Source organism: Bos indicus, chromosome 5 (assembly GCF_029378745.1).
Source record: "Bos indicus isolate NIAB-ARS_2022 breed Sahiwal x Tharparkar chromosome 5, NIAB-ARS_B.indTharparkar_mat_pri_1.0, whole genome shotgun sequence".
NCBI classification, from domain to species: Eukaryota; Metazoa; Chordata; class Mammalia; order Artiodactyla; family Bovidae; genus Bos; species Bos indicus.
Window position 1 is genome coordinate 75,941,438 of NC_091764.1, and position 70,069 is coordinate 76,011,506.

A 70,069-nucleotide genomic window follows, 5' to 3' on the forward strand; every position below is an offset into this window, starting at 1 on the left:
TTCCTGAGACCTACTCTAGGGCCTTAGCAATCCCTCAGCTCATTCCACAAGCAATGAGGCTGCGGATGACGACTCCAGTCAAAAGGCAGTCAAGCACAGTGATTAAAGACTGTGGATTTGGGGGCCACCCACCAGGGTTCAAGTCCCTCTCTGTCCTGAACTAGCCACAGTTAGTTCCACTCTCTGGGCCGCAGTTTCTCCATCTGTAGAATGGGAATACTGTTAAGCTCCATCCCCTATGAATGTTATGAGGAACCAGAGAGTTAAAAAAGATAAGGCCCCCAGTGTGGTGTCTGGCACAGCAGGGGCTCAAACCCCAAACTTTAGGGAACACCCTGGTTTTGCCTGTTCAAAATCTGCCCCTCTTTCCTGGCTGTGGTCCTAATGGGACCAACCTGCACCCCAGTTGTAGGTCTGGTCAATCAACACTAGCTCTAGGCTCTGGTAGGAAACAGGTCATGTGACCCAAGTGAGCCATGTGACCAATAAGCACCAGCCCTGCGGTCTGACAGGAGGAGCTCTCTTCTCACTGGTGGGGTGGGGCTGCCATCTTGCCAGCGCAAGTAGCGAGCCTGCCTGAGAATGAGGCCAGCATAGGGGAGGACACACGGGAGAGGGGATGGGATCTGAGCACCCAGATCTCACCAGATCTAGCAAGTCATCCACACCCTCACCTTCTCAGGTACACAGACCCATAAATGTCCTTTTCTGTTTAATTAGTCTATTGCCTTTCTGTCCTTTGCAGCTAAAAGGGCTCTGACTCATACCATGAGACAGAATCTCCCTGGGGGCCTTCCCAGCCAGGACCCCCTATGGGACTGGACACCCATGAGTTGGAGGGCAGTATCTGCAAGGCAGAGCCAGCTGGACCTCAGCAGAGTCACTATCTGCCAGGTGATGGGAGGGGCACCCACCCTTCCCCCAGCCTGACATTACACATGGGTCATCCCTACTGAAGACCTGGTCTTTCCCAGTAACACCTGTGTGGGAAGGAAAAGCAGTAAGTAGTGGCCAGGTAGGCTCTGATGAAGGAGGAGGCCGTTGAAAGTGCAGGACTGGCCCCTTCACAGGGTGTGGTAAGGATGGATGCAGTGTTCAGGGGCCTGGTTTGAATCTCAAGATGAGCTTTCTCTCATCTGTGCAGGTCCCTCCAGCTGGCATTTGGGAACCAGATCAAAGAACATTAGCACCACAAATGCCAACCCTTATGGGTCAGAGGTGGAGAGCACTGAGTCACTGCGTGCCCGTAAGGGGGTCCTTTGCCACGCTGGGACTCAGTTTCCCCATTAAAGGAGAGAGCCCCCACACACACGCACCTCCCCCATTGCCACCTGCCCCATGGCTGGCTCACCTGCTCCGGGAGCTGGGCAGCCTCCAGCAGCTGCAGGGTCTCCAGGTGGGAGTGGAAGAGGGGACAGGACTGCAGGTGACCACCCAGCTTGCACTCAACGATGTAGCCCACGGTGCAGTCATCAGGCAGCCGGATGAGGGCAGATGTGTCCATGAAGTGGGAGCCACTGAAGGACAGAGCCATGCTGCGGCCACTGGCCTAAGGCCCTTGACACGTAGAGCCCTTCCTGTCTCCCAGAAAACCCTCCCTCCACCACAGCCAGCTGGAAGAGAAGAGTGCAGCTCTAGCATCTGCCCCCTGCATACTGTGTAGCCTCATGCAAGTTATAAACCTCGGAGAGCTTCAGTTTTCTCTTCTGTAAAATGGGCATGATAATAGCCAGAGCTGTTGTGAGGATTAAGTGGCGAAATGGTGAGATGAAGCCTTTTATAAATGTATCCTTTCCTTTTCTCTCTTTCTTTTCATTCATTCATCCACTCATTCATTCATTTTTGAGTTTGAACATCTACCTGGTGCCAGCCACTGATGACACAGAAGCTGAGGACACAGAGATGGGAAAGAAATGCTTCCTGCCCTCAACAGCAGCCTCCGTGCTGGAGGGAGACATGAGCAGGTCATTGCAAATGAGGACTAGTGCTTAGAGGAAAGCACGAGGCCTGGGGACACAGGGAGGGCAAAGCAGATTCCCAGAGGAGGTGGCAGCCTTTTGTTTTGCTCTTTATTTAATCATGGCAGTAGCAGATTCTAAACAGAGTCTTACAGGATGATCTGCAGTCAGCCAGGTGCCAAGCGGGGGAGGAGCAGTGTTCCTGGCAAGGGCATCACCTGACTGTGCACCCCATGAACGCCCTAGAGACCAGGCTGGGCAGCTTGCTCCACTGCACAAGATGCCTGAGAAAGGGGTCGAGCAGGTACAGAATCCCATCCTTTGTCACCTTCCCCAGGCTGTGCCCGGGGGCCGCACTGCCCAGAGCGGGTACTTTTTTCTAATTCACACAAATGTACTATAGAGGGGGACAGAAGCCTAGATGGGGTATCCGGGTCACAGGGAGACCCCTGGTCATGTGTATACACCTGCTATCAACAGACCTTAGGACAGCATTCCTGCTTCCAGTCAGGACACAAACTACCTCCTGAGGGCACCCCTATCCAGGGCAGGGCAGGGCAGGGCAGGGCAGGTTGCTGCAGAGGCATATCACGCAGGCCCTAGAGCCAAACCCAGCAGCTGAGAGACCTTGGGCCTGGGTGACCTTGAACCAATCACTTACTTAACCTCTCAGCAACTTAGTTTTCTCAGCCAAGTAGAAATAAGGCCAACGCCCCTTCCTCCCTGGGGGCTGTGATAATCTTAGCAAAGTACAGGCCTGGCTCAGAGTCAACCCTCAATTCAAGGTGGTGACACTGATGTGGCTGTTAATAACAGTAACAGACTACCCAGCAGACCTCAAGAGACCTTTGTCATGCCCTCTCTAGAATACCAGTACTCCTACCCAGTACCGAGGGCTTCCACTACTCTCACAATCCCCCTCAGTCTGGCACCACTCTTCTAGGACCATTCCAGCTCGAATGCCACCTCTTCCAGGAAGCCTTCCCTCCTCTCCCTATGTAGAAGGCCCTACTCCCTCCTCTGAGTGTTCCTCCACTTGGCCTTCACCTCCCTTGTGACAGTGATTGGTCAGAAGAGGGCTGAAAACGGAACCTAATATTGACTGGGCTCCTACCAGGTGCCAGCCCAGGCACTTTCTCATTTAACCCTTACAAAAACCACTGGTCACTGTATTATCAGGTCCATTTTACAGATGGGGCACTGAGGCTCTTAGAGACTACACATCTTGCCTGTGTGTAGCAGAGTGTACTAAGCAGTGTACCCCCAAGGGCAAGGTAACAGGTGACTTGCTCACCACTAACTGTGTAACTCTGATGCAGTGGGAATGAGAGGTAGTGTCTCCTGAGCTCACTCTCAAGCCCCTTCTGCTACAAACACCCCACCCACACACCAGCCGATCCCTCCTCTCTGCACACCTCTACCTCCCCCATCTTCCTGAAGGTCTCTGCTTACCTGGCCCAGGGGGCCATCTTCAAAGCCAGTTTGCGGTTGATGCAGAAGCCAGCTCCCCCGGTGGCAAACCAGAACTGTACCAGCTTCTGTGGGGGAAGATGGGGAAAGCCAAAGTGTAGGGTGAGCCTAGGGGTGGGGGCAACAGCCAGGCCTCCCCTTACTCACAACCAACATGGCTCAGAAGCCATGTTGGCTCAGAAGCTTTATATTTCACATCTTTCTAGAGTCTTGCTATGAGGCTTCTCAGATTGCGCTAGTGGTAAAGAATCCGCCTGCCCATGCAGGACACATAAGACACACAGATTCGATTCCTGGGATGGGAAAATCCCCTAGGAGAACATGGCAAACCACTCCAGTATTCTTGCCTGGAAAATCCCATGAACCGAGGAGACTGGTGGGCTAAAGTCCATAGGGTCACAGAGAGTTGGACATGACTGAAGCAATTTAGCATGCATGCAGAGTCTTGTTATAACCTTAAATTATGCCCATGAAGGAAAAAGAGAAGGGCAGGCAAACACTCAAGGGCTTGGAATGGGATCCGGCACATGGTAAACACTAGTGGGTTTATCGATCAGCTTGTAAAGCCCTTGACATCCGAACCAATACCCCCCTTTTAGAGTGTAAACCGTTTTCAGCCCTTGCCTAGCATCACCATGGCCCAAGATCTCTTCTACCTCCTCTGTGAGGACCTGTGAATTCACCCAGGAATTTCTTCAAGGCTTTTGAGAAACACTGTACCTTTTCAACTGTACCATCTCTTAGTCAAAGCGCCCTAAGGTTACCTTCTCCCAGGTCCACAGTTGATGCTTCACTGATGTGTGTTGCATTGGCTTGGGTTATCTCCCATGATTCAGCAGTGAGAAGAGCGCTGGATGGGAAGTTGGAAAGTCTGACACTGAGCTCCCCCCTCCACTGTACAGCTGTATAACCTTCAAAGAGTCCCTGCCCCTCTCTGGACCTCAGATATGTCACCTGTGAGCACAACATTGGCTCCAGTTCTGAAATCCGATGGTTCTCCGGGCCCAGAAGTGTCTTCCTCCTCCGAGATCTCTACGAGTTTACTCCTAGAGACTCTTCCCTCTTAGAGAGAAGTCAGGCTTCAACTAGGCAGAATGAATGGGTTCTTTGGGACCTAACACACAGGAGGTGCCCAATAAACGCTTGTTTAATGAATTAATGAGAGCAGGGCTTCCACTCCCAGAGAACCACAGTAACATCAGCAGTGATCATGTGAGCGCCTAGCCCCAAGCACTGACCATGTCAAGCCCTTTGCTACAGATCAGGTGACTGAGGTACACAGAACTGAGGTCACCTGCCAAGGTCCCAGAGCTGGGACTGACCCCAAGCCAAACCTCCTTCCCCCTTTGCCATCCTACCCTGGGGGGACACCCACATTCTGAACTGGCCAGGACACTCTGGAGCAGTCCTAGGATCCTGCTGGTGGGGTGTCTGACAAGGAGGGCATTGGTGCACATTGTGGGCTTGAGGAGTGGGTGTGTCCAGCAGGGTCTTGTGCCCAGCACAGGAAAAACACTGCTCAGAGGTGAGGCTGGGCTGAGTCAGGTGCTCGTGCTCAGCCGCCAAGTCATGTCTGACTCTTCAGAATCCCATGGAGCTGAATCGGGTACTGGTGGAAAACACTCACTAGTATCTACCATGTGCCAGATCGCATTCCAAGCCCTTGAATATTTGTGTGCTTAGTCGCTCAGTCATGTCTGACTCTTTGCAACCGCATGGACTGTAGCCCACCAAGCTCCTCTGACCATGGGACTCTCCAGGCAAGAATATGGGAGTGGGTTGCCATTTCCTTCTCCAGGAGATCCTGGCCCTTGAATAGGTGACCTCATTTAATTCTTTTGCTCACAACTGCTCTATGAGGTAGTGACTGTTTTCACTGATTCTACAGATGAGGAAACTGAGGCACAGAGAGGCAAGATGACTTCAGTCAATGTCACAAAGCCAGGAGGGAGCGGGGCTAGGGAATGAGCTCTGGGAGTTAGGTTTCAGAGCCAAGCTCTCAAATCTTTAGGTCAGGGAGAGGTGGTATGGGAACCTGGGGGACCCCTCGGCTCATCTGGCATCCGCTTGCTCATGCACACCACCCCTCAGGGCCCAGAAGGATTTAATTAGGGCTCAGAGGCTGATGAGCTGCAGATAATTAAGGTTTTGTGTTTCCTGCTCTTGGTTTCCCTCGAGAAGCAGATGGTGACCCTGAGAGGGAGAAAGCCCCATAGTGGGCACAGCTCCCGCTCCAGACATTGCCTCTAGAGAGGGGGACCCATGGCTTTCCTGCTCATGGGGGCCAAGGGTGCCCTAGGGGCCTGGGTCACCCCAACACCGGAATCCAGGTGGGTTCTGGGGACAGGGGGAAAAACATGCGATATACGTATACTAAAAAATTCTTATTTCTCCAAAAGTCAAATTTAATGAATACCCTGGGGTTTTGTTTATTTGCTTCCTAAATCTGGCAACCTAAATCTGTCCATTCAGGTCTGGAGCTGAAGCGGGTGCTGGGGACCCTCTTGTGCCAGGTGCCAATACCTCTGTGGGTGATTAGTGAAATCTGAAGAGAGGAAAGCTGTCTAGGGGAAGGGAGAGTTCAGGGGCTCCCGGCAGCCGCAATTTGCCACCTGGCCCAACATATTCAGCATTTTAACAATCCGTCCAACTACATGGTGATACCAGGTGGCTAGAAGCCTGATTGCGGAGCCTGGAGACCTCAGCTCACCCCACCATGCTCACAGTATGACCAGGACAAGCCACTGCTCCTCAGTAATTGAGGCCCTACTCGGTGCCAGTCTTTGCTTTCCTTGCATTATGTCAATCTCCTCTCTCTCTCCTCTCTCGGTCTCATAAAGAAGGAGACCGTATCAGAGGAGAAGCCACCAGCCCAGAGATACACAGTGATGCAGGCAATTCTGAAACCCAGAAAATCCACCCGCCCCCTGCAGGACCCCGCCCCTTCAGGACCCCGCCCCGACTCCGCCCCCGAAGGGCCCTGCCCCGCCACCCAGCGGCCAGTTCACAAAGGAGGCAGCGAGGGACCCACTGTGCGGTTGTGAGGTTGCGGCTCCGAAGCGTGAATTGGCCGATTCAGGCTAGGCCGGCCTACATAGACGTCGCGGGTCTGGGGGAAGGTTTTCAGCAACTTCAGCAGCGCCCTCGGGTTCAGATAGTTGTCATCGTCCACATGGCAGAACCATCTATGGGGATGGAATGGGGGACCTTGAACTTGAAAGGGGTTCCCAAGAGCTGCCTGTCAACCAGACTCCCCCTCCCTGCACCCTCACAATCAGTCAACAAACAGATATGGGCTGGAGTGGGCTTAACACTTAAGGCCTAGCCTTGTGCCAGCAGCATCTCCTGTAAGCTCATGAGGAAGTTGTGCCCATTCCTCAGGTGGGAACCAAGACTCAGGCAGGTTAAGGCACTTGCCCTAGGTCACACAGCCAGAATGGCAGGATTTGAACGCAGATGGTCTGACCAGAGACAGATCCCAGAAGGCCCTACATGTGATTCAATTCACAGGATCCAGAACTTTACTTTTTTGACAAGACATCCCATTTAGACATGGGATGTCTTGAGTAGCCTGAGGCAAAGGTCACGCCTGCCCCCTAAGACCAAGGTGAAGACCAAGGTAGACTCACCTCAGCCCACTGGCCAAGAAGGCATCAAATTCAGCAGCCATCTTGCAGGACAGGGCAGGGTGGCTGTGCTCCGCAGAGCAGTTGGTGACCACAAGGTGGGACCCTGGAGAAGTAAGGACAAGTCAGCCCAGCTCTTCCCCACAGCCCTGCACAGTGTGAGAAGCAGAGCAAGGCAGGGCCTCAGAGAGCCTGGAGCAGTCCACCCACTCCCATTTTACACCGGGGAAACAAGTCAGGGAGGGCTGGCCTGCCCAGAATCCTGAAACTAATGGACAGCACGCTGAGCTGGGACCCAGGTGTTCACGGCCTTACCGTCTCCAGGGGAGACTCCTGCTCCCCTCCTGGGCAAAGGGGGAATCCCTGTGCATCAAGGGTAGACAGTCGTGTTTCCTGGAGACCCCCAGGCAGCCACCCCAGCTTTCCCTGACAACAACTGAGGGGTCCCCATCCCACCCCGAGTTACCCAGTCTCTCCTGGAGGCCTTCATCCGGGCTGTCAGTGAAGATGAACGTCTAGGAATGAGAAAAGAGGCAGGGTAGGGGTCAGCCAAGGACAGTCCCGGGTCAGCCCACAGCCAAGTTCAGGTGGATACACACACAGCAGACCTCTGTCCTCTTTCAGTGATGGAAATACACTCCTGTCACAGTCACACACTCCTTTAGGACAAGAGGACTTTTTCAGCTACCCAACCCCCTCCCCCATACAACACACACAACCCAGCTTTTGTAGACACACAGCTTCGAGTTGTACATCAGCCCATCAGTCTCACATTCAGCCCCCTTACAGACCAACACCCACCAGACCAGAGTCGCACACCCTTGGTAGAATCACACTTTCTTCAACCATACACACATCACAGTTCCACTTGGCCACTCCACAGTCACGAATACACGTGTGTGTCAGTAGATAGATGCACATGCTGGGACACCGAACCACTTGGGGAGATAGTCACAACTTTCATAGTCACCCAAACTCCCTGTGCAAGTGTTAGGGCCCTCACACACCTCCCAGACTGAAGAGGCACCCCACCCACAGCTTTCACATGTCTGATCCCTCATGACTTCACTGACCCTCCAGACAGGCGTTGTGATTTGCAGATGGCAAAATGAAGGCTAGGTGATGAAGCAAAGCTGTGTGGTTGGCAAGAGGTAAGGACCTCTCCCCACTCTCAGCTCCCAGCGCAGCCAGACTTCCCCCCAGGAGCCCCACCCAGCAGGTACTCAGACCCAGCCTGAGGACACTGAGCACCTGAGCACCCCCAGACCTGGGCTTCTCTCCCTCTACCCTATCTTACTGGGACCCAACATTTGGGGGTGACCATGCCTCCTCTCTTTCTCTCACACCCACATCCAGTCTGTCAGCAAATTTTATCCACCCAACTTTCAAACTAAAGAACTAAAGAGCCTCTTGATGAAAGTGAAAGAGGAGATTGAAAAAGTTGGCTTAAAACTCAACATTCAGAAAACAAAGATCATGGCGTCTGGTCCCATCACTTCATGGCAAATAGATGGGGAAACAGTGGAAACAGTGTCAGACTTTATTTTTGGGGGCTCCAAAATCACTGCAGATGGTGACTGCAGCCATGAAATTAAAAGACGCTTGCTCCTTGGAAGAAAAGTTATGACCAACCTAGACAGCATATTAAAAAGCAGAGACATTACTTTGCCAACAAAGGTCTATCTAGTCAAAGCTATGCTTTTTCCAGTAGTCATGTATGGATGTGAGAGTTGGGCCATAAGGAAAGCCAAGTACCGAAGAATTGATGCTTTTGAACCATGGTGTTGGAGAAGACTCTTGAGATTCCCTTGAACATCAAGGAGATCCAACCAGTCTATCCTAAAGGAAATCAGTCCTGAATATTCATTGGAAAGACTGAAGCTGAAACTCCAGTACTTTGGTCACCTGATGCAAAGAACTGACTCATTGGAAAAGACCCTGATGGTGGGAAAGATTGAAGGCAGGAAGAGAAGGGGAAGACAGAGGATGAGATGGTTGTATGGCATCACCGACTCAATGGATATGAGCTTGAGTAAACTCTGGGAGTTGGTGATGGACAGGGAGGCCTAGCATGCTGCAGTCCATGGGGTCGCAAATAGTCGGACACAACTGAGTGACTGAACTGAACTGACTGAACTTTCAAATTGCTTGGGGTACACCCTCTCCCTGGGGTACAGCCTCCACGGTCAGCCCACGGTCCATCCCCTCCTTGTCACCTCCTGCCTGCTTTGCTGCAGTCACCTTTTCCCTGTTCTCTCTGCTCCGTCCTGCTCCTCTCCAGGCTGTTTTCAACACAGCCCCCGGGGGAGCCTGTAAAGTAAGTCAGACTTTTCTTGCCCTGCTCTCCGGCAAACTTGTGCCACCAAACAGTCACCAGAGAGTGGAACTCTCTCCAGTCTGGAGTGTGGGCCAAATGGGCCAGGGAATGCCTGGGAATGAATTAGTGAGGAGAGGGGGAAGGAGGGGTCCCCGCAGCACGGTCTGGGGGCTAAGCAGGACTCATGAGGCTGGTGTTTCAGTCCCCGGGAATTCTGAGGTTGGCACAGAACAGTGGGCAGAGTTTTCTCTGAGCAGAGGGTTGCATTTGATTGTTTCAAGGAGGGATCCTGACAATGGTTAAAACCTTGCAGGAAAACAAAAGGACAGACAGCCCGCTGGGGTCAGGGGAGGGGGTGCCGGGGGCCATCTGCTGCAGAGAAGGGGAGATGTGGGGCTCTCGTTCCTCCCCCCACCCCTGCCCTCGAGGAATGTGAGGAAGAGAAAGGCTCCTCTGCATCTCAAAACATGCTTCCCCCAAGCCCGCCCCCTGTGCCTGGGACAAAGGCCACACATGAGCCCCAGCCCGCTGCCACAAAGGCCCACCTGCCACCCGGCTGCCCTTAACCAGCTGGAGCTGGTGCCCAGCCCTGGAGTTAACCAGCTCAGGCCTGCTCCTGATGGCAGAGCTGAGAGAGGCTCTAATACCTTCCTGCCCTGTGCGGCTGGGGAAACCGAGGGTTGAAAAGGGGACGGCCTTGGCCGAGGTCACAGGGAGAGATGAGCCAAAGGGTGGAAATGAAGGGGGCCCAGATGTAGTGATGAGAGTGGGTTTCCCTGTCTCTTCTCTTCTTCCTCAGTTTGAGTGTCTTGCCTTTTTTTTTCAGATCTGCCTTAAAGGACAAGATTTCTAGAGTCTGCCCCTTGTGCTAGGGACAGGGGAGGAGGAAGTGGGAATGTCCAGCTGAGTGAATACATCTCCTACCTCTGCTTACAAATGGGAATTTTTAAGTTTCCCCCTCTGAAAAATGGGAATATCAATACCTACCACTCGTGTTATTGTGAGGGTTCAGTAGAGTAATGCACCGATATGCTGTCCCTTAGATGCCGAGCAGTTGGCAGGTACTCCCTCTGGCTGCCTGGTTAGCATCTGGGATTGACCTCAGAGCACAGAGAGGGTGTCTGCATGCCTCTCCTCTGCCTGCCTAGTCCTGCCAGGCCCAAACACTCAGGCTAAAAGCCCAAGTGACCAGGCAGCCCTGTGGTCCCCAGTCTCAGCAGAGAAGGAGGGACCCCAGCCTAGAGGTGGGCCCACTGAGCTCTGCCCTTTGGGCCTTTGGGGTGATGCTGGCAAGCTCTTCCTCCTCTCTGGCCTCAGTATCTTCATCCAGAGCACGGGCACCATCGTAGCGATCAAGAAGAAACAGGAAAGGGCCTCCGACCACGTGAGGCCACGCTCCCGGGTACACACAGACAGCACCATAAACAGGAAGGTCTGCAGGGAGGGCCAGGCTTGGTGGCTTCCGCAAGCGGAACTAGACTCTCCCCCAAGATGAGAAGATGCGCAGCGTCCCAGGGAAGAGTCCGGCGGGGGGGGGGGGGGGTGTTGGGGGTTCCAGCAAGGAAAGGGTTAATCCAGGGTGGCAGGATATCAGGACCAGGAAATCAGGGTAAAGGTGCCCCCTCCCCAGTGGGCCCTGGCCTCTTCCAGGCACCACCTCCCCCCTCCTTGGTCTCCAGGAGCCTCCAATCACCAACCCCCCCACCAAAGGCTCGTCACTTCCTCCCACTGAGCCAGCCGCCAAAGTAGGGACAGTGTGTGTGTGTGTGTGTGTGTGTGTGTGTGTGTGTGTGTGTGCGCGCGCGCGCATGCGCGCGTACACAAGCGAATCTGCCCCTCTACCCGCCTAGAGATGACTCCCAACACCCCCAAATCACTGACTTTGCCTGAGGAGGGCACTGGGTATGGGGCTGGAAGAGCCAGAGGGGACTCAGAGCTGCCTCCCCAGAAAGCCATACCCCGTCACACACACACCTCTTGTCATGGCACTGGCTCCATGCGTGTGAGCATACACGCATGTGAACATACATACACATCCCCACCATACATGCCAGGCAGGCCTCTCGCTCATCACTGCTTTCACCACAGCACACACCCACTTCATCTATCCCTCAGAAACTGCCCCACAGGAAATGGAGCACAGGAGGTGAGATGCCACTGCCTCGGGGCACACCCTTGGCAGCAGAGGATGACGGCAGGGGCTGTCAGGAATTCTGAAAGGATGCCCCTCACCCCTCTCCCCAAACAGGCCCCACCCAGACCGTCCCATCCTCAGGGGCTCAGCCCTTGTGCTGAACCCTCAGCCAGGGCAAAGGACAGCACTCAGAGCCTGGCCTGGGGGCAGCCTGGCCAGGGCTCTTGTCAAAAGTCAGGACCTCCCAGAGGCCTCTGTCCAGCTGCCAAACACCCACCATTGCCCCCAAGGCCAGGGTGGGCAGGCACGAAGCCTGCTCCAGAACAACCAGGGAATGAAGGGACCCCTAGAAGGGACGTAGGAGCCCAGGGTAGCCTGGCCCCCAAAAGACCAAGCAGTGGGCGTCAGGAGTGCCCGGCTCCTGGGCTAGTGAGGGACTCACAGCCACAGGGGACCCCATCCTGGGAGAGAGGAGGAGCGGGAACACAGTCCAGGCAGGGCAGGTGGGAGAGCAGCTTCTCCTGTGGGGCCGCCAGAGAACCCCCAGGTCAGCGGTAGAAAGGCCTCTGTGACCCTCAGACCAGGGGCCACTCCTGGGACCCGCAATCGCCCGCTTGTCACCTGTTCCCTGGTCCTGGAGACCCACGTGTTGAGCAGCAGCTCCAGGCGGGAGTGGTGGAAGGCCTGGGTCGTCTTGACTGCGATGAAGACATCGTGGAGCTGCAGCTCGGAGGGCCGAGGGCTTGGCGGGCTCAGCTCGGGGGTGTCGGGCACACGCTGCGGGGACGGGCTTGAGCGGTACCGTAGGGAGAGGAGCCCCATGCACAGAAGGGTGAGAAGGACTCCGGCCAGGCCCCGGAGGAGCCGGCACTGCATTGGCCCTAGGGCCCCAGACGGCTCAGCTCCCAAATCCCAACCAGACGGGGAGGGGAGGCTGGTCAGGCGGGAGCCCCGGCAAAGGCAAAGGGCTGGCAGGCATGGCGGGCGGGCCGGGAGGGGAGAGGTGGGAGTCGGAGCTCCGGACCCGCAGGCCGAGCCACCGTAGCCCCGCCGCCGCCAGCCCTCCACCTGCTTGCTCCCCAGCCCTCCCGCCAGCGGCTCTGGGGCGCCTGGCCCCGCCCCTGCTTCCAGCGCAGCCCAGGGGCGGGGCCGGCCCTGGGGAGCCCAGAGGTGGCTGGAAAAGGCACCCGCAGAAGGCACAGCCCCGGCTCTGCCAGCTGCTGCGGTGAGGGTGGGGGCAACAACTACCCCTCCGTGCCAGATGGAAGGGAGGGGCCCTCCAGCCTTCGCACTCCCCGGAGACCGTGGGCCTAGCTCATTCAACACCCAGTATCTTCGGTGGCCAGCCTCCCAGGTTTGGCTTCACACAGTTCCTCCTCCTGGGTGCACCCCTTCCTCCTCTAGCCCTGGCCATCCTCACCCACGTTTCCTCTACCAGGCTGAATTTTATTTGCCTTTTAAGGGCTTCCCCAATGGCTCAGTGGGTAAAGAATCCGCCTGCAATGCAGGAGACACAGGAGATGCAGGTTTGATTCCTGGGTCAGGAAAATCTCCTGGAGGAGGAAATGACAACCCACTCCAGTATCCTTGCCTGGAAAATCCCATGGACAGAGAAGCCTGGCAGGATACAGTCCATGGGATCACAAAGAGTCGGACACGGCTGAGCAACTAAGCACATAGCCCATTAACAAGATCTTATAGATTCAGGTGGACAGCAAAGGGACTCAGCCATACATATACATGTGTACCCATTCTCCCCCAAACTCCCCTCCCACCTGGGCTGCCACATAACAGAGTTCCCTGTGCTGTACAGTAGGTCTTTATCCATTTAAGGCTTAGGCTCAAGTGGCCCTCCTCCAGGAAGTCTCCCAGCCTCTGGGGCCCCTACAATGGTTAGCCCAGTTTCTTCGGTCTTCACAACAGAGCTAGAATTATTTCCAGTTCATAGCTGAACATATAAAGCTCAGAATGATCCAAGCTGATCCAGCAGCTCAGCCACAGAGCTGGTGAACCCAGGTCTCTGGCCCTTGTCTGGCCCACAGAAGGCCCCTGAGGGTCCCTGTCCTGCTGTGACCCACCGTAGTCCATCTTGCTCGGCAGTCATTACTGCTTCCTCTCTCCCAGCCAGCCCAGTGGACAGAGGGCTTTCTGCAGCTACCACCTTTGTCTTTTTTTAAAGTTAATTAATTTATTAATTATTTTTGACTGTGCTGGGTGTTCATTGTGGCGCTCAGGCTTTCTCTAGTTACAGTGAGCAGGGATTTCTCTTCTTCTGGCTAGTGGGCTCTAGAGCGCAGGCTCCATAGTTGCGGCTCACGGGCTTAGTTGCTCCTTGGCATGTGGGATCTTCCTAGGTCAGGGATCGAGTCCATGTCCTCTGCATTGCAAGGTGAATTTTTAACCACTGGACCACCAAAGAAATCCCTCCATCATGTTTGGTACAAGGTCACTCATGTCTTGTCCTCCCTCTGCTAGAACCCTGATGGCTTCACAAACGCCAAGGATCAACACCAGCCTGCAGACCCTGTAAGGGTGGCCCCTGTTACCTCCAGTCCCAGCTAATACTCTTCTCCTCTTGCTTCCTCACTCCAGACCCAGTGGGCTTCTGACCAGTTCAGGGACACGTCCACCTCAAGACCTTTGCCCATGGTTCCTGCCTGGGCCTCTGTTTAGTCGCTAAGTTGTGTCCAACCCTGCGACCCCATGGAATGTAGCCCGCCAAGGTCCTCCGTCCATGGATGATTGTCCAGGTAAGAATACTGGGGTGGGTTGCCATTTTCTTCTCCAGGGGGTCTTCCCAACCCAGGGATCAAACCCAAGTCTCCTGCGTCTCCTGCACTGCAGGCAGATTCTTTACCACCGAGCTACCTGTGATATTGGTCCTGAGAAACAAATCAACTGGCCTATCAAATCAACTGGTTCTACCAACATAATGCTACCAAAAAACCTGAAAGCCTTAGCATTCACATCTCAGACTAGATGGAAGAGACAATTCTCTTTAAGCTACAGTTTCATGATTTTATAGAAAATCACTGACCTTCAGACAATAAATTCATACTATACTACTACTAAGTATTTTAAAGTGATTTTTACCTCTTTGTAAAGAAGGGATCAAAATAATTAGGATTTTTAAAAATGAAAAATGAGATTCACTGGAAGTTAATAAAATGAATCAGTGACCCAACTCTATGGACTCTCAAAATAATTAGTTCTACCCAGGCTGCCAGGTCTAGAGATCCAGAGATCTAACTCCCCCATTACCCTAACTCCTTCAAGTCTACACAAATATCTTCTACATGAAGCCTTCCCAGACCACTTTATTTAAATTGCAGCTCCTTCCCCCTCCTTCCCAGCTTTCCAGGCTCTTTCCCAGGGCCCCTTTTCTGCAGTGTTCTCTCCAAAAGTACTTTTCATCCTCCAACATCCTATATATTTATTGTCTGTCTTCCTCATGAGAATATCAGGGCAGGGATTTCTTTTTATTCACTGAATTCCTAGTACCTAGAACAGAACCTGGCACATGGTAGGCACTCAAACTTTTCTTGTTAAACACAGGAAATACCAGATGCGTGGAGAATTGCATTAGCGCTATAGAGGAAGAGAAAAGGAAAACCAACCCTTCTGAATCACCCTTCTATGGCCCAGCCTTGTGCCAGGCCCCCTCACAGCCCATCTTCACAGAATGGCATCTCCAAGGGATAAACCCATGCTTCATGCCATACCGACCAGGGTTCAAATCCCTAGCTGTGTGACTCTGAACAAGTTACTTCACCTCTCTGAACTTCACTTTCATTTATAAGATGGGGACAAAATAAGACTTGGGGTTGGTGGGCTTCTCCACCCCCCATGGAAAGGGCACCTAACATGGGACCAGCCACTGGGCACCTGCAACTTCACCCAGGCTCGTATGTCCATAGACCAAGCACTGGGCCAAGAAGGGGGTGGTTTGCTTACCCCAGTGATCATAACCCAGTCTCCATGGCCAGGGAGCCAATAGCCACCCATAGAGACCCACCATCTGGCCACAAAGCAGAGCATGGCATGGCCCAGAATTTCCAAGGCCTGGGAAAATCAGGAGGCTTTGTGGAAATGATATCTGAGCCAGACTTCAAATGTAAGCAGCCCCCAACCCCTGGACTTGGACCTCTCAGCTTCATTTCCTACCACTCCCCAGTGGCCAATCTCAATCCGTTTCCTGCCACTGAGCCGTTGCTCTTGAGGTTCCCTCCACCTAGTCTATCCACTCCCCACAACTCCCTGGAGCCTGCCCAAGTTCATCACTGTGACTGAGGAGAGTCCTAGGAGGACCAGGAACAACATAGGCATGCGAGTCCCTTAAGTGCTTCCTGAAGAAAGGAATCCCACACCCCAAGCTCAAGCAGCACCTCCTCCAGTAAGCCTGCCTAGATATCTCCCACTGGAAGTGCTCATCCTCTCCAGTGAAGCAGTCTCACGGGCTTGGCAGTACACTGAGGGTTTGCTCTTAGTCTTCTGGATTCAGTGGCCGAGGCCCTTAGCCTCAGACCACTCCAGGTATCCCCGCTCCAGGAGACATCTCTTTGACGATCAGACACAGGCAGGGCTGGGTACAGGGGTGGCCCATCTGTGGGGCCCTCCTCCAGTCATTTGGGGGCAGGTAAGGTGATGCCAGCACAGATGGCAGGCAGCTCCAGGATGAGTCAGGAGAGAAATCTGACCCTCCCCGTGAGCGAGCAGGAACCTGAAAGGTGGCATCAACCTGAGCTGGGGGTGGCAACAAGTGGGACGAGGGGAAGGGGGCCCAGGCCAGGGAGGCAAGCAAGCAAAAGGCCACCAGCTTCTATGACAAACTGTTTAATGTTCCATAATGTGCAGCTTCTGAGGGGAAAAAAAAAAGCCCATTAAAAATCCACAAGCTGTACATTCCGGTAACAGAGTGGCTGGCCCCCTCCCCACCCATCCCTCTGAGAGGCAGGGCAGGGAGGGGCGCAGGTGCTGTGAGAACATGGTCCTCGGGTGTGCTCACCAGGAACACACGCGGGTTAGTGTCCTAAGGGTCACGGGGGTGGGGGGCATGGCATTTACACAGGGGAGAACCACAGACACACATGTGACTGGAAGACACGAGGGGCACAAGTGACAGTGGACTGGGGAAGCCACAACGCCCCGTGGAGGTGAACACAAGAAATGCCAGCTGCGTGGCTGGGTGTCCCACACCACAGGCCCGGGGGCTCCTGTGAACAGAAGAGGCTGTGGAGGACTTCCCCAGCGGTCCAGCGATGAAGACTCTGTGCTTCCACTGCACAGGGCACAGGTTCAGTCCCTGGTCAGGGAACAAAGATCCTGCATGCCACACGCAGTGAGGCCAAAAAAAAATAATAAGAGGCTGTGGAGCCAGGAGACCTCGTGAGACAAGGGGAGGGGCAGACTCGAGTCCACTCTGTGGGATCTTGAGTGTGCAAACCAACGCACAGGACTGAGAACGCAGATGCTCTGAGGAGCGCCATGAGGGACAGGACACAGATGTGTGTGTGAGACCCACAAGAAGGGTCCGTGGAGACACAGGGCCAGGGGAAGGCCCAGAGCAGCAAGTCCAGGGGTGGGAGGGAGCTCTGGCCAGGGGCTCCTATGGGTGAGAGAGCCCAGAGCCCAGAGCCGAGGGCCCTACGTCGAGTTCCAGGGTTGAGGAAGGCTCAGGATGGGGAGGACCCGGCTCCACTGCAGACCAGGGTTCCCGGTGGTGGCTTCTGGAGTGTGTGAGGAAGGCGCAGGCATTCCAGGGGGGCCCTCAGGCCTCGCTGCTGCTGCTGCTGCCGCCGCCTCTGGTGCTGCTACGTTCCACCCACACAAGGCGGGCCTGCTCCTGCAGGATACGACCCCGCACCACCTTGGCCAGCTCCTCCGAGTGGCTCCACTCGTGGGCGGGCACCTGCACCCAGGAGCAGGGCAGCCCCCAGAGCACATGCTCTGAGCCCCGGCACTGCCGCAGCAGCTCAGAGTCCCGCCAGCCCGGCCGGCCCAGCAGACCCCTGCCGAGAGAGGACAGCAGGCTGTGGTCAGAGTAGGGGATGAAGACAGACAGTGAGACAGAGAGAAAGGAATGGACTAAGACATGGAGAGTCAGAGAGGGAGGACGGACAGAGGGAATCAGAGAGACAGACAGAAGGCAAACGAAAAGATGGAGAGAGAGAGAGAGCAAGGCATCCAAACAGGAGGAAGCACAGGGTCCCTACCCCTCCTTCCGGCCCAACTCACCTGACTTCCCGGACATTCTTCTCGGTCACCTCCACATGGATGACGATGGGGTAGATCTCGTTCTGGACCAGCTCCCGCACTCCCCGAGCACCCAGCTCCAACAGGCAGTGCTTCTTCTCGGGGGAGGGGTGGTCAAGGCTACATTTTACTCCCAGGCCAGAGACCCTAGCCTCCCTGCCCCCTGACTGGGCCCCCTTAAAACATCCCCCTACAGGGTCCAGCTTCCCCATCCACCTTGGCAATAAGGAAAGAACTGGAAGGGAAAGCCCAAGACCCAGGGAAATAAGTCACTTTCCCTAGACCCCGATCTGCAGAGGGCGCTGACCCCACCCTTGGCAGCCCCAGGTGGCTCCCAGGGGAGCAGCAAGTCTGAGACAAGGATGAACAGATCAGATGTATCAGCCAAATTCTGCAGGGTGAGCCACTTGAGGCAGAGTGCCCCAGGCCACCCATTTCACAGGTGCAAAGACACCCATGGAAGGGAAGGGGCTTGCCCAGGGTCATCCTCTGCTCCTGGGCCCAGAGGGCACCACCCCCATGCCCCACCCCAAGCACCCACCTTCCCGACAGATTCCTGGATGGCACGGATCCTGCTGCCTAGACTGGGGGCGGCAGGCCGGGCCTTGGGGGCTCCGGGCGCTGACAGTGTGCACTGTTCCTCTCCAGAGAGGCTTTCTGCAAAGCAGAGAAAGGCACAAACGAAGGGCCAGTGGGCCTGACTGCCCCACGGTGCCACCCCGCCCTCCCATCTTCAAGTGCACAGGCTTACCCGCTGGGCACACTTGGAAGTCCAGCCGGGAGCTGGGCAGGTCTAGGAGGTTGCGGATGAGCCGGGGCGCCAGGCACTCAGGCAAGAGCACCACGGGCCGCAGAGCAGACACCAGCAGGGGCCGCACCAGGCTGTAGGGTTTGAGGCTCCGCTCTGGCTCTGGGCACGGGAGGGGACAGGATGTAGACGAGATGAGGGTGCAGCCAGGGCACGAGGTCCTCGCTGCTGGAATGGCCAGCCCCCTCAATACTCAGGACCCCAGTGCCTCCTGTCAAGGCCCCTATCTTCTTTCCCTTCCTAACACCCGCTGCTGGACTTCACTGGGACTGTCCTCCTCCCCATCCCAGGCCTCACCCGTGCCCCCTACAGGCCATTCTCCTCTCGGCAGCTGAGGCAGGCTTCAACGCTGAAGTCAGATCCTGTAACTCCCCTGTGTTCAATGCACCAGTGACTTCCCACAACTCTCAGGAAGAAGGCCACATCCTCCACGTGGGTGACCCAGCCCTGCCGGAGCTGGGGAAGCAGCAAGCCACAGATCCCCTCACTACAAGCTCTATTCCGACCTCACAGATCAGCAGCTGTAATCATGGGAACTCTGCATGCCCTGGTGGCCCAGTTAACTCTTCTGTCAGAGCCCAGGTCAAGCCTTCCCAAGCTCCCAGGTGGGCAGGGACCCCTCCTACCTTGCCCCTCCCCTGCTTCCCTTCCCCCTCCCCTCTGGCACAATGCATGACAAGAGTTTTGCGCCTGCTGTACTCTGTGTCCTCCAAGCATACGACACATAGCTATGCCTCCGAGTCTTTGCCTTTTGCCTGGCATGAAGTCGTCTTCATCCTTGAAAGGCCCAGTTCAGACAATCTCCCTTCCAGGAAACCTTTCCTAACCAGCCTTACCCTCAGAATTGCTATTCATTCCTCTGGGCCCCCCTAACCCTTCATCCTCCTTCCTCCAGGAACTCTCTCTGGGGTCATCATGGCACCTGCCACCATACACAGGCAAAAGGCACAGCTGTGCATGCTGTGCCAGACAGAAACAGGCCCATGCTTCTCCGTGCCTCACCCCTGGTCACACCTGGACACAGACCAGCTCCCTCCATCCTGGTGGCCCATCTCCCACCAGGTCCCTGGCCGGCACCCTGCCCCCGACTGGAACCCTCCCACAAGCCCTTCAAGGCCAAAGGGAACACCAAGGCCAAAGGACACCCAGATGGGCACATTCCTGGAGCCCGTAGGCAGTGGCTGCACCCTCGCACCTGGGCACGCACCTGAGCAGGGCTCCAGCAGCAGCTGCTCTGGGGAGTCCCCAGGAGGACTCCCCACATGCTTGGGCTTCACCAGTCGCAGCTGGTCCAGGGCACGCTTCTTTAGCTGGTCAGGGAGTAGAAAAAGAGGGGCACCTGAGAGCTCAGCTCCGTCCCATCCTCAGGGAGAAAGGGCCCTACTGTCTAGTCTCACGGGTCAGCACAAGAACCCCCTCTCTATCTGGCTGTCCCCTGCCCCCACCTGGCTCAGTACAGCCCCTGAGACAGAGGAGGGTGACCATCACTAGGAATCCAGGGAAGTAAGGCTGCTAGAGCTAGTTAGAGCTAGAGGAGCCTTAGGTCTGCCCCCACATTACAAATCAGAGATCGAGGCCCAGAAGGACCTAATAAGATGTAAGAGACAAACTCTGGGGTCTCTTCCAATTAATCAGCAGTGTAGGAAGAGTACAGAAAAACCAAAATTGACACCGCTAATTGTAACAATCGTGGTGGTTGTTGTTCAGTTGCTCAGTCAGGTCTCTTTGCGACCCCATGGATATCAGTAGTTGACAGGTGTCAAATAATGTGACAATGGGACAAACGCTAACCAGATCCCACATGCATGAACCCACGAGGCAGGCATGGGTTCCCCATTTTACAGATGATGAAGCAGAGCCTCAAGAGAGGGTCAGGTGGTCATCCAAGGTCACACAGCAAAGAAGGAGCAGAGCTGGGATGCAAACTCTGGAGGCCTGGCTCTAAAGCCCAGGTTCTCCACCTTCTCTCTAGTACCGTGGTCTCTTGAAATATTTAACCTCTCTGAGCCTTGCTCTGCCCAGGCGCATGGTCCAGGGATCAGAGAAGGGAGTGTGACTATCATTAAGTGCCCACCGCATGCCACCCATGCTCCTGAGCACCAGGCACACTGCCTCACTTCCCCCTCTCAACTACCTGGAGTGGAGCCCTGTTGCTGTTCTCTCTGATGGACACGCTGGGGATAGGATCAACCAAGTCTGGGTGAAGACGCAACCAAAATGCTCACCAAGAAGATGAGCAACCAAATGGGTGGTGTCTCCTCCCCCAGCTTCCAGAGAATGGAGCCTGCCCTCTCCCTTTTGGCGCCCCTGACTTGGCACCCCCTCCCCAAGCCCTCACCCTGTCCTCCGCAGCCCAGCTTACATTACTGCGGGGGCCCCGGTGTCGGCTAGATGGCAGGCATTTCTCCTGAACTTCCAGGAGCTGCTGGGCTCTGGCGGGAAGGGGTAGGGGAAGAAGGGAGGTCATGTCATGAGTTTGTAGGGAGGTAGGGAGTTCCTCACCTTCTCTCCTCTAGCCCCCTCCCCCAATCCTGTCCCAGAGGATGGCGAGGGACTGCGGGAGGAGAGAGAGAGTCCCCCACCCCAGTCCCGGCTCCCAGGGCCACGGGCTGTGTCACCTCTGATAATTGGGCACGGTGCCCCGGTCCAGGTCTCGCAGAGTGAGGGGGTCGACCCGCGTGCAGAACCACTCCTGCCGTCGCTTATATGCCGGGTCCACCAGCCGCAGTATCTCCTGAGCTCTCACACACAGGGCGTGGGGGTCAGCCCGCTCAGGCAGGGTGAGGTTGGCTCGAATGTAGAAGGGCTCAGCTCCTGGCTCCCTCACCCAGGCGTCCAGGGCCTCGTGGAAGGACTGGCAGGCTGAGTGTGGACAAGGCAGGGGGCAGCAGTAAGGACAAGGGAAGGAGAAAGTCAAGCATTAGCCTCAGAGAAGTCACACCTTCCCCTTCTTAAAATGAGAGTCCAAGGACCAGGGAGGGAGGGGATGGGCCCCAAGCCACCAAGCCCACTGGGAACAGAACCAGGACCCAAACCCAGGTTCCTGGACTCCTATCCACTGCTCCTTTCACTGTAAGTTGCTTACTGAGGACAAGACAGAGGAAGAGCATAAGAAGAGACAACTAGCAAGGAGGCAGCGGTGCAGAGGGAAGAGCACTGACAGGAGTCAGGAGGCGAGGCATCCCCCTCCCAGGCCGCGGCTGTCCCACCCACACCATGGACTGGAGGAGCCTTCTCGTGGGCCCTCAGTTCTGACCTTCCAGGACTCCTGAGTCCTCAGTGCCTGCCCGCCCCGGGCCAGCTTTACCCTTGAAGTCCATCAGTGGGAGTGTGGACGTCTGTTTCCGGGGCAAGGTTCTCTGCTGGGCCTCGCCTTCCAGGCCTGCCCCCTCCAAACCAGCGGCCTCTGCCCTTGGCTGAGAGAAAACCCAGACAGGGAGGGAACTGAGCTAGCTTCCCAGGACTTCCCAGGACAGCCCTGGGGCTGAAGAACACCACGTGTGGGGGTGACCATGTCTCAAAATTCTGATGCTCCCACCTCACAGGGTGCGTGCCCAGTCAGACCCTGCTCCCTGCAACCGGCCTCCCCACCGAGCGTGGCTCAGTCTGGTCTTTTCCACGTGTAAGGGTGGGGATCTGTCCAGGTGCTATCAGTCTGCCCACCTCTCAGCCCTTGCCCAATCAGATTTCACTTAATGCTGGCTGAGGCGGGGCTAGTCGATGAGCCCTCCTCTGCTTCGACCAATCTCCAGAAACTCTGCCCAATGATCTAGATCCACCAATCAGAGGGCGCCCAGCCCCAGCTAATGTACCGATTCTGCCCCAGCTCAGAGGGGCGAGGCCTCACCTCTCTTGGTTCTACCCTGGCTGACCCTGGTCCAGATAGCACCCTCCGCACAACAGCCCCAGACCAGCTGTCCCCGAGGAATGACAGGCTATCTGGGCCCTTGTCCTGGGGCTCAGGTCCCCCCGGGGGATTCCAGCCAGACACTCGGATGGCCAGAGACCTGAGCAGAGAGAAAGGAGATTGAATTAGCGTTTAGTCAGTATGTTGATTCAGTTCAATATTCTTGGAGAACTACAGTGATGCCCCAAAGATGCCAGGGCTGCCACCCCAGGCCACTGCACCTGCTGGAAGGCTCTTTCCCTTCTTTTTTGCCTGGCAAATTCTGCTTATCCTTCATAGCTCAGGTCAAAAGCAACCTCTCCTTCCCAAACCCCTCAAACCCCTGCACACAGTGAGGTGGAGCTTCTTGCTGGAGCACCCCGTTTTTCTATTTTCCCCTTGGTTTCCTCCCTCAATAAAATGCCTTGAGAATCAGCCCTCTATCATGTTTGGCTCTGGATCCCTACCACCAATCACAAGTGTCTGGCACATCTGGCAGATGACTAATAAAAGCTTGTTATGCTCATAGTCTAGGGCAGGAGGTCACCCTTAAATCATAACAGATCAGGGATGGTTACTGCTGGCAATAGGAGCATAAAGGGGAGGGGCTTCCCAGAGGAAGCAGCAGCTAGGCTACATGAGGGTAAAGAACAGAAGTACTTCTGGAACAGACAGAACCCTATGGTTCCAGACCAAACAGCTGGTATAGGCAGAAGTGTGGACAATAGGATACAATGCAGAAGAATTTAATAACAATAATAACAGTAGCATCAAACACTGGGTGCTTCCCATGTGCTAGACACCATGCTAAACTCCTTGCCCTAATTAACTAATTTAACATCCTGGGAAACAGCTCCCAGGAAAGGCAAGCTGGAGCCAGCCTATGGAGGGCAAGGAATGAAGGTATCTGACCTTCCTCTGGTGGTCAGTGGGTACCACTGTCAGGACAGAGTCACCAAATCCCTATCATACGAGGACTCTGCCTATCCCTGGATGAGAAGTGATGAAGCCCTGTGGCCAGACTCAGAGAGAACTGACCACAAGTCTCCCCATGACCCCTCTTCCGTGGTTCTGGGGAAGGGAAGAGGTCATGCTCTGTGGGTGTGCCCCAAATAGAGAGGGAGCCCAGGAAAAGCTTGGGCATTTACTCACCTCCTCATCTACCCTGGCAGCTTCAGCCACACAGCCACACTGCCCCCTGCTGCCTGCCCAGGGTGGGCAAGGCTGCAAAGACCTTAACCTAATCAGTACCCATGCAGGGGAAGACCCTGGCCCTTGGGAGTCCAGCCTGGCTCCTGCCCCCTCAATCAAAATAGAGGACCGAGACCCTGGGGCTAGGGATAGACATGGGTGTTGGGGACATCTGGGCTGCCTTTACAGGCTCCTTCAGCCCCAAGACTGTCCTGGCCATATCGACTGGGCACAGAAAGGCCTGGACAGAGATGGGAGGCCTGAGGCTGGGCCTGGCTATGCTGCCCAATGGCTGGATGGCTGAAGCCACAGCTATCAGCTCCAACCCCAGTACTAACTGTGCTCTAGCCTTTGGAAGCAAGCTGGCCACTTGATTCTATCCCCACATCCATAAAGCAAGGACGATGATGACACTCATTTCCCACCGTGAGCGTGAGGCTTAGACAAATATAGAGATAATGCAGGTAGAGGTGGAAACCAGAGGGCTCCAGGGCTTTCCAACTAAATGGTTTATGAAATTCACTGGGTCATGACCAGCACTGTTTTTGAATGGAATGAAATAGAAAATATAAGCCTGCCTCCCTTCAAGTAAATCCAACTATCTTCCCGTGACCCTTTTGTTCCAGGCACTTGAACTGGGTTTCTCCTGTGGCGGGATACCATCAGAAGAGTTTGAGAAAAGTGGTGTGGAGGGCACCAGCAGGAACTCTGGGGCCAGGAGGCCTGGCTGCTCGCCTCTGGTTCTCAGCAGTTCCATTTGTGTCTATCTACCTTGTTGTACAACTCAGTAAGTTTAAACACTGGATGTTGCTGGAACAGTGCCGGATAAAAACTAGACATTCGCTATCACCAGGTGTGATTCAGGACAAGTCACCTCTCTGTGGTCCAGCTTCCTCTGACCCAATTTCAAACCCATAGACAGATGACCACTGTTGGCTTCTCTAGGTGAGGGCCCAGCGAGAAGACTGCATTCAGGCCCTCCAGGTCCATCTGCTCACTCCCTACCCTTGGTTGCATGCCACGCCCCCTCCTTGCAATTCCAGCATTAGGGCAATTCCTCAGCCATTCCACCTTTTCAGGCTCAGAGACCCAGCTTGGGCATCCTCTCCTTCAGGATGCCCTCGCCTACCTTCCTGAGGGACCAAGTGACTTCTCTGAGCCTCCACAGCCCCAAGCTACTACCTGGGGGCTCACAGGGGCAGGATCCAAATCAGGTCTCTCAGACTCAGACCTCAGCAGTCAAGTGTGTGGGGAAGAAAAAGGAACATGGTGGAGGGCAGGGGTTGCCTGCTCCAACCTCTCAGGAACTCTTAGGTTTCTGGCAACTGCAACAAGATCTGATGATCCCAGTCCTGCCTGTGGGAAGGATGGGGGTCCCCATCCACCAGGAGAGGGCTCCCAATCCTATCCCCCAGTGTCAGCTCAGGAGTCAGGTCACAGGGGAACAACAGGTACTGGGCCAAGTCCTTCACTCTGCCAACCCTGAGCATCATGAGTTAGGTGGCTTGGTAAGTGTTGCCCTACACCCTGGGGCACTGTGGGAAGATCCCTAGGTTCATAGGTCAGGGACCTTTGAAGCTGAGATGTAAGCACGTCACACAGATTACCTCACTGAATCCTCCCAACCACGGAAGCCATCTGTTATTCCCCCAACATAAGAGAAGAGGCAAACTGAAGCCAGGGGAAGTTACAATTGCCAAGGGTTACACAGCTGGTGGGTGGTGTAATTAGACAATGACCTACCCAAACCTTCCCTGTGCGAGGTTGGCCAATGCCGGAGATCCTGTCTTTGTGACAAGAGCGGGCAGGTATGGCCCTGCCCAGGAGACAGCACCCCAATACTCTCCCAGTGTCCTCCCCACCCAACATCTCACTTTCACTCTTTACCACCTGCCTGACCATTCTCTGCTCTGGCCCAAGACTCTGGGAGCCAAGAGGGGCAAGGGAGAGCGAAGAGCTGCAACGCCCAACATACAGGGACCACTCAACACAGGTGGAAGTTAAAGCAGCTTCAGTGGGGACTTCCCTTGTAGTACAGTGGTTAAGAATCTGCCTGGCAAGGCAGGGGACATGGATTTGATCCCTGTTCTGGGAAGAATCCACATGCCATGAGGCAACTAAGCCCGTGCGTGACAGTTACTGAGCTTGAGCTCCACAGGGGATGCCACCACAATGAGAAGCCTGCACACCAGAACTGGAGAGTAGGCCTCTCTTGCTGCAACTAGAGAAAGCCTGTGTGCAGCAACGAATACCCAGCACAGTCAAAAACAAACAAAAGTTAAAAAAAAAACAACTCAAGTAGCTGTGATGAGAGGAAGGGACTCTGGAATCCCCAGCTCCACCACCAAGAGGCCATGGGACACATTCCTGACTCTGAGCCTCATTATCATCTGTATATGGGGCTTGCAGGGCTACTGCAAGCCACAACAGCACCAATAATAGCTAAGAGCTAACTTCCCACTCACTACGAGCCAGCCACTGCATTTAGCACTCTAGTAAGAATATTAGAACCTCCACAATGACCCCATGGGACAGATACTACTGTGAGCCCATTTTACAGAGCAGAAAACTGAGGTAATGAGAAATTAAATGAGTTGCTCAAGGCCCCCCAGTAGCAAGTGACAGAGCCAGGATTTCAGCTGGCTCACAAGTCTGTTTGGATCCCGCCTGTGCTCTGACCTGTAACCCTGCTTCCCGCCCAGGACATGTGCAAACAGTGCTCCCCAGTCCATTAGGGCTCTCACATCCCTGAACTCCCATCAGCCCACCCCCTTCTCTCTTAGTCCACCAACCCTGCCCCAACCCCTCAATCTGTGTTCCTCCCCCATCTCCCTCCTCCCCAGGAACTGTGTGGGCATCAGAGGTGGTCCCATGATCATATGGGTCAGAACCTCCAGCTCCCTCTGCAGCATCCCAGAGGCCCTTGGACAACAGCCAGGACCCCTGCTGCAGGCCTGAGCAGAGGAAGGGAGGAAGGGCCAGGCAGGCAGGAAGGGAGGCGCCTCCGCCCCTTCCCCCAGAAGCACGTCCTGCACAGTGAGAAACAATGTCACGCTGGGCCCGGTGCCTAAGGGTGAGAGTGGGGGCAGGGGCCTGGCCAAGCTGCTTTCGGGAGGCAGGAGGCTCCCGGTGCTGCTCTGCCCTGATTTCTTGTGCGACCTGTCCTCTGTAACCAGCATCCCCACATTCCAGCTCTGACATTCACTGCTTCCTATGCCCTCCCCAAAACCCAAATCTGGTCAGGTCACTCTGGACCTTGGTCCTGGCACGTCCCAGCTGTGTGACCTCGGGCAAGTCGCTTAACCTCTCTGAGCCTCGGTTTCCTCCTCTATAAAAAAGGGGTAATCATAATAGAGCCGGCGTCCCAGGAAAGACGGAATGTTCTGAAGCAGCCAGGAGCCGGCCTTGCATTTAGTAATAGCTAAGCACCATCACCCACCCGCCTCGCCGCCCAGGTTTCCCATGGTGCACAGCACCACACTTCCCCAGCCTGACTCACAAAGCCTGCCCTAGCCTTGACTTTCACCTTTCCCCCTTCCCCCTTCCCTGCCTTCACGCGCCAGTCACCACCAAACGCCAGGCCTGTCCTTGGACAGCCTCTGTTCTTTCCTCTTCCTATCACCCAGCTGCCCTCCTGGCCTGCTCTCTCCTGGCTGCGTTCAAAGGCCACATTCTCAGATCAGCCTCTCCCATTGCCTGTCCTCCTGAGATCACTGACCAGGAAAGCCATGCATCCACCAAAACGGACAGAGCACATGGCCTGCAGCATGCTGGGAGCTGCCAAGGTTCATGTCTCCAGTCATGGCATGGGGCCAGCTCAGCTGCAGGGAGCTACAAATGACAAACTACAACCACCCCACCCCGCCCTCAGCACAAAGTCTGCTGGGAGGCCCAGTCCTGCTGGGAGATCCGAGCAGGGACAGGCAAGCAGTACAAGTAACAGTTGCCACCTACCAAGCACCCACCACACGCCTGGCAAAGCGGGGTGCTTGGCTGCTACAAGTCCTAAGCCTCCAAATTCCACCTGCAGAAGACATTGCTGTGCCCTTTACCCCGATGAGGAAACTGAGGCCCAGAGAGGTGAAATAACCAGCCCAAGCCTCCCAGACAATGGTGACAGCATACGAATTCAACGTCTGCCTCTGTGCAAAAACCCAACAACTGGACAGAGGCATGAGGCAAGGGCTTCGCTGCTGCTCCCTCCCACCCCACCCCTGCTCACCCTTCTCCGGGGATCCGAACCAGCCCCCCAGCTCCACCCTGCCCCAGGAGACTGCCGTACCTGTTGAAGAGATCCAGGCCACAGCCTCTGGCCAGAAGGCTGTCCGGCTTTCCCAAAGGCCACACGCTGTCGGAGGACGAGGACGAGGAGAGGCCCGGGGACCAGGGCTTGAGCGTCACACTCCCTGGGGAGGAGGGGTGAGGTTCAGGGGCGCCAGCAGAGCCGTGAGGGAGGGCTGGGTCCATGAGAAGGGGGTTGCCCCTTGAGCCCAGAGATGGCTCAGGGCCCAGAGACCTTGGCAGGTTGGAGGCCCTGGGAACACACTGGACTCAAAGGGCTCAGGGCTGGGCCTGAGTCGACCAGGGGGACCCTTCAGTTTCCTGGAAGAAGGGGAAGGGCGGGCTGGAACTGAGTAGCTCCACAGAGCACAGCTGGCACCAGGAGAGAGGACCAGGATGGGGTCAGGGTGAGAGGTGGGAATCAACTGCCTCAGGGCCTCCTGAGCAGAGCCTCTCTGCTCAGGGGACAGCAGAGCCTCAGGGAGGGGACGCAGGCCAAAGGCAGCATAGGTAGCACAGGCCTCAGGTGGGTTCCCAGATGAGCCCTCCCCAGGGAGTGCCGGGGCCTTTACCTGTGATGTCTGACATGCTGCTGAAGGACCTGGGCAGAGAGGGCAGAGGGGCCAGCACTGAGCGCAGTGGGCACTCAGCCCCACCCCCTGCTCCTGTCCCCGTGCTGCCCCAAAGTCTGGCAACCCCCAAGCACATGCAGGCTAGACTCCTAAAGTCACAGGGCAAGAAGCTAATATTCTGACTGTAACTGTGCCCATGTTCCTCCACCTAGAAGGCCACCCCTTCTGGTCTCCCTCCAGGAAGCCTGCCCTGACCTCTCATGCTGCATCCCAACCCTACTTTCTACTGTCATTTGTAGCTCCAGGGTCTGCCTCCCACACTAGACCATGACCTTCCCATTGCACACTCATCATGGCAGGTTCACTCATTACATCAAGCCAATGACCGGGGACACATGCCAGGTGGAAGACTATCTCCCACCCTCAGTCCTGGCACCAATCATATGGCTCAGTTTATCTGGCCCCCATTTTCTGCTGCTGCCTGAACCTGCAGCCTTTCTTGCCTGAGATCCTTGATCCCTGAGAACCTCCTCTGTGTCTCCTAGTCCTGAACACCCAGGCTTCCCCCTGGATTAAGGCTCTTTCAGGCTTAACCTCCAGTGACGCTCATGCCAGGGTGCTCAGCAGGGACTGAGCCCACTCTGCCCTTTGACCTTGTCTTAACCCCTTGGTTACACATATGACTCCTGGGACCTGGGTTTCCATAGCTCCAGTCATTTAAGGGCAGCAAAGGGAGCTGACAGCCTGGACCTGACCCTGGCATCAGGGATTCTGGAGGTAAGAGTAGCACCCCGCCCACCGCCCACCCTGGGCCTCTCCCTTTACCTCTTAGGGGGTGCGGGGTCTTCCTCTCGCTGCCGGCGGAGGATGGAGCCAGCGCTGGGCGGAAAGGGCAGGATGGAGAGGCGATTGATCTCCTTCTCGTTGTCCGTGGCCTCCTCCTGCAAAGTCACAGCAGGACCTAGTCACCCCCACAGCACCCGTCCACAGCTCATGGTGCCAAGTTTGTGCTCATTTCACAGACGGGAACTACAGCCCAGAGTGGATGGGCAGGCTCTGCGAAGTTTGGGATGTGAATGGCTCTCCAGGTCTCCTGGCACCCGAGCCCAGGCCCAGCACTGAGCCAGCTTCTTTGGGGGTTTCAACAAGGCACTTGGCTTTCGTGGGCCTCAATTCCCTCTCGTGGGAAATGGAATGGTCAGCAAACTGGAGAGCCCCCTGTGTGTCAGTAGTAATATGATGGCCATTGTACCCCCCACATCTGGGCTAGGGCAGGCGTCTTACCGAGGTGTGGGGCTCAGGCCCTCCCACGACAGGTGCCTCCCCTGCTGCTTCTGGGCCTCCCAGCGGGGATGGGAACTCGCTGAGGCTCCAGGTGCTGCTGAGGTTGGAGCACAGGGAATGGGAAGAGGCGCAGGCCTGGAGAGGAAGGGGAGAGGGAGCAGTCAGCAGCGCTGGGCCGGGGCCAGCCACCACCATTTTCTCAACGCCCGAGTGCTGGAAACAGGGATGAGGTGGGGAAGGAGGGAGCTGCATTCCTGCCCTCATGGAGCTCACAGCCTAGTGGAGAAGACAAACTATAAACAGGCAGGCAGATGAAGGAATTAAGGCTCAGCTTCCAAAAGAGCTGGGAAGGAAGGTACCTAGGGTGGGGAAGGCACTCAAAGGCCCCACCCGGCCAGGGGGCCATCAGAGTGCTTTCCAGGCAAAGTGTGGTTCGAACTGAGAACTCAAGGATAAGTAGGTGTTAAAGTTGGGGAGGCAGATGGAACAGTCAGAGCAAAGATCCTGAGGCAGGACTGACACATTCTAGGAATCAAAAGCTGAGACAGGGGGGAAGGGATAGTGTGGGGTCAACAATGTACACACTGCTATATTTTAAATGGATAACCAACAAGGTCCTACTATACAGTATATGGAACTCTGCTCAATGTCCTCTAGCATCTTGGAGGGCAGGGAAGTATGGGGGAGAATGGATACACATATATGTATAGCTGAGTCCCTTTGCTGTCTACCTGAAAGCATCACAATATTATTAATTGGCTATATGCCAATACAAAACAAAAAGCTTAATTAAAAAAAAAAAACAAGTTGAGACTGAGAGAACCAGGCTCGAGGTAGGCAAGTAAGGGAACCACCCTGTAGGGCTTCTAGGGCAAAGTAAACCACTGAGGATATTTAAAAGTCAAAATCACAGATTTATGCTTCTTTTGTTCTGTTTCTTCAGGTACTACACTCCTGGTGGACTGATCCTCTTTTAAGCAAACCCAAGATAGGAAAGGGGCTTCCCCGATGGCTCAGTGGGTAAAGAATTCGCCTGCAAATGCAGAAGACACAGAAGATGTGGGTTCAATCGCTGGGTCAGGAAGATCCCCTGGAGGAGGAAAATGGCAACCAACTCCAGCATTCTTGCTTGAAAAATTCCATGAAAAGAGGAGCCTGGTGGGCTACAGTCCAAAGGGTCACCAAGAGTCAGATATGACTGAGCAACTAAGCACACACACAAAATAGGAAAAGCCTTTCTTTTCCTATCTTGGCAGAGATCTGAGAGCCAGTGTCTGATTTATAAGGGATCTGGGGGCTCGGCTCCACTGCTGGGTGGCTATGTGATCCTGGGCAAGCCTCTGACCCTCTCTGGACCCTGTGCAATGAGGCAACTGTACTAGTCAGTCTCTGAGGAACTTCTAGGGCACACATTTTGCATTCTAAGATGCTTGCCAGCCCTCAGGGAGCTGGGGTTCTCCAAGTGTATGATAAGACAAGCTTCAAGCTGTTTTTCGTGCCCCAGGTATAACCTCAGAAACCCAGAGGCCCCTACACTCCTGTCGTGTTCCCTGTTACACCAACCCCCACCCATCCGAGCTGCATTTTGTCCACCCTGGCCAACAGCCCCCTCCAAGACTGGCATGTTCTTGACCTCGAATGATGACTCCAGCCAGGACCCACATGTTTCCTCCCAGAGCCTGCATCTTCCCAGGCCCAGGTGAGGACTCCCAATGAGTCCCCCACGTCCCCACCTCCAGTTGAGGTCTCTCACCAGGTCTCACTCTGGCCGAGTCCCAGCTTGGACTCCTGACCCTGCTCACCTTGAGATGGGGGCCCCCCTGGACCCGCTGTAGCTGAACCTCCAGCAGGGCCTTGGCGCCCTCCAGGCTGGTGAGCGCCGTCAGCAGCTCATCCCGCTCCACCTCCAGGCCTCGGACCTGCTTCCGGTACTGGTCCTTCTCAATGAGGCTCTGCGAGTACTGCAGCTGAATACGGTCTCGGCTCTGGATGGCCTGGCAGGAGTGGGCAAGGAGGGAACTGGGGCCAGGAGCCGAAGGTGACATGCTGGCTCAGCTGTCCTGGCCTCTGATCTCTCAGATCAGGCCAGGGGGTGGAGCGGTGGGTAGCAACAGGACCGGCAGCTAATGTTTATTAAGAACTTCCTACACGCTTGTGCCCTGTGCTAAATATTGGCTCATTTAATCTTCATACTAACTCTTCGAGTTAAGACAGTCTCCTTATTTTCATTTTACAGACAGGGACACCAGGCCAGCAGGGACACAGCTGCAGAGTCCAGGCTCATGCCATTTCCCAGAAACAACTCAAAACTCTTCTACGGGACACACTGTATGGGGGACTTTATTCCCAGCCTCCAGGGTTCAAAACCCAGCCCAGTGCACCCAAAGAGCTTTTCCACACAATGTAGACCGTGGTGCCCAAGAGCTGGGTCCGTGGCCACGGGGACCTATCACCCATTGTCTCAGAGGGAGCCAGGGGTGAGAGTCTCAGGGGCTAGGAGCAACCAGGTGAAGTGCAAATTCCTGGGCCCACCCCAGACCACCTGACTCAGTATGTCCGGGGTTGAAACCCGAAATCTGCATTTTCACCAGGCCCCCCAAGGCCCACGCGCACGTGTAGACACCAACTGCTCCAGGGATTCCAGGGATTCGAACAAGGACAAGACCTCCTGCCCTCCCCGCTGCACGGGGAGCTCAGATGAGGAGGGCTGGGGGCCTTGGCCCACCCCTCAGGAGGTGAAGGAATGGTACCCAGGGCCTGGGAGCCAGAACTTTTGAGAATCTCTTCACCAACAAACATTTGAAAGCCTCGCTCTTGATGTGGGGAGAACAGGGATTCAGATGCCAAGGCCACCCACACCAGCTCTCATACCTGTCCCAGGAGCCCAGTGAGGCAGGTGTGTTGAGAGGGCAGGGCTGGCACACCTCAGTGCTCAGGTCCCCTGTCTGTTTCTCCGGGCCTGCTTGCCCCATCCTAAACTGCTGAGTATGCTGTTTGTCTGCCTCTCCCCATCTTGCCCTGGATGGGAATGAGGACTGGGCACACAGCAGGTGGGGCTCACCTGGTCCCGCTCCTTCTCGATCTCCTCCAGCTGGGCCAGGACGGTGGCCATGCGGTGCTTGTACAGGTCACAGTCCTTCTGCAGCGTACGGTGCTTCAGCCGCAGGTCCTCCATCTCCTGCAGATACTGTGGGTACGACAGGGTGGAGCGGGATGGGACACACCCTGGTCAGACTCCAGGGCTGGGGACCATGGGCAGGAGCCCAGCAGGTCCAGGGAAAGGCCTGAGCCCCAGTAATGAATGCCCACCTCTCCAGCTGGGTGGCCTGGGCTGATAACTGACATCTCACTGGGCCTCAGCTGCCTTATCTGTAAAATGGGAACAACAACCCATCCCAACCCACCTGGGCCTCCTCATTTCAACTGCAGTCTGCCCGCTTAACCCACTCTGCTTCCTCCACAGCACTCATCACCCTCCGTGACATGAAGTGAGAGACTGTGGATTACGAATAAGGTGTCCTGTTTGTCTCCCCTGCTAGAATCTGTCCTCCCCAGGAGAAGGGACCTTTGTTTTGTTCACAGATGGACCTCAACACATATTTGAGAACAAACGAATGCACAGCTCTTGGCACGGGACCTGGCACACAGCAGATGCTAGGGGAAAGCTGGCTTAAGTAAACGGGTGATGCCCACCCCCCCACCCCTCCAGGAGTTTCCCCAGGCTGTGAGCAAAAAGGCAAGTGGGGGCAAGGCAGGGGGTGTATGGGGCACGTGGACATCACCTTGTCCCGCAGCTCCTCGGCCCACTGCAGCTCCCCCTGCACAGCATGCAGCTTCTGGCACAGCTCCTGCCGGCTGTCCTGCGCCTCACGCCAGTCATGCTCCAGGATGTCTAGGAGGATGCGCTCAGAGCCCGGGGCCCCTGGCCGGCTTGCCTCCTGCGGGGGCGGGTGTCAGAGCTCAGTGCTGCCTCAGCCCTGGCTCCGGGCCCATCCTGAGTGTGGGGTGAGGGGGGACACATAGCCCTCAGCCCCAGCCCACTAGCTCTGCCCCTTTGGCCGAGAGCCTTGGCCTCTCTGAACCCTGGCTTCCCCTTCTGCTGAGTGGGTGTGGCCTCAGCAGCTCTGCCCACCCTCCAGGGAGCATCTGGGGTACAAATGAGGTAAGTGGATGAGGGCGTGTTCAGACAAGTTGGACCAGGATCTTATTCCTCAACAAGAACCAGGCCTGTTCTCTCTTGCTCTGGCCCCCCACCAGCTAGCCAGGACAGAAGATGGGTAATACTTCCAAGGCCTATTTCCACCCCCCTCCTCTGGCCTGACAAGGGGTTTTCATAGGGTCTGAGCCTGGCCCAGGCAGGTAGACCATGGGCCGAAGATCCAGTCCCCAGACCCACACCCTAGCTAGGCACCCCCAACCCTATAAAATACACTAGAGTCCTAGCTTCCTCCCCCACTTCCTGTGAGGAGTAATGGCCAGGTGGCAGGCCCATGCTGTCCCTGACCTGCCACAGGACACTGAGCAAGCCCTGGGGCCACCCAGACCTCAGAGGTCTCAACCTTTCCATGGTCAGACTCCTTTACAAATTCAAGGAAAACTGGGGGCCCACTCCCCAGAAAAACGCTCACACACAAAATCAGATGCACAGTTTCAAGGAGTTCAGAGGCTTCCTGAGTCCCCCCTCCCTCAGCCCCAGACCCCAGACTCAACACCCAGGGAGAGCTAGGGACCTCCACTCAGAGCTTAAGAGGTCAGCCAGATCTCAGATCCCTGGATCTAGAATCCTCATTTTCCAGGCCTCAGGGGGACAAGTGAGCAGGAGGGTCTCGCCTCCCCCCGGCCTCCCCCCATACCTGCTGCAGGCCTTCCTGCAGCTCCTGCAGCGAGGCCACCAGCCGCTGGTTCTCAGCACGGAGCTCCAAGACCAGGTCCGCACTGTCGGGCTCTTTCTCTTTCTCCTCGGCCCCAGGGAGTGGCCCCCTGGCCCTTCGCAGCTGCGTGCACTCTTCCTCCAGCCGGCTCACCTTGAGCTTGAGCTGATCCACCTGGGGCCCAGGACACGGGTCAGCTCAGGGAGGGAGCACCAGCCAGGCCAGAGGGGAGACAGAGGTCCCGCTCCCGCAGTCCGGGGTGCCTCCCCTATTCCCAGAGGGGCCCGAGCAGGCATCCTCCCTGGACATGTCTACAAAGAAGCGACAGGCTGGATCAATATGACGAGGCCAAGCCACCGTCCCAGGGGAATCTGCCTCAAGGACTTGTGGGTGGATGGGCCAGATCACAACACACTTGTCTGTCCTGCAGTTCTGACATGGAACACAGGCAACTGAGCCCAGCACCAGCATAATGGACGGGAAGGGGGGCTGCACCAAGAACAGGAGGACCCAGGGGCTGGGCCCAGCTCGGCCTCTAACTCCGTGTGGCCCTGGGCAAGTCATGGTCCCTTCTCTGTGCCTCAGTCTCCTCATCTCCCAGGGGAATAAGGAGGAAGACAGTATTGATAGTCTCACCCAGCCCAAGAGCCAAGATGTCCCCCCTCAGAAAGCCTCCCTGCTCAACATATATGCACAGAACAGCCATGAGTCTGATCCTCCCTTAGAGATATTCCTACCAGAGCCTCCATGAGGGATGGTTATGCTATTGGTTCACTCCCAATACAAATTTCAAATCTGGGGTCCAGGTTTCAATTGTACCATTTTACCCTCTGTCATCCTGAGCAAGTCACTTACCTCCTCTGGGTCTCAGTTTCCCCATCAGTAAAATGGGCCTGTTCAATCCCCCTGCTCCTGCTCCACCACCTGCCTCCCAAAGTCATTGCAGGCATCAAACAAGACAGCAGGTGGACAGACGCCTTTAAACTACAGAACTGCTGGGGGTGTAACAGTGGCTATTTTTACAGCTTTGAATAAAATCCTAGGACCCTCCCCCGACTGTTACCAGTTCAGTGTGGGCAGCCAGAAACTGGCCAAGGGGGCTGTGTGGGTGGCTGAGTGGTGGCCATGGCAGAGATGTACGACCAGCTGGCTGGATTATGAGTGTACTTAGCCCAAGTGATTTTCCAAATTCATGTGGGGTCTGAAGTGGCTAGAGCAGCAGGTGGCAGGCCACGAAATGAAGTCATTGTTGGAAAAAGACACAGTGACCTCTGGGGCTACACTCAGGCATGCTGACATCTGGTGCCCTAGGAGTGCCCTGGCCTTGCTTGGAAAGGACTCACAGCCTCCCAGCCTCCAGAGCCTGGCATAGCATTCTCCACCCCCCTCCCCACACACGCAAGGATCTGGAGCCTGGGTCAGGCAGTTCCACGAATTAACAGCCCACTCCTCCTCCGCAGAGGACTCAGAAAGAAATTCATGACTCTTACATTCCTTTCCCCTCACAAAACCCGCTTTGTGAGCCGCCGGAGAAAGACAGCTAGTTACAAGGGCAAATGTGGTCACACCCTCTCCAGCAAACTACAGCCACACACCCCGACCTCCTGCCTGACCCGAGGCCGGCAGGCTTCCCAGATGAGCTCAGGGGACAAGGCACCTGGGAGTCTCCGCCAAACACCAGGAAGTAACAGATGCATTTAATCCTGGTGTACAAACTCACTTAGCACAAAATTATAGCGTTCATTCCTTTAAGTTTATGTTGCTTAGAAATAATAGCTCATTAAATTTGCACCTTATAAAATACCGTATTAAATCACAGCCACCACACACCTGTCTGGGGGGGGGGGGCGGTGCGGGCGGAGGGAACCCAAGCTGCCAAGAAAAAGCATGATCAGCTGCTCTGTTCATCTCCACCTGCAAAACCTTTGTTAAGTGGTTGTGGAAAAGCTCCAGTAAATTAAGGCAAGTGTACAGTAGCTACATTTAAAGAAAAGCTTATCTATTAATTGAATTTCATCCCTTACCCTCCACCAGCTAAACCGGAAAAAAGCAGCTGTTCTCTGCCCACTGGCAGATTTCTTTACCCCTAGGGCCATCCTGGACCTTCCCCAGTGGCTCAGTGGTAAAGAATCCGCCTGCAGTGCAGGAGACTCAGGAGACGTGGGTTTGATCCCTGGGTCGGGAAGATCCCCTTGAGAAGGGAAATGGCAACCCACTCCAGTATTCTTGCTTGGAAAATTCCATGGACAGAGGAGCCTGGCAGGCTACAGTCCATGGGGTCACAAAGAGTTGGACACAAGTGAGTGACTAAGCACACACATACTATGTGCACCTAGAGCTGAAACGCTGACACACAGAGAACCTCCAACACCTCTTCTTCATCCCTCTACCCAACCCCAGGAGATTCCAGACAGGTGTGCGCGCGCACACACACACACACACACACACAAGGCACCCCCCACCCAGTCACATGCACATATCCACCACTTCAGCAGACCCAACTTACAATCACATGCAACCCAAGGGTGAGACAAACTGTGCTGGCCACAGCCCCTCCCAACACCCAGGGACCAGAGGCCATCACACTGTCCTCTCTGAGCAGGCTCTCCCCACCAGGCTCCTTCCCCACCTCACCCGACTCCCAGAAGTGCCCAGAGTAGAGTCAGAAATTCTCCATCTTGGAACCCTGGGAAAGTACTCCAACCAACCTGTCTGTGCCTCAGTTTCTTCATTCATAAATGGGGATAATAACAGGGCTCTACCCGACCCCCAATCCAGTGGAGTTCCCAGGAAATTACAGGAGTTGATGGACATCAAGCCCAGAGGACCATGCCTACTACACAGGAGGTGCTATATTGCTATGATGTCACTGCACCGTGACTTCCCACTTCAAGGATGAGGAACCTGAGGCTCAAGTGGGCCTGGCAGCCTGGGTCCATGAACCTGTGGCCTCAACAACCCCCAGTCCTTTCCCCAGATGTCCACCCCCACCCCCAATGGCACCCACAGTCACAGGCTCCAGCACACCAGTGCTCTCACGCTTACAGGCTCATCGTGGACGTGTGACCCATTGTCCACGGCCACCTCTCACCCCCTGGGGTGCCCCAGCCACAGTTGAGGCTCAGGGGTCAGGGGGCTTCAGATCCCACCATCAAAATCCCCCAATGGAACCTTGTACAGTACTGCCAAGGACAGCCTACTGTGTGCCACGTGTGTGCTCAGTCACTTCACTCGTAGCCCACCAGGTTCCTCTGTCCATGGGGTTCTCCAGGCAAGAATACTGGAATGGGTTGTCATTTCCTCCTTCAGGGGATCTTCCCCACCCAGGGATCAAACCCTGCATCTCTTGGCTTGGCCACAGGCACTGTCAAATCCTTGAGACAACTCTCTGCAGCAGTAAAATCCCAGCTTTATCCCCATGTGAAGACCCAAAAAGACACCAAGAAAGAGAGGCTCAGTTGCTCAGCCTGTAAGAGGCATGGCCTCGTTCGCTTATAGGGAGAACTGGGTGAGATTTCATCTGGATGGGAGCAAGAGGAACAGCATCATAAGGCAGAAGCCAGCAGGGGCACCAGGCAGACCTGGTTCACATCCAGGCTGTGCCACTTGCTGCTTTGTGACCTTAAGCAAGTCCCTTTACAATCTACACCTGTGTCTGTACTTTAAAACGAGAACATGGAGCACGGTATCTTTGTGAGATTACATGATATGATGCGTGTAACCTACATAGCATAGAGTCATACTTAATAATATCAATAACAATGGCTAACCGTAATCCAGGTTTTGAGCACTAACCCTGCACCAGGCCCTGTACATGTCTTAAATTCTGTATCTTAAATCCGAGGAATCCTTCTACCTCAAGGTCTCTCTGCCACAGCACTTGCAGACCTTTTGGACTGGACAGTTCTTGGTTGTGGAGCTGTCCTGGGCTCCAAGGACGTTTAGCAGTAACCCCGGCCTCTACTCACTAGACGCCAGTAACACACTCCTGGTTGTGATGATCAAAAGTGTTCCCAGACATGGCCAAAAGTTGCTAGGGGCAGGGGGAGCAAAATCAACCCCAGTTGAGAACCACAGTCATAACTCAATGAAATAAGCACTATCAATATCCCCATGTTACAGATGAGAAAACTGAGGCACAGAGTGAAGGGACTTGCCCATGGTCCAGTAGCCAGCAGATGGTGGCTCTGGGACACCAGCCGGCTACCATATTACCATCATTTTTTGCAAAGCTGCCCCTTGCCCATAGCACACCCCACCCCAACCTCCCCAGGGCCTACCGCCAGCTGTAAGTCCCGGCTGCGCAGCACGGCTGAGTTCTTCTCCTCACTGAGCTGTGCCAGGCGCATGGCGATCATGTAGTTCTCATCCTTAAGCCGCAGAAGCTCCAGGCTCCCTGCCTCCCAGTCCTCCCGCAACCGCTGGCAGCGCTCCTGAGCCTGCTGTTGCTCCCGAAGCCGCTGCTCCAGCCCTGCCCGCTCCTCCTCCAGCACTCGGCCTCGGGCCTGCAGCTGCTGCTCCCGCTGCAGCTGACTCTTTCGAGCCTCCCGCAGCCGCCGCACCTCTGTCATCAGGAACTGGGTCAGGCCCTCAGGCCCCTCCTCATCTGCCAAGGACAGGGCAGAGAAAAGTCAGTTCAGGCAAATAAAATCCAGCAAGATGGCAGACCACACAGAACAACCCAAACCGGAAAAACACTAGAAGGAAATATTGGGAACCCATTTTTACAATGTGGGGACAGGGAAAGGCTTCCTAAACAAGGCAAAAATAAAAAAACTATAAGAGATTTCTGAATGATGACAGATGTAAGAAGCAAAGTTAAAAGACAAGTAACAGAGTGGGAGAAAATACAACACATGACACAGAGTCACACTATATAAAGAGCTCCTACAAATCAATAGCAAACAACAAAATAAAAATATGGCCAGAAACTATCAAATTGCAAATTCCCAAACAAAAAAATGACTGGTAAACATAGGAAAGGGCTTCCCTGGTAGGTCAGCTGGTAAAGAATCCACCTGTAATGCAGGAGAGCCCGATTCAATTCCTGGTTAGGGAATATCCCCTGGAAAAGGGATGGGCTACCCATTCCAGTATTCATGGGCTTCCTTGGTGGCTCAGACAGTAAAGAAGCCACCTGCAATGCAGGAGACCTGGGTTTGATCCCTGGGTTGGGAAGATCCCCTGGAGAAGGGAATGGCAACCCACTCTAGTATTCTTGCCTGGAGAATCCCCATGGACAGAGGAGACTGGTGGGCTACACAGTCCATGGGGTCACAAAGAGTTGGACACAACTGAGCATGTATGCATGCAGAGATGCAATGAGGAAAGTATTTTCCTATGTTTGTGCTGAGCTGTGCTTAGTCACTCAGTTGTGTCCCACTTTTTGTGGCCCCATGGACTGTAGTCCACCAGGTTCCTCTGTCCATGGAATTTTCCAGGCAAGAATACTAGAGTGGGTTGTCATTTCCTACTCCAGGGGATCTTCCCAACCCAGGGATCGAACCCGTGTCTCTTGCATCTCCTCCATTAGCAGGTGGATTCTTTACCACTGTGCCACCTGGGAGTCCCCTCCAACTCACTAGCAATAATAGTAACAACAATAATAGTGGTACCACTAACATTTGACTTTACTCTTTGGTCTACATATGTATATTAATTTATGTAATCTTCACAACACTTAAGGTAGGTACTATTTATTAAACCCATTTCAAAGAGAGACAAACCCAGGCACAGAAATGTCAAGTCATTTGCCCAAGGCTAACTAAACTGTTGAGTAAGCTGAGTACATCTTTCAACAAACTGCAAACTTAAAACAACAACATATTATTTTTCACATATCTAACCACACAAAAAAATATTTTTAAATGATCCCTAGGATGAATGAGGGTACAACAAAAAGGGTGCTCATACACTGCTAGAGGGACCCATGTTGTGTATGTGTTAGTTGCTCAGTCGTGTCTGACTCTTGGCGAGCCCATGGACTGCAGCCCACCAGGTTCCTCTGTCCATGGGATTCTCCAGGCAAGAATACTGAAGGTGGGTTGCCATTCCCATCTCCAGGGGATCTTCCCAACACAGGGATCGAACCCAGGTCTCCTGCACTGCAGGCAGATTCTTTACAGACTGAGTCACCAGGGAAGCTACATATTCTCTAAGAAATCTGACTTCTCAGAACTTCTCCTGAGACACACATGTGCACAAAGATGCACCTAGAAGGATGTTCCCAGCACTGTAATATTTGCAAATAACACATCAATAGAGGATGTGTTAAATGACTATGGCACATCACTAACAAACACGATGCAGTCATTAAAAACAAGCATAACAGAATCACACTGGTGGTGGTGGGGGAATGAATCACAAAAACCAGTTGTTCCAAGAAAAAATGAAATACAGAACAAGACATGTAAGATGATCCCCTGTATATGTGTGTGCATGTGTGTATAATTGCCAAACTGTTACCAGCAGAGCAGAGTTGAAGGAAGAAGTAAAGATCTTTGCTGTTTATTCTCGTCTCATGGCATGTTTGAATTTTTTACAGAAGAAACTGCAAACTGGTACATGTCGGCCACATACATGTCTGAGAACAATTTCAGGGGCAAAGAGCTACCTTAAGTGTGTGGGCTCTGAATTTAGACTCTAACTGTGTTACAAACCCAGCCCCACACTCAGCCTGCTGGGGAGGTTTTGGGCAGACAGTTTCAGCTGTCTCTGTGCCTCAGTTTCCCTGCCTGTTCAATGGCCACAATGGGAGTGCCCCCTCACAGGGAGGGGGTAAGGAATCTGCTCTGGCACCCACTGCAGACCCACTCACCGAGGATCATGGAGCAGCGCTGGGCAGGCTCTCGGCCAGTGAGCAGTGTGAAGTGCTCGGGGTAGTAGAACTCCAGGGCTTCCAGGAAGGCCTCATAGCCCCTCTTCCCCCGGCAGCGCAAGATGTCCATCAGGCGCCCTGGAGAATTGGGGGTGGGTGTCCAGGGGTCAAGGTGAGGGCTGCCCCCAGTGCCTAGCTGCTTTCTCCCGTCTGCTCCCCGCCCCCCACCCCGACTACTCCAAGGCCCACATTCCCCAGATCTCTGAACCAGTGACACACACAGGGACCTGACTCAACACATCAGAGGAGATAGCCTGTCTGCTGCAGCCAGGAGAATCAGGACCCACTCCCCCTCCACCACCAGTGGTAACTGTGTTTCAACAGCTCCCCAAGCCCCTGCCTGCCCTCCACACAGATACAGGGCCAGCAAACAGCGCCTGCCTTTACAACAGCACAGAAAAGCCCCCTCCATTCTCAAAGGCAAACCAAAATATCTATCTCTCGTTGACCAGTGCCTGAAATTCCACCATCAGACCCGCATTGCTTCGCCAGCTCCGTTCAGGCACAACCTACGGGAGAAGGCACCCTCAAAAAACTGGGATGGGAAAATAAAGAAAAATAACTCTCCGAGAAGTATGTGACACACAGAAAGCGGGGGACAGGGAGAACCTATGAAAGCAAAGGTCACAGGAACGCGGCAAAGGACACAGGAACGAGGCCAAGTCCACCAGCTGTGACCGGGAGGTCCCAAGCCCCGCCTGAACCGCAACTACAGCCAACCCCTTACTCTAAGGTGGGCCGAGGAGGCGGGAGAGAAATCCAGGCGCGGTGTGGACACGCGGACACGCTAAAGGAGGCAGGATGGCGGACACAGCAACCATCCCACCCCACCGATGTGGAGAGCGAGGTCCGGGGCATCAGAGCCCTTGGCCGGTCGGCCCCAAGAAGGCCCCAGGGAAGGCCGGCCCCACCCGCTCAGGCCCGACCCCGCGCCCCCCACGGCTCACCGGTGCGGTTTACACGGCACGGGAAGCGGTAGGTGCTCAGCACCTCCTCCTCGTCCTGCTCGTCGATGACCCGGCATTGGCGCAGATACGGCGTGAGCTTGGCCGGGTTGAGGGTGCGCGTCAGCCGGTGCCGGACGCCCTCGATCCGCTCCCACAGCGCGTCCTCCTCCGCCTCGGACCCGGAGCCGGCCCCAGCCTCCTCATCGGCCTCCCCAGCCTCGGCTCCGCCCGGCATGGCCGCGTCCTCGGGGTCTGCGGGCCAGAGGCGCGCGAGGGTCAGCGCGGGCGCTGGGGGCGGGGTGCGCCGACCGATCCCAGCTCCGGGCGTCGTCTGCAGGACCCCTCGTATCCCCTCCGCTTTCCCCCGGCTTCCCGCGCCCCGTCCGCCCCGAGGATGCCCGGGCCCCGAACCCCCGGGACTCACCCCGCACGCCAGAGCCGCCTCGCACTCCGGGGTCGGCGCTCGGGCGGCGGCTCCTGCGGCGCAGGGGGGCGGGGTCGGCGGCGCCCCCGGCCCCGCCCCCGGCCCCGCCACCAACCGGGCTGCCCGGACCTCCCCACATCGCCGCCCGGGTCCAGGCTAAGTGTCCGGACAGCCAGCCACCCGCACGTCCGCCCGCAAGCCCGGCTCCCTGCCGTCCGGCCGCCGCGCGCCTCCCCCCGCTTCCTGTTTCCCGCCGGCTCTCCCGGCCCTGGCTCGGCAGGGTCCGGGCGGCCCGCCCACACCTGCCCGGCCTCGGGGCGGGGCGGTGCCGGCGGGACACGCACGCTCACACTCTCCAGCGCGCTGCCACACACCTTTTCCCGCGCGCACTGGGCACACGGCGTCGGCTCCCCGGCGCTCAGTCCGCCGCTTGCACCTGGCACCTGGCGCTGACTTCGGGTCGCAGCGTACATGGCGGCCACAGGGCATACCGGTCACACCGGCACATGGCACGTTAGCAAACCGTGTGCTCGGAGTTAAAACGTCCCACACAGCCTATACATCACCCCAGCGCCGTGCAGATGCCACACACTCAGTGCAATTCTATCTGCTCGTCTCAGGAAATGACCATGCAGTGTGGAGCCAGGCCACCCCCGTCCCCAGGGTCTCTCCCAGGCCCTGAGCACTTCTGTGGCTGGGCTCAGCTGGGAGAGCACTGCTCCGGGAGCAGATGCGGATCCCAGTCCAGCCTCCAACCTACCCTTGTCTCTGTGTCCCCAAATAAATTGCCAGTTCTGGCACCTCCTCTCAATCTAAAGGGCTGCCCCTGGGTGGGCAGCAAAAGACAGGAGTTATGGCTGCCTTCTCAGAGATCAGACACCAGCCAGGTCCCTCCTACATAGTTTCACTGGAGAACATGAAAACCCATTTCCCAAAGGGTGTTCCTCTAGATGCTAGACCCAGAAACACTTGGGAGTGGTGCTGTAGTCCAAGCAAGGAATCTACACTCCCCAACCCCCTTGTGGTAGTCACTTACCACAATAAAGTGAACACCCACATCAGCTGGCATGGCGATACCATCTCTCCATGGGTTAGATACTGCCAGTGGGGCCTGCTGAAAGTGAGGAGCAGAGGGGCAGGAAAGAGCTGTGAGTTCCCCAAACTCCTTCCATGCTCTCTGAATTTAATGCCATGTGCATTTGTGCTATGTATCCAAAGAAATAAAAGTTTTCAACAAATGAAGGCCAAGAAATGTGGTCAAGAAACGGGCTTACCTTTATATACTCTAGTGTTGTTTCCCAAACTTAACCATTTTTTTGTTTTTTTTTTTTTTTGTTTTGGAGATCACCGGTTTTCATTGGGGGGAAATGCTTTGGAAGTACTGGATTCTAGTGCAAATTCCCCAGTTCACGGAGGAGGAAGCAGAGGCCTAGTTGGGCAAGGAACTTGACCAAATTTACACAGTGAGGAAGCAGTGGGACCAGGCCAGGGCCCAGCCCCAGGCTCTGAGCCCAGGCACACACCAGGCCTTCCTCCCAGTGGCCCCAGGGGCCCTTGGCTTCCTGTCATCCTCCCACTAGCAACCCTGTTCATTGTGAATACTTTTTAACTTGACCAGGAGAATGGGATGAAAGTCTTAGAAAATGCTTTTGTGGTTAATTATTTCCTCATTAAGAAGCCTAAGCAGAGCCTGGAGATAAGACACAGAAACCAAGGGGCCTGCAGGTAAGTGGACAAAGAAGTGACCAGCAGGAGGTCGCTGGAGACCCAGCAGTCCCAGAGAGGCTGTCGTTGCTGTGGGCAGCACAGTCATACTCACATACAGTTACACACACTCATAGACACACACACATGTGCCCACAGTGGGCCTCCAGCTGAGTGGGAGACAAGAAGGCACACAGCTGCCCTCCCCACAAGGCAAAGCCCCCTCATTCATCTGTCCCTGGGCATCCCCAGCACTGGGAGTGGAAGTGTGCAATTCAACATCACCTCCTGTTAGGTCCTTGGTGGGTTTGCTACATTCATTTCACTACAGTCACACCAGGAAGGCAGGAACTGCGGTAGGGAGACAGAGGGTCTAGACCTCACATTAGGGGCCCTGGGTCTTAACCCAGGCTCACTGTCAAGAGTGCTGTTCTGAGCCTCAATTTCCTTGTCTGCAGAAGTCAGGTGGTGAGTAATTCCAGCCACACCTAGAGAGCAAGACTGTTTAGGAGCAGAGAAAGTGCCCTGGGGCCTACATTTGACTTTAATTATGTCTCCTTGAGCTAATTCCTTTCCCTGTCAATTTCCACATCTGTATAGTGGACACAATGGTTCCCCCTATGCAAAGACTGTCTGTAAGCTACAGTTCCTTCATTTGTGAAATGGGCACTGGGCAATCAGTGCTCTTCTGCTTCCTAGCAAAGTCCCCATATTGCAAACCAATCCAATGTCCCACCACCTCTGACCCTGCTGATGCTCCAAGCCGCTAACCTGCCCACTCATGGGGTGCTAGACTATAGTCTACTCTGCAGCCAGAGGGATCACTTTAAAAACAGTTGATACCCTCCAGAGGTTTTCCTACCAAACTGGAATATAATGTAAATTGCTCCTAGACCCTGCCAGTTGCCCCACCCCATCTCTTCCGTCTGCCTCCCTCACTCACTAGCCTCATTCTGTTCCTGGAACTGGTAAGCTCTTCTCATCTCAGGGCTTCTGTTCAGCCAGTTCCCTCTGCCTGAAATGCTTGTCCTTCAGCTCCTCGTGCAGAGGGCTCCTTCTCGTTATTCAAGTCTTGGATCAAAGGTCACCTCCCTTGGCACAGGAGCACACAGGCACACAGGCAGAGCTCACCCTGCACGGCTCCTATGTACTCCATCAAGCCACTCTGCTTGTGTTCTCCATCAGACATCTCCCCATTCCTGGGTGACTTTACCTGTTTGTTGCCTGCTTCTGCTCCAAGAACAGAAATGTCTTGATCAGCAGGAGTACACTGGAATGTTCCAAGAACAGTGAGGATGAGAAGTGGAGAAGAACAGGAGAGGAGATCAGAGAAGGCAGGGAATGGGGGAAAGATACAGGGCAGAAGGCCATTCAGGAGACTGTCAAGACGTCCCCTTTTATCTGTAGTAATTCAGTGGGCCTTTGAACAACATGGGTTTAAACTGGCACAGGTCCATGTATATGCAGATTTTCTTCAGTAAGTATGTACTACAGTAGTATATCATCCTTTGTTGGTTGAATCCAAGAATGCAGAACCTAGGATATGGAGGGCTGGCTATAAAGTTCTAAGAGGATTTTCAACTGCAAAGGGGTGGGTGCCCCTAACCCCCACGTTGTTCAAAGATCAGCTGTACTAGATTATTATCGTCTCCCTCAAATCAGCCTCAAAGCCCACAGAAGCAAGCATGCCCTTTTTCGTTCACTCCTTCAGGAAGGGTCCCAGCCCCACACCTTCTCCATTCCTCTTAGGCAGCCTCTGATTGCACTCCGGGAATTGGAGCCTTGATTTCTCTTGCCTGCTAGACAGGAAATGTGCATGTGGGCGGTGGACCCGGGCTCCCCATCCCACCCCTGAGACTGATCTCATCTTGTCTGGCCATCTCTTCACCAAGTGCAGGGCCTGGGTCACATCAATGCATACGTGGCAGCACTCAGCAGGGGACCTGACACATGGTAAGTATTCAGTAGGAGACTGATGAATGGACCTGGCAACGGGGAGAACTCCTTTTGATGGGCTTCAAGACACAAGAACCAGACTGCCCCGGGGTTCAATCCCAGTATAGCACATGCTTGTGATTCTAGGCAAGTCATAATCTAACTTTTCTCTACGCTTCATCTGAGGGGCCTTAATGCACATGCTCAATTGAATTCATCTAACAATGTCTCTTCCTCTCCCACTGCCCAGGATCCCCCTAGGGTCGCTCTGTGCAGAAGGCCAGAGGGGCCCTGCTTCTCTGAGACCTATTTCATGGAGGTGGGGAAGAAGGAGGAGGCTGGGGAGTCTTTTCTGACCAATCACAGGAATCTGGGCCAGAAGGGTATTTAAAACTATCACCTTACATTAGCTGTAAAAAAAAGAAGGAAATCCTACCATTTGCAACAACATGGATGGACCTGGGGGCATTACATCAAGTGAAATAAGTCAGACAAAGACAAGTACTGTGTGATTTCGCTTGTATGTGGAAACCAAAATAACTGAACTCATGGAAACAGAACAGACTGGTGGTTGCCAAGGGTGGGGGCTGGGGGCAGGGAAAAATGAGTGAAGGGAGTCAAAATGTACAAACTTCCAGTTAGAAAGATAAATAAGCACTGGGGATGAAATATACAACACGGTGATTATAGCTAACAATACCCTTTTGTGTAGCTGAAAGTTGCTACCAGAGTAGATCTTTGAAGTCCTCTTTGGAAGAAAAAAACAATTTGCAGCAATGGGAGGTGATGGATGTGAACTAAACTTATTGTGGCAATCCTTTCACAATTTATACATGTATCAAATCATTGTGTTGCACACCTTCAATTAATGCAATGCTGTATATCAATTATATCTGAAAGAACTTTCAGCTACTGTGAGGCTGGGGGAGACCCCTCCCAGAAGGACATCAGATCTCACTGTCCTCCAAGCCTTTCACCCCTTCCTCAATAAAATGGCTTGATTCCTCCCCCCTTCTCCCAAATTATATCTGAATGAAACTGGGGAAATAAGACTACGATTTTATAGAAATTGGGGGAACTGAGGGCCAAGGCTTTGGTAGCCTGGGTAAGCCTGGGTTCCAGAAGACAGGGACCGCAGGGCACCCAGAGGCAGAATGGCTGCAGGGAATGGCTGGCAGGAGCCATGCTCCAGCATCACATTATTGAGCTGGAGACTCCAGGGGGACCAGAAGGAGAAGAGTATCCATGTCCCTACCTTCTCTTGGCAGCAGCGGAGTAGAAAGGCAACTCAGGCTTGTCCCCATTCAGGTCAGTTACAGAGGTCTGTGCGTGCCTGACCTTCACCTCTCCAGGGCTGGGAGCTGGGCTAGGCTGAAGGGTCCCGTTTAGGGGTCCAGGGCTGGGCAAAGACAGAAAAAAGCAGCCAGAAATTGAATATGAGCTTCTCCTACTCCCACCCCTACCCTCAACCATGGCTGTATCACCCAGCCACACCACGGGTCCCTTCTGGCTCGGTTTGCCCCTCTGCATCACAGGGAAATTGGGAGGGAGATGTCGACCCCAGCAAGTCACTGACCACCCTCCTGAGAGAAGATGGAGACCCCAAGGGGGATGCAGGACACAGCCGAGGCTGCCATGGAAACACAGCCATCCGCCAGCTCTCCGGGGAGTGTATCCCAGAGGAGACAGCCACTCAGGAACGTTGCCTGGGGGCCCTGAATTCCAGAGAAAGGCCCGCTGAACTGCCTGGGCTGAGTCAGGAGGAAAGGGCGGGCCAGGGGACCAGCCAGGTCTGAGTCACTGGGGCCCCACTGACTTGCATGCCTTCCTCTTCGGGCTGCTGGAACCAAATGAGGGATTCTGCAGAACTGGGTTCAAATTCTAGCCAGACCACTCCAGTGAGGTTGTGACCCGGGCCAGTGGAGACAATAAGGCTGTCATTAAATGAATGAGTATGTAACAGGTTTGACACAAAGCTGGCACTCAACAGCAATACCAAATAGTTTTGAGCTCTTATTATATACAGGACATCTATGTATTAAACAATTTCCAGAATTAGCTCCTAATTAACAAACAGCTAGGCACGCGGAGTCACATGAACGATATTGTTGGTGCTGTACTAAGTGTGGTGTTGCCTACCGAGAGTCGCTCCTTCTCTCCTCCACCCCATGCCCCCAGGCCCACCTGCACACACTGTTCCCTGCCCAGTCTCTGTCTGCAGTCTCTGCTTTGTGCCCTGGGCCAAGCACTTTAGACTAAGTTGCTCCCAAAGGTAAGAAGAACAAGTCTTCTGCCCTGGGGGCATCAAAACCTAAAGCTGGGGAAGAGACAAGAAAGGGCAGGGCCGTCCAGGCAGAAGGAACAGCTAGTGCAAAGACTCAGGGGCAGGAAATCTCACTTTCTGTTCCCACAGGGCCCTCATTCCCCTCACTTGCTGGGACTTGTACCATTTCGAGCCATCAGTCCTGCTCACCGTGGTCCCCATGACTCAGACCCCACCCCAGAGGAGGAGGTGAGGTTTGGGGGCGGTCCTACCAGGAAAGCTGGTGAATAATCATCCACTGGCCTGCAGTGCTCAGAGAGAGAGCTCAGATCCCTGCTGAACTCCACCATCTCACGGAAGCCCAGTAGGCGAGGCCTCTTACTCCTCCAAGAACCTGCCCAGGGGGCGGGGCCTCTTACTTAACCAGGATCCAGCCCAGCGGGGCGGGGCCTCTTACTCTACAGAGCAGGCAAGGAAACCCAGGCTCAGTCAGTCAGTCAGTTCAGTCGCTCAGTCGTGTAGGACTCTTTACGACTCCATAAATCGCAGCACGCGAGGCCTCCCTGGCCATCAGCAACTCCCGGAGTTTACCGGAATTCATGTCCATCGAGTCGGTGATGCCATCCAGCCATCTCATCCTCTGTAGTCCCCTTCTCCTTCTGCCCCCAATCCCTCTCGGCATCAGGGTCTTTTCCAATGAGTCAACTCTTCGCATGAGGTGGCCAAACTATTGGAGTTTCAGCTTCAGCATCAGTCCATCCAATGAACACCCAGGACTGATCTCCTTTAGGATGGACTGGTTGGATGTCCTTGCAGTCCAAGGGACTCTCAAGAGTCTTCTCCAACACCACAGTTCAAAAGCATCAATTCTTCTGCGATCAGCTTTCTTCAGAGTCCAACTCTCACATCCATACATGACCACAGGAAAAACCATAGCCTTGACTAGACAGACCTTTGTTGGCAAAGTAATGTCTCTGCTTTTGAATATGCTGTCTAGGTTGGTCATAACTTTCCTTCCAAGGAGTAAGCCTCTTTTAATTTCATGGCTGCAGTCACCATCTGCAGTGATTTTGGAGCCCTCAAAAATAAAGTCTGACACTGTTTCCACTGTTTTCCCATCTATTTCTCATGAAGTGATGGGACCAGATGCCATGATCTTCGTTTTCTGAATGTTGAGCTTTAAGTCAACTTTTTCACTCTCCTCTTTCACTTTCATCAAGAGGCTTTTTAGTTCCTCTTCACTTTCTCCCATAAGGGTGATACCTGCATATCTGAGGTTATTGATATTTCTCCCAGCAATCTTAATTCCAGCTTGTGCTTCTTCCAGCCCAGTGTTTCTCATGATGTACTCTGTGTATAAGTTAAATAAGCAGGGTGACAATATACAGCCTTGATATACTCCTTTTCCTATTTGGAACCAGTCTGTTGTTCCATGTCCAGTTCTAACTGTTGCTTCCTGACCTGCATACAGGTTTTCCAAGAGGTAGGTCATGTGGTCTGGTATTCCCATCTCTTTCAGAATTTTCCATGGTTTATTGTGATCCACACAGTCAAAGGCTTTGGCATAGTCAATAAGGCAGAAATAGATGCTTTTCTGGAACTCTCTTGCTTTTTCAATGATCCAAAGGATGTTGGCAATTTGATCTCTGGCTCCTCTGCCTTTTCTAAATCCAGCTTGAACATCTGGAAGTTCACGGTTCACGTATTGCTAAAGCCTGGTTTGGAGAATTTTGAGCATTACTTTACTAGCATGTGAGATGAGTGCAATTGTGCGGTAGCTTGAGCATTTGTTGGCATTGCCTTTCTTTGGGATTGGAATGAAAACTGACCTCTTCCAGTCCTGTGGCCACTGCTGAGTTTTCCAAATTTGCTGCCATATTGAGTGCAGCTCTTTCACAGCATCATCTTTCAGGATTTGGAATAGCTCAACTGGAATTCCATCACCTCCACTAGCTTTGTTCGTAGTGATGCTTTCTAAGGCCCACTTGACTTCAAATTCCAGGATGTCTGGCTCTAGGTGAGTGATCACACCATCATGATTATCTGGGTTGTGAAGATCTATTTTGTACAGTTCTTCTGTGTATTCTTGCCACCTCTTCTTAATATTTTCTGCTTCTTTTAGGTCCATACCATTTCTGTCCTTTATGGAGCCCATCTTTGCATGAAATGTTCCCTTGTTATCTCTAATTTTCTTGAAGTGATCTCTTTTCCATTCTGTTGTTTTCCTCTATTTCTTTGCATTGATCACTGAGGAAGGCTTTCTTATCTTTCCTTGCTATTCTTTGGAACTCTGCATTCAGATGCTTATGTCTTTCCTTTTCTCCTTTGCTTTTCGCTTCTCTTCTTTTCACAGCTATTTGTAAGGCTTCCTCAGACAGCCATTTTGCTTTTTTGCATTTCTTTTCCATGGGAATGGTCTTGATCCCTGTCTCCTGTACAATGTCATGAACCTCCGTCCATAGTTCATCAGGCACTCCATCTATCAGATCTAGTCCCTTAAATCTATTTCTCACTTCCACTGTATAATCATAAGGGATTTGATTTAGGTCATACCTGAATGGTCTAGTGGTTTTCCCTACTTCAGTTTAAATCTGAATTTGGCAATAAGGAGTTCATGATATGAGCCAGTCAGCTCCCGGTCTTGTTTTTGTTGACTGTATAGAGCTTCTCCATCTTTGGCTGCAGAGAATATAATCAATCTGATCTCGGTGTTGATCATCTGGTGATGTCCACGTATAGTGTCTTCTCTTGTGTTGTTGGAAGAGGGTGTTTGCTATGACCAGTGAATTACCTTGGCAAAACTCTATTAACCTTTGCATTGCTTCATACCGTACTCCAAGGCCAAATTTGCCTGTTACTCCAGGTGTTTCTTGACTTCCTACTTTTGCATTCCAGTCCCCTATAATGAAAAGGACATCTTTTTTGGGTGTTAGTTCTAAAAGGTCTTGTAGGTCTTCATAGAACTGTTCAACTTCAGCTTCTTCAGCGTTACTGGTTGGGGCATAGGCTTGGATTACCATGGTATTGAATGGTTTGCCTTGGAAACGAACAGAGATCATTCTGTCGTTTTTGTGATTACAACCAAGTACTGCATTTCAGACTCTTTTGTTGACCATGATGGCGACTCCATTTCTTCTAAAGGATTCCTGCCCACAGTAGTAGATATAATGGTCATCTGAGTTAAATGCACCCATTCCAGTACATTTTAGTTCGCTGATTCCTAGAATGTCTACGTTCACTCTTGCCATCTCCTGTTTGACCACTTCCAATTTGCCTTGATTTATGGACCAAACATTCCAGGTTCCTATGCAATATTGCTCTTTACAGCATCAGATCTTGCTTCTATCACCAGTCACATCCACAACTGGGTATTGTTTTTGCTTTGGTTCCATCCCTTCATTCTTTCTGGAGTTATTTCTCCACTGATCTCCAGTAGCATATTAGGCACTTACTGACCTGGGGAGTTCCTCTTTCAGTATCTTATTATTTTGCCTTTTCATACTGTTCATGGGATTCTCAAGGCAAGAATACTGAAGTGGTTTGCCATTCCCTTCTCCAGTGGACCACATTCTGTCAGACCTCTCCACCATGACCCGGCTGTCTTGGGTGGCCCCACATGGCATGGCTTAGTTTCATTGAGTTAGACAAGGCTGTGGTCCGTGTGATCAGATTGGCTAGTTTTCTGTGATTATGGTTTTAGCGTGTCTGCCCTCTGATGCCCTCTTGCAACACCTACTGTCTTACTTGGGTTTCTCTTCCCTTGGACGTGGGTTATCGCTTCACTGCTGCTCCAGCAAACTGCAGCCACTGCTCCTTACCTTGGAGGAGGTCGCCCCTCCTGACCTTGAACATGGAGTAGCTCCTTCCAGCCCTCCCCACGCAGCCGCCGCTCCTGGACCTGGGGTTGCTTTCTCGGCTGTCGCCCCTGACCTTGGACGTGGGATAGCTCCTCTTGGCCGCTCCTGTGACATCGCACCCTGGCGCTCTAGGTCATTGCCCTAGGCTCAGGTAAGGCCAAAGACTGAGCTTCCCGCCCCAGGCAGGAACCTGTTGACTTCTACAAGCTTTTAGGAGAGTGAGCAACCTCAGTGTGGATGAGAAAACCAGGTTTAACTCTTACTTGGCCTCTCATTTGTTACCATACTTTGGGGAGCAGGAACCTCCTTTCTTGGCCTCATTTTCCAACTCCCCTGCAGTAAATGTAGCCTGATGAAATGAACCTGCAGCGTGGCACAGGCTCTGGAGCCTGCATTTAAACCCCTCTCAGTGCCTTAGTCTCCTTATCTGTAAAATGGGGAAAATAAAACCTATCAAATAAGGTTGTTTTGACGATGAATATTTCAGCATGCTTGTTGTTTGCCAGGCTACACTGAGTACTTTCCATAGATTAATTCCTTTAATCCTCAAGACAGAGCTGGGAAGAAGCCACAATTATTACTCCCATTTTATGGATGAGAACACTGAGGCTCCAATTAAGTACCTCCCCCAAGGGCACCCAGCTGGAAAGTGGGAGCTCTGGAATTTGAACTCAGACACAGTCTGGTGCACAGATAGTTCCCATATACCCTCTGCCTCTGTACAGGTGTAGCCACCCTCATGATCACCATCCCCACCATCAGCTTGCAGTGTGCTAAGTCAGTTCACTCATGTTCAACTCTTTGTGTCCCCATGACTGTAGACCGCTAGGCTCCTCTGTCCATGGGATTCTCCAGGCAAGAATACTAGAGTGGGTTGCCATTTCTGCCTCCAGGGGATCTTCCTGACTCAGGGATCGAACCTGTGTTTCTTATGTCTGTCTTCTGGATTGGTAGGTGGGTTCTTTACCACAAGAGCCACCTGGGAAGCCGACCATCAGCTTGCTTATAAACAAACAGGAAGGCTTCCTGGAGGAGGCAGGGCAGAAGCTGGGTCTGGAAAGGGGGAGAAGATTCCTGCACCACAGGCAGGAGAACGCCTTTGTGCAATAAGGAACTGAGTGTACCCAGATGTGCCTGGATGAGTGGCAGAGAGCGGGCCTGGAAAAGCCCTGAGGAATAAAGTTACCAGATGTTCCAGTTACCTATTGGTACATGTCAGTCCACCCCAAAAGATAGCCTACAACAAAAGACAGCCACCATTTTTGTAGCTCATGAGTCTGCACTTGGGCTTCTCATCTTTGCTCATGTGACATCAGTGGAGATCAAAAAGCAGCTAGAGGCTGGACAGCTGGGGCTCCTCAGGCTTACCACATGGTCTCTAAGCATCACGGCCTTGGGGCTGCCAGCTTCCAACATGGCATGTCCAAAGAGAGCCCGAGGAATCCATCGCCCTTTATGACCTGGCCTTGGAAGGCAGCCAGTGTCACTGCTGTCACACTTCATTGGTCAAAACAGTCACTGGCTCACCCAGATTGAGGGTGCGAGGGCGGGGCGGGGCCTGGACAGTACCTTTTGATGGAGGAGTGGCAGATTTCTGGCAGAGCCTGTGTGGGGTGACAAATACTATGCTGCTGCTGCTACTAAGTCGCTTCAGTCGTGTCTAACTCTGTGCGATCCCATAGACGGCAGCCCACCAGGCTCCCCCGTCCCTGGGATTCTCCAGGCAAGAACACTGGAGTGGGTTGCCATTTCCTTCTCCAATGCATGAAAGTGATAAGTGAAAGTGAAGTCGCTCAGTTGTGTCCGACTCTTAGCGACCCCATGGACTGCAGCCCATCAGGGTCCTCCATCCATGGAATTTGCCTCCATCCAAGGCAAGAGTACTGGAGTGGGGTGCTATTGCCTTCTCCGAATACTATGCTAGACATTTTAAAAAATATATTGTCACAGGAGGTGACTGGGGATGGAGCAAGGTGTCAGCCATGAAGCCTGCTCTGCCTGTGCATGGCAGACTCAGTCTCCAAGTCCTGGGTCAAGTGACTATATGCCTCAAAACGTTTTTTTTTTTTTTCTCAAAACGTTTTTTAAAGCTTTTTAAAACGAAGATCATGGCATCTGGTCCCATCACTTCATTGGAAATAGATGCGGAAACAGTGGAAACAGTGTCAGACTTTTTTTTTGAGCTCCAAAATCACTGCAGATGGTGACTGCAGCCATGAAATTAAAAGAGGCTTACTCCTTGGAAGGAAAGTTATGACCAACCTAGATAGCATATTGAAAAGCAAAGACATTACTTTGCCAACAAAGGTCTGTCTAGTCAAGGCTATGGTTTTTTCAGTGGTCATGTATGGATGTGAGAGTTGGACTCTGAAGAAAGCTGAGTGCTGATGAATTGATGCTTTTGAACTGTGGTGTTGGAGAAGACTCTTGAGAGTCCCTTGGACTACAAGGACATCCAACCAGTCCATTCTAAAGGAGATCAGCCCTGGGTGTTCTTTGGAAAGAATGATGTGAAAGCTGAAACTCCAATAGTTTGACCACCTCATGTGAAGAGTTGACTCATTGGAAAAGACTGATGCTGGGAGGGATTGGGGGCAGGAGGAGAAGGGGACTACAGAGGATGAGATGGCTGGATGGCATCACCGACTCGATGGACATGAGTCTGAGTGAACTCTGGAGTTGGTGATGGATAGGGAGGCCTGGCGTGCTGTGATTTATGGGGTTGCAAAGAGTTGGACACGACTGAGAGACTGAACTGAACTGAACTGATCTGAAAAATGTTTACTTAGGTATGAAACACGATAAGGTGCACAGATCTTAAGTGGGCACTTAAAAGACTTTGACCTATGTCTCCACTTGGGGGATCACCACCCAGATCAAGACATTGACCATTTCCGTTGCCCAATCAACTACTCGTGCTTGCTTCAGCAGCACATATACTAAAAAACTGGAACAATATAAAGCAGATTAATGTAGCCCCTCTGCAAGGATGACAGGCAAATTCGTGAAGTATTCCATACTTTTGGAAAAGAGAAGAATAGAGTATATTAATGTATATATAGCTTCCCAGGTGGTGCTAGTGACAAAGAACCCACCTGCCAATTCAGGAGACATAACAGATGTAGGTTTGATCCCTGAGTAGGAAAGATCCCCTGGAGAAGGAAACGGCAACCCACTCTAGTATTCTTGCCTGGAGAATTGTGTGGAGAGAGGAGCTTGGCGGGCTGCAGAGTCAGACAAGACTTAATGACTAAGCAATAACTGCAACGTATATATATGAAGTCTAGAAAACTGATACTGATTAATCTATTTGCAGCATAGGAATAGAGATTCAGATATAGAGAGCTGTGGGCACAGCTGGGGAAGGAAAAGGTGGGGTGAACTGAATGAGTAGCACTGAAACCTATACATCGCCATAGGTAAAATAGATAACCATATGTAAAATAGATAACCAGTTGGAATTTGCTGTATGACACAGGGAGCTCAACCCAGTGCTCTATAGGGGTGGGATGGGGATCTATAGGACGAGGATGGTTCAAGAGGGAGGGACATATGTATACCTATGGCTGATTCACGGCAGAAAACAGCACAATGTTGTAAAGCAATTACCCTCCAATTAAAAATAAAAAAATAACATAAAAAGAGGCAACTGTGTCTTCTGTAGCCACAGATTAGTTTCATCTATTTTTGTTCTTCATAGAAATGGAATCATCCAGCTTGTGCTCCTTTGTCTCTGGAGTCTTTCATTCACCACATTCACCACGTGGAAGTGAGGTTCTTCCACGTAGGTACATATATGTGTAGTTCAGTTCAGTTCAGTTGCTCAGGCGTGTCTGACTCTTTGCGACCCCATGGACTGCAGCACGCCAGGCTTCCCTGTCCATTACCAACTCCTGGAGCTTGCTCAAACTCATGTCCATTGAGTCAGTGATGCCATCCAACCATCTCATCCTCTGTCATCCCCTTCTCCTGCCTTCAATCTTTTCCAGCATCCGGGTCATTTCCAATGAGCCAGTTCTTTGCATCGGGTGGCCAAAGTACTGGAGCTTCAACTTTAGTGCCAGTCCTCCCAATGAATATTCAGGACTGATTCCCTTTAGGATTGACTAGCTTGATCTCCTTGTGGCCCAAGGGACTCTTAAGAGTCTTCTCCAACACCACAGTTGGAGTAGTTGTAGTAGGTACATATAGTTGTAGTAGGTGATAGATACAACACCATATTTTTAGTAGGTATTTAAATTTGTAGACTGTAGTGTATTTGTAGATTATCTGGTCTCATCACTGAATAGCGTTCTGTTTTGTAAATATACTGTGTAATGGGCAGCTGGGTAGTTCCTGTTTGGGAGCTATTACAGATACCACTGCTATGAATATTCATATGCCCTTCTAATAAACATGTTTATGCACCTCTGTTGGATTCGCAGCCAAGAGTCGGCTGGCTTGGTCATGGGGTTGGCATATGTACAATCTCAGTAGATTTCCAAGCAGTCCTGCCACGTGCTTGACCATTTTCTACTCCAACTGGTGGTTTGTGAGAGGCCCACATGCTTCCCAACACTTGATGCAGGCAATCTCATTTTACTCAGTCTATTGGAGGCGAAGTGGAAACCAGTTTTCTGAATGAAATCTCAGTACAAGTCATCGTTTCTAAGACAGATCAAAGGTGAGATGTAATGAAAGCCAATACTATGTACAAGGGGGAGTCTACTGGAATATCTTGCTATTGTTTTAGTTGGTTTTGCTTTATTTTATATGTTTATATTTTAGAGGTAATTGTGTATTGTTAAATTTAAACTTAAAGCATATATGTGCCCTTGAAAAAAAATTATGAAGCCCTTCCTGCTAGAGTGCAAGCAGCTGAGAGGCAACGCTAAATAAGGGCAAATGCTAGATTTGCCTGGTGGTCCAGGGATTAAGACTTTGTGCTCTAAATGCCAGGGACCAGGGTTCAATCCCTGGTGGGGGAACTGAGATCCCACATGCTGCACAGTGCAGCCAAAGAAATAAATTTTAAAAAATAAATAAAGGAACTCATAAATGGAGTACTGAGGTGAGCATGGAATCCACTTTGGTAGTGGATTATAATTAACCAAGTGAAGAGGAATTCCCTGGTGGTCCAGTGGCTAAGACTCTGTGCTCCCAATGCAGGGGGCCAAGGGTTTGATCTCTGGTTAGGGAACAAGATCCCACATATTGCAGAGTTTGTATGCCACAACTAAAGTTCCCACATGCTGCAACGAAGACCCAGTGCAGCCAAATAACTAATTAAAAAAAAGAAAAAGAGTAGGTGGTTTAAAAAAATGCAAGCAAAACTAGGAGGAAGAGATGTCTATAATCATGGTAGGAGACTTTAACACACATCTTTCAACAATTTGTGTGAATTTAGCAAAACTAGAAATAGGGTCAAAATCAACTATATTTCTCTCCACTGACCACAAAAATAAAACATTTTAAAACTGAAACTACTGAAGTCCTAAAAGATAATATAAGAGAAAATTTAGATGACCTCGAGTTCAGTGATGACTTTTTTGATAAAACATCAAAGACGTAAGTGATGAAATCATTGATAAGCTGGGCTTCATTAAAATTGAAAACGTGTAAAAGACACTGTTAAGAGAATGAGAAGACAAGCCAAGGGCTGGGAGAAAATATGCTAAAAGACATATTTGATAAAGGTCTGTTACCCAAAATATACAAAACTCTTAAAATACAAAAAATAAGAAGATGAACATCATAACTGAAAAAAAAAAGTAGCAAAATATCTGAACAGACACCTCCAGGAAAGCTGTACAGATGGCAGACAAGCATATGAAAAGGCACTCAACATCATGTGTTAGTAGGGGTTTGCAAATTGAAACAACAATGAAACACTGCTATGCACCTACGAAAATGGCCAAAATCCAAAACGCTGAAAATACCAAGTGCTGGTGAGCAACAAGAGCTTTCTCTCTTGGCTGATGGGAATGCAAAAGGGCACAGTTACTTCGGAAGATGGCTTTTTTATAAGACAGTTTCTTATAAATTAAACGTACTCTTATACCATATGATTCAGCAATACTTTACTTCTTAATATTTACCCAAAAGTGCTGAAAACTTAAGTGCACACAGATATTTGCACCTGGATATTTATGGCAGCTTTATTCATAGCTAGCAAAATTTAGAAGCAACCAAGACCTCCTTCAGTAGGTGAACAGTTAGATAATTGTGGTGCATCCAGACAAGGGAATATTATTCAGTGCCAAAAAGAAATGAGCTCTCAAGCCATGAAAAGACGTGGAGGAAAGTTAAATGCATATTACTAAGTGAAAGAAACCAACCTGGAAAGGCTACATACTGTGGGATTCTAACTTTATGACATTCTAGAAAAGGCAAGACTATGGCGATAGCAAAATGGTTAGTGGTTGGGGGAAGGAAGGATGGTAAATGGAGCACAGAGGGTTTCTAGGGCAGTGAGAGTGTTCTACGTGGCACTATAATGAGGGATGGATGTCATTATGCATTTGTCAAAACCCGTAGAATGTACAACACCCAGAGTGAACCCTTATGTAAACTACAGACTTTGGGTGATGATGTATCATAGTTTCATTGATTAAAACAATGAGATGTTGATAGTAGGGGAAGCTATGCATGTGAAGGCAAGGAATAGGTGAGAATTCTCAGTACTTTTCTCTCAATTTTTCTGTGAACCTAAAATTGCTGGAAAATAAGAAAATTCTATTTTTTTAAAAATGAAGCCATCTATAAGAGCATCAGAAATATCAATTTCCTAGGACGAAATCAAACAAAAGGTGTGCAAGACCACTACTCTGAAAAACACAAAATATTATTATGTGTTAGTCATTAGGAAAATGAAATAAAGACCACAGTGGGATCCCATTTCACACCGAGTAGGATGACTATAATCAAAATGACAAACAGTAACAAGTGTTAGCCGGATGCGGAGAGATTAGACCCCTGCCACCTTGCTAGTAGGATTGTAAAATGGTGCTGCTGCCTAGGAAAACAGTTTAGCAGCTCCTCAAACAGTCAAATACAGAGGTGCCCTATGACTCAGCAATTTCACTGCTAGATATACAATACCCAAGAGAACTGAAAATATATGCCCGCACAAACACGTATACATGATGTTTGCAGCAGCTCTACTCATATTAATAATAGCCCCAAAGTGGAAATAACCCAAATATTCATCAACTGATGGATGGATGAACAAACAATGTATCTCTAGACAATGGAATATTCAGTTCAATCACTCAGTCATGTCCGACTCTTTGCGACCCCATGGACTGCAGCATGCCAGGCTTCCCTGTCCATCACCAACTCCCGGAGCTTGCTCAACTCATGTCCATAGAGTTGGTGATGCCATTCAACCATCTCATTCTCTGTCATCCCCTTCTCCTCCTGCCTTCAATCTTGCTCACCATCAGAGTCTTTTCTAATGAGTCACTTCTTTGCATCAGGTGGCCAAAGTATTGGAGCTTCAGCATCAGTCCCTCCAATGAACATTAAGGATTGATTTCCTTTAGGATGGACTGGTTTGATCTCCTTGCAGTCCAAGGGATTCTCAAGAGTCTTCTCCAACACCACAGTTCAAAAGCATCAATTCTTTGGCACCCAGCTTTCTTTATAGTCCAACTCTCACATCCATACATGACTATTGGAAAAACCATAGCTTTGACTAGACGGACCTTTGTTGGAAAAGTAATGTCTCTGCTTTTTAACATGCCATCTAGGTTGATCATAGATTTTTTTCCTAGGAGCAAGCATTGTTTAATTTCATGACTGCAGTCACCATCTACAGTGATTTTGGAACCCAAAGAAATAAAGTCTGTCACTCTTTCCATTGTTTCACCATCTATTTTCCATGAAGTGATGGGATCAGATGCCAAGATCTTAGTTTTCTGAATGTTGAGTTTTAAGCCAACTTTTTCACTCTCCTCTTTCACTTTCATCAAGAGGCTCTTTAGTTCTTCTTCGCTTTGTGCCATAAGAGTGGTGCCATCTGCATATCTGAGGTTATTGATATTTCTCCCAGCAATCTTGAGTCCAGCTTGTGCTTCTTCCAGCCCAGCGTTTCGTATGATGTACTCTGCATATAAGTTCAATAAGCAGGGTGACAATATACAGACTTGGTGTACCCCTTTCCCAATTTGGAGCCAGTTTGTTGTTGCATGTCTGATTCTAACTGTTGCTTCTTGATCTGCATACAGATTTCTCAGGAGGCAGGTAAGGTTGTCTGGTATTGCCATCTCTTTAAGAATTTCCCACAGTTTATTGTGATCCACACAGTCAAAGGCTTTGGTATAGTCAAGAAAGCAGTAGATGTTTTTCTGGAACTCTCTTGCCTTTTCAATGATCCAACAGATATTGGCACTGTGATATCTGGTTCCTCTGCCTTTTCTAAATCCAGCTTGAACATCTGGAAGTTCATGGTTCACATACTGTTGAAGCCTGGCTTGGCGAATTTTGAGTATTACTTTGCTAGCGTGTGAGATGAGTGCAATTGTGCAGTAGTTTGAATATTCTTTGGCATTGCCTGAATAATGGAATATTATTCAGCCATAAAAGAGAGAAAGTGCTGATACATGCTTCAACATGAATGAACCTGGAAAACATGATGCTAAGTGAAAGAAGCTAAACACAAAAGGCCACATTTTTTATGATTCCACTTCTATATATTTAAAGTCCAGAATATGCACATCCATAGAGACAAAAAGAAATTCATGGTTGCCGAGTTGGGGGAAGGGGAGTGTAGAGAATGACTGCCAATGGGGATGGAGTTTCTTTGGGGAGTGATAAAAAATATTCTGGAATTAGGTAGTGGTGATGATTGTACAATTTTGTAAATATACTTTAAAAAAAACCCACTGAATTGTACACAGTTTTCATTTACCACACCACGTGGCTCCTGGGATCCTAGTTCCCCAACCAGGGACTTGAACCCAAGCCCTCAGCAGTTAAAATGCAGGATCCCAACCACTGAACAAACAGGGAATTCCTTGTACACTTTTTTTTTTTTTTGCAGCACTAGGTCTTTGTTACAGTGTGTGGGCTCTTCTTGGTCTGTGGGGTCTTTATTCCCTGACCAGAGATTGAACCCACATCCTTTGCATCAGAAGGCAGATTCTTAGCCACACTGGGAAATCCCACCCTGTCTACTTTAAATGAATGAATTATATGGTATGTGCACTGTATCTCAATTTTTTAATAACATCATTATTTGAAATTAAATATGATCTAAATAAACCGAGAGCTAGATCATTTTCATGGACTAGAAGCCTCAATATTATAAACATATCAATTCTTCTCAAATTAATTGCAAGATTCAACACAATCCTAATTCAAAAATCCCAGAGTTTTTCCCCTGAACTTACCAAATTGATTCTGAAATGTATATGGAGATGCAAAGGAAAAGCCATTGACATAAAGAAAATAAATTAAAGCACAAAACCACAGAACTTACTGTACCAGACATCAAGAACTACTGTAGGAACAAGAATTTAAACGGTGTGGCATTGGTTCAAGAGCAGACAAACAGACTGTCTAGAAACAAACCCACACACATGACACAGCAGTGCAATGGGAGAAGGATGATCTTTTCAGGAAATGGTGCTGGGTCAACTAGATAGAATATCATGGGGGAAATGTATCTTGATCCCTCTAATGGCTTCCTGTAGCTGCTGTAAAAAAATTACCAGAAACTTGTGGCTTAAAACCATAGAACTTTATACTTCACAGTCCTAGAGATCAGAAGTTCAGAATCAGTATCACTGGGCCAAAATTAATGTATTGGCAGTGCCAACACCTTGGAGGCTGTCAGAGAGAATGTTATTTGCCTCTTCCCATCTCTGGAGCTGCAGGCACTGCTTGGTTCATGGTTATATCAATCTAGTCACAAGGCGAGCAACTTCAAGTCTATCTCTGTCTGCTCCATCTTCATAGGGGCTTCCGTGTGTGTGTGTGTGTGTGTGTGTGTGTGTGTGTGTGTGTGTGAAATCTCCCTCTGCTTTCCTCTTACAAGAATGCACATGGTTGTATTTAGGACCCAACTAGATAATTCAGGATAATCTTTCTCACTCAAAACCTTTAATCACTTTGCAGACACTTTGTTATAGAAGGTAACAGTTCCAGGAATTAGGAGGTACACATCATTGGGAGACCATTTTTCCAGCCTAACATAACCCCTACCTCACATCATAAACATAAATAAATTCTATACCTAAATGTGAAAGAGTGAAATAATAAAGACTTAGAAGAAAGCGTTAAGAGAACATCTTCATGACCTTGAAAGAGGCAGGGTTTTCTTAAACAATAAACAAAGGAGCTAATAATTTTTTAGCGGAGTATATCAGAATTAAAAGCCCTCCTTTAACAAAAAATACATTTTGAAGAGTTAAAAGATGACCCACAAAATGGGAGAGGATGTTTGTAATGAGCATATACAGCAAAAAAAACTTCTGCTTGAAATATACATAGAACTCCTACAAATCAATACAAAAACACCCAACATGAAAAGACATCCTAATAGCAAAATAAATCAACTATACCAACAAAACTTTTTAAAAAGAAAAATAGGCAAAATACTTGAACAGATCGAAGTGGATACCCAAACGGTCAATAAATACATGAAAAGGTGTATTCAACTTCATTAGCAATCAGAGAAATGCAAATTAAAATCACAATGCCATAGCACTATACATAGACTAAAATGAAAAAGGCAAAAATATCAAGGGTGAGTGAAGATATGGAGTAATCAAAGCCGGTGGGAACTTCAACTGTTACCATCACTTTGGAAAACCTTTTGGCAGCTTCTGCTAAAACAGAAAGTGTGTGGGTGCATGCTTCAGTCGCTCAGTTGTGTCCAATTCTTTGCCATCCCATGGACTGTAGCCCACCAGGCTCCTCTGTTTATGGGATTTTTTCCAAGCAAGAATACTGGAGTGGGTTGCCATTTCCTCCTCCAGGGGATCTTCCTGACCTAGGGATCAAACTCAGGTTCAAATCTCTGGAATGGGTATCCATTCCCTTCTCCAGGGGATCTTCCCGACCCTGCGTCTGCAGGGTCTCCTGCATCTGCAGGTGGATTCTTTTACCACTGAGCCACCTGGGAAGCCGAAACAGAACACATGTAGGCCTTTGACCTAGAAATTCTGCCTCTAGGTGTAGATCCAACACTTTCACCAAAAAGACACATACTAAGCTAGAATATTCATAGTACACTCTTTGTAATGGGCAAAACCTGGAAACTATCCAAATGTCTATGAATAGTAAAACAGATGAAATAGAGTGTGGTGTAGTCATGCAGTGGGGCATTACAAGTCGTGAGGATAAATAATGTACAACCACGGGCAACAATGTGACTGGATCCCACAAACAAAATGTTGAGTGAAAGGAGCTGCCTACAAAAGAGGACAAAAGAGGACATGATGCCATTTACATGGAGAACAAAGACATCAAAATCTCAGAGGTCAGGACAGTTAGTACCATTTGCGGGGAGTTGGAAGGGGCACTGAGAAGACTCACGGGGAGCTGGTTGTGTTCATGTGTTTTGTGTGTGTGTGTGTGTGTTCATGTATTTATCTGGGTGCTGGCTGCCTGTTGTGTTCACCTTGTATACACTTAAGATATAGATATAGATATCTGGTGGTTCAGATGGTAAAGAATCTGCCTGCGACGCTGGAGACCCTGGTTCGATTCCTGGGTCAGGAAGATCCCCTGAAGAAGAGAATGGATACCTATTCCAGTATTCATACCAGGTGAATTACAGTCCATGGAGTGGCAAAGAGTCAGACATGACTGAATGACTCATTCACACAAACACACAATCATATGGATCAAATGTAAAAGCGTCATTAAGTGACAAAAGCAAATGTAGAATGTTGATTGCTTGCCACTTTTTTAAAAATGGAAGTGTGTGAATATACATGCTGCTGCTGCTGCTGCTAAGTCGCTTCAGTCATGTCCGACTATGTGCAACCCCATAGACGGCAGCCCACCAGGTTTCCTGTCCCTGGGATTCTCCAGGCAAGAACACTGGAGTGAGTTGCCATTTCCTTCTCCAATGCATGAAAGTGAAAAGGGAAAGTGAAGTCACTCAGTTGTTTCCGACTCTTAGCGACCCCGTGGACTGCAGCCCACCAGACTCCTCCATCAATGGGATTTTCCAGGCAACACTACTGGAGTGGAGTGCCACTGCCTTCTCCAGAATATACATGCAAGGGCGTGTATATGTGTATATATACATACTTATATATAATCATATGCAGGGATCATTCCTGGAAGAAATGTGGAAGAAACAGCTCAGCTTATTGCCTTTCAGAGGAGAACTGAAAGCCTGCATAAAGTTTCTAATTCAGTATGTTTTTAAGTTATTAAATAGTTCACATACATGAAAATGTTTAGAGAAAAACAATAAACACCTAATTGCTTTGTTTTGTTTTTTAAGACCAATGTTTGGAAAGTATGGAGAAGCAATGAGGTCCACAGACCATTTCAGTGAAAGACTAAACAATAAACACCTAATTGCTTTGTTTTGTTTTTTAAGACCAATGTTTGGAAAGTATGGAGAAGCAATGAGGTCCACAGACCATTTCAGTGAAAGACTAAATTCTGGGTTCTTCGGGTTTCTCTGCACGGGGCTGCCCGGGGGTGGGGGGCCTCATGTGCATCCCTGCCGCTCTTTCATGTGGGCAAACGTAGACCCTGAAAAGCCTCGCAGCCCCCAGGGTGGACAGGTCCCGCCCCCAGCCGGTGCACTAGTCTCATTTTTGCGGAGCGGCTTTGGAGTCAGACGGGAGTGGAAGTTGTGAGACCTTAGCAAGTCACAGCCTCTCTGAGCCGAGTTATCCTGGTCTGGGGGCTATGTCCCCCACTTCACACCGAGGCCAGCAGAACCCACGTGTGTGGAGCAGGGGAACAGCCGGAACTCTGCGGACGCACCGCTCCACTTGTCCGCAGGGCAAGGACCGGGCTGGAGCCTCGGACTGCAGCGCTCCAAATGAACACAAGGTGGCGCTCACCCCCAGGTTTAGCCAGGTCCCCTCCTCTCAGGGCGTTGGCTGCTGGAAGAAGGGAGGCGGGCAGGAGCTACTTCTGCACACGTGTCCGTGCACTTCTGGGCCCTGGGGATGAAAGGGTGAACAGTGGGGCGTCCTGCCTGAGGCACGACTGGAGGGACCGGCAGCCCTGAAGAAGGGGAAAGAGGAAAGACTTCATCTGGGAGGAAGCACTGGGATTAGAGTTTAGGACCTTGTGATGTATTGAATGGTAACCCCCACTCCCCAAAAGATAGGTTCACCTGGAACCTGTGGGTGACTTTATTCGTAAAAAGAGTCCTTGTAGATGTAATTCAGATAAGGGTCTTGAGGTGAGATTACCCTGGATTATCCAGGTGGGCCCTGAATCCAATCACAAGCGTCCTCATAAGAAAAGATGCTGACACAGAGAAGGCCATGTGGAAACAGATGCAGAGTTTGAACTCTTACAGCCACAAGTAGGGAACACCTGGAGCCACTGGAAGCTGGAAGCCTTGGGAGGGAGCAGAGCCTTGCCCACACTGTGGTGAGAGAATAAATCACTACTGTTTTAAAGCAGAATGCCTTAAGGTACCCAGGCTGTACCTCATTTGTTTCAACAGCCATGAGACGCTAACAGAGATGCTGAAATTCTCTTCCCACTGCTCTGTCTGCTGACCTTCCCCCAACCCCAGTGGCCTACAGATGACATCCAAGGCCCCCCAACTCCTGAACCCCACTCTTTCCTCCCCAAACCCACTGCTTTCACGTCTTCTGCTTTTGGTTCCATCTGTCCGGGCAGCCCTTCCCTCATGGGTCCCCTGGACAATTCCTATACACCCTTTAAGGCCTTTCCTGAGTACCCTCTCCTAAGTATATTAATATATTCTGAATCAGTATCTCCCAACACACGTGGACTCCTCCATTGCCCCAGCCCACGGTGTGGTGTCTATTCACTCATTGTATTGTTGATGTTGTGCATGTTACTCGCTCAGTCATGTCTGACTCTTTGTGACCCCGTAGACTGTAGCCCACTAGGCTCCTCTGTCCTTGGGATTTCCCAGGCGAGAATACTGGAGTGGATTGTCACTACCTTCTCCAGGGGATCTTCCCAACCCAGGAACTAAACCCGGGTCTCCTGAATTGCAGGCAGATTCCTTACCTTCTAAGCCACCAGGGAAGACTGATGATGTTAGATGTCATGGAAAAACCAAATGAACTTTCTGGCCAACCCAATGTCATTGTGTCAGTTCAGCTATGTGTCCCCCTGACACTGGTCCTCATCTCCAGGTTTTTCCATCCCCAAAGCTACTCATTCAGGCCTCCATATGTCTCACCAAGACCCTGGTACCACCTCCTCACTGGTCTCCCTGCCCCAGTCTGGTCTTCCAGCCCATCACCAGTCTGTAGCCTTGGTGCTCAGGTCTGCCTGTGTCACTCCTCTGCTCAAAAACCGTCTGTAGCTCCCCACTGCCCTAAGGAAGGACATTACTTCCAGTGATCCTTCCTACCTCTCACTCCACCCAACCGATGTCCATCACACCCATGTGCAGCATACTCCTGGCCTTTGCAAGGACAGGCTCCTTCACCGGAAAGCCCTCTTCCTGCATGCCAGGCATGCTGTGACCCATGTGCTGACCACACACCAGGGGCTGTTCTAAGTACTTTACGTGATTGAAATCCTTTAACTCTTATAACAGCCCAAGGAGAAAGGCTCCATCACTGTGTCCAGTTCATAGCTGGGAAAACTGAGGCCCAGATGGGAGAAGAACCATTCAGAAGTGGCAGAAGGATCTGATTGCAGCCCACACTGTCATTTCCCTGATGTGGGCTTCAGAACTACCAATATCTCACCCCACTCCCCTATCCATGCCACAACCACCCAACCCCAGATTAATGGCTCTCTCCTCTGTGGATTCTGAATTTGGTAAACCTGCACCTCACTGCAGTGTGCAGGAATTAGCCAATCATACAGTAATCTCCATATCAGGAAGCTTCTGGATAACTTCATAACTTTATTTCTCTGGGTCTGTGGTAACTGGTGCAGTGTACGGGGTTCAGTAAACTAGAATGAATGAGTGAATGGTTTCCCGGGATGTCAGGTCCTGAAGCTTTCTCAGCCTCCTCAAAGAAAAGAATACATTATGCAAATTTTCTGAGGCCGGACCTCTTCCTTCTCCTCTCCCCTGCACTGCTCCGCAGTTTCTGGGAGGGCACTGGACCCTCCAGAAAATGCCCCAGGCTCTCTACTGGTGTGTTTCCTGATTACTGATGAAACCAGGGCTTAAAGCTGATGAATCATGAGCCACCACCAGCCAGGGCATGTTGGAGTGCCAAGCAGGAAGGGAGAAGCCAGGTTCCCCACCAACCTCTCTTCCCACCACTGTGTGGCCTCCCCCAGCCTCTGGAGTCCTGGTGACACCAGCTGGAAAAGGACTACCCCCTGGGGACTTCCCTGGTGGTACAGTGGTTAAGACTTTGCTCTGCCACTGCAGGGGGCATGGGTTCGATCCCAGGGAACTAAGATCCCACATGCCATGTGATGCTGCCAGAAGATAAAAAAAGAAAAAAGAAAAGGACTAGCCCTGGAGGTAGGTGACTTGAACAACTCCTAGACTGACACCAATCCTCCCACACCCCACCTTGGCCACTCCCAGGTCCAAAAGAACCCTCAGCCTAATAGGTCACAACCCCCCTCCCCATCCTTGATCTTCTAACTTGTTGATGATACCTAGGGAGGTGCTGCACCCCCATTTAGAGGTAGGGAAACCAGTTCCGGGAGACAGTACCACCCAGAGGAAGTAAGCAGGACACAGGAAGTTGAATCCCATTTTTCTGTTTCCCAAGGTGGTTTGAAGCAAGACTGGTCATTTCTTGATTCAAAGGTCACACCCTTAGAGCAGGGGTTTCCAACTTCAGGGATCTAATGCCTGATGATCTGAGGTGGAGGTGATGTGATAATCATAGAAATAAAGTGTGCAATAATTGTAATGTGCTTGAATCATCCCCAAACCATCCCCATTCTTACCCCGTCTGTGGAAAAACTGTCTTCCACAAAACCAGTCCCTAGTGCCAAAAAGGTTAGGGACTGCTATCTTAGAGGACAAAGGAGCAAAAAATATGAACCCCTCAGCTCTGACCCAAGACACCTGGAGGACTCTTATCAAACAGCCCAGGGACTGGAGGCAGATGGGGAAACTACAACCCAATGGTTAAGGGCTTATGTCCAGGTTCAAGTCCCAATCTGACTCCTAACAAGTCAGAGTTCCTGTGACCTTGGACAACTTTCCTAGCTTTCATAGGCCTCAAGTTTCCCCGTCAGTAAGATGGGAGCCATCCTGAGTACCTACACATCACAGGATTGCTGTGAGGATTGTCTGAGTTAACGCAGAAAAGGTTTAGAATAGGTGCTGCTGCTAAGTTGCTTCAGTTGAGCCTGACTCCGTGCGACCCCATAGATAGCAGCCCACCAGGCTCCTCTGTTCACAGGATTCTCTAGGCAAGAACACCGGAGTGGGTTGCCATTTCCTTCTCTGTAGAATAGGTGAGGCATACTCAATAAACAGCACAATTTTTTTAAAGTGTGTTTTGAAGGAATTGTCTCCCTGAGGAGGAAGCAGTGGGAGTGAATTCTTGTCATCCGAGAGGAATGTTCCCCACACCTGCCCGATAGAAGGCCCAGGCCTGGGGCCTCCTTAAAAACCCCACAGCCTGTCTCACCCTAGGCCTGGCAGGTCCGAGACTGGGCGTGGGAAGCAGGTGTTTGTAATAAGAGCCCCGGGGGTTGCTTGGCTCCCGCAAGCCTGGGGATCCCAGGGGCTGAGGACCATGTCTTTTTCTGTAGACTCTTCTGGTCAAACACCTGCCGCCCACCTGTCGTCATGTCCTCGGGGGAAAACCAACTTTCTCTTTTTCCGAATTAGTAATAATATTTAGCTCGAAAAGACTCATGAGGGACTTCCCTGGTGGCTCAGTGGTAAAGAATCCACCCTCCAGTGCAGGGGACTTGGGTTCAATCCCTGGTTGAGGAACTAAGATCCCACGTGCTGCAGAGCAACTCAGCCTCACTCGGCAACTACTGAGCCCGCATGCTGCAACTAAGACCCGAAGTAGCCAAATAAATTTTTTAAAAAAGATTCACTAGTGCCAGGTCCTATGTTGGGCTTCCTAGGTGGCGCTAGTGGTAAAGAACCCACCAATGAAACAGACATAAGAGATGTGGGTTTGATCCCTGGGTCAGGAAGATCCCCTGGAGAAGGAAATGGCAACCCACTCCAGTATTCTTGCAGGGAAAAATCCCATGGACAGAGGAGCCTGGTGGGCTACAGTCCATGGGGTCACAGAGTCGGACACAACTGAAGCATCTTAGCACACAGCACACCCAGTATCAGGTGCTGTGCTG

The 70,069-nt window shown here is 51.9% G+C and overlaps 2 protein-coding genes and 1 non-coding gene across 8 annotated transcripts in view; 1 reads left to right on the plus strand and 2 right to left on the minus strand.

Moving 5' to 3' along the window:
• MFNG (MFNG O-fucosylpeptide 3-beta-N-acetylglucosaminyltransferase) overlaps positions 1-12,614 on the minus strand; it is a 15,675-nt gene extending 3,061 nt beyond the window's left edge. The window contains exons 1-6 of the mRNA XM_019961351.2: positions 12,127-12,614; positions 7,521-7,569; positions 7,058-7,160; positions 6,460-6,613; positions 3,411-3,496; positions 1,352-1,517 (exon numbers count right to left, since the gene is read on the minus strand). Coding sequence (XP_019816910.1) covers positions 1,352-1,517; positions 3,411-3,496; positions 6,460-6,613; positions 7,058-7,160; positions 7,521-7,569; positions 12,127-12,381 — 813 coding nt within the window. The 5' untranslated portion in view covers positions 12,382-12,614. The remainder of the gene's footprint in view (positions 1-1,351; positions 1,518-3,410; positions 3,497-6,459; positions 6,614-7,057; positions 7,161-7,520; positions 7,570-12,126) is intronic.
• Positions 12,615-16,322: 3,708 nt separating this feature from the next.
• CARD10 (caspase recruitment domain family member 10) lies at positions 16,323-49,169 on the minus strand. Of its 6 annotated transcripts, XM_070789793.1 has the most exons (24): positions 49,073-49,169; positions 47,793-47,936; positions 43,935-44,012; positions 43,273-43,351; positions 42,475-42,726; positions 41,468-41,605; positions 38,931-39,256; positions 34,633-34,824; positions 33,562-33,717; positions 32,841-32,966; positions 31,582-31,773; positions 29,780-29,914; positions 29,321-29,436; positions 28,496-28,524; positions 27,925-28,048; positions 22,413-22,572; positions 21,822-21,981; positions 21,184-21,427; positions 20,928-20,997; positions 19,773-19,875; positions 18,509-18,667; positions 18,299-18,414; positions 17,740-17,852; positions 16,323-17,513 (listed from the first exon to the last, which is right to left on the minus strand). In XM_070789793.1, the coding sequence occupies exons 3-24, from the start codon at positions 43,965-43,967 to the stop codon at positions 17,273-17,275; spliced, it is 3,264 nt and encodes a 1,087-aa protein (XP_070645894.1). In that variant the 5' UTR covers positions 43,968-44,012; positions 47,793-47,936; positions 49,073-49,169; the 3' UTR covers positions 16,323-17,272. The 6 variants fall into 6 exon arrangements, 5 of the variants coding, with proteins under 5 accessions (XP_070645894.1, XP_070645897.1, XP_070645893.1 ...); XM_070789796.1 differs by lacking the exons at positions 43,273-43,351; positions 47,793-47,936; positions 49,073-49,169 and having other exon boundaries at positions 43,935-44,000; XM_070789792.1 differs by lacking the exons at positions 43,935-44,012; positions 47,793-47,936; positions 49,073-49,169 and having other exon boundaries at positions 43,273-43,403.
• Positions 49,170-55,572: 6,403 nt separating this feature from the next.
• Positions 55,573-55,681, plus strand: LOC139183329 (U6 spliceosomal RNA). The gene has a single exon (XR_011566929.1). It is a non-coding gene; the product is annotated as a U6 spliceosomal RNA (small nuclear RNA).
• Positions 55,682-70,069: the final 14,388 nt, after the last annotated feature.

Bases quoted from the DNA above. Each gene is read 5' to 3' on its own strand.
- CARD10 (XM_070789791.1), bottom strand. From the start codon at position 43,037: ATGTGGGGAGGTCCGGGCAGCCCGGTTGGTGGCGGGGCCGGGGGCGGG. The intron at 42,727-42,898 runs GTGAGTCCCGGG...TCTGGCCCGCAG, and splicing joins AGGCGGCTCTGGCGTGCGGG to ACCCCGAGGACGCGGCCATG. The intron at 20,998-21,183 runs GTGACACAGCCC...CCTTCCCGCCAG, and splicing joins ACCGTGCCCAATTATCAGAG to AGCCCAGCAGCTCCTGGAAG.